Source organism: Onychomys torridus, chromosome X (genome assembly GCF_903995425.1).
Source record: "Onychomys torridus chromosome X, mOncTor1.1, whole genome shotgun sequence".
NCBI classification, from domain to species: domain Eukaryota; kingdom Metazoa; phylum Chordata; class Mammalia; order Rodentia; family Cricetidae; genus Onychomys; species Onychomys torridus.
Window position 1 is genome coordinate 117,381,562 of NC_050466.1, and position 64,105 is coordinate 117,445,666.

At 40.1% G+C, this 64,105-nt stretch overlaps 1 protein-coding gene across 1 annotated transcript; it reads right to left on the reverse strand.

Annotated features, from left to right (window-relative positions):
- Positions 1 to 28,144: 28,144 nt before the first annotated feature.
- Positions 28,145 to 44,746, reverse strand: LOC118574475 (T-complex protein 11 X-linked protein 2-like). Its single transcript, XM_036175387.1, has 9 exons — positions 44,623 to 44,746; positions 40,937 to 41,066; positions 37,491 to 37,611; positions 36,591 to 36,811; positions 34,296 to 34,432; positions 32,615 to 32,832; positions 32,342 to 32,523; positions 31,078 to 31,241; positions 28,145 to 28,374 (listed from the first exon to the last, which is right to left on the reverse strand). Exons 1-9 carry the CDS (start codon positions 44,744 to 44,746, stop codon positions 28,145 to 28,147), a joined length of 1,527 nt encoding a protein of 508 aa, XP_036031280.1.
- Between the last annotated feature and the right edge of the window lie 19,359 nt (positions 44,747 to 64,105).

Consider the following 64,105-nt stretch of genomic DNA (forward strand, 5'->3'; position numbering starts at 1 on the left):
TATTCATAGGTGCATTAAAAATTTCAAAATATTAAACACAATTTATAACAGACATAGGTGAATATTTAAATAAAAAGACAGTATGCTCATACAAATATATCTGATACAAATGTGAAAAAGGATAATGGAAATCTGTGAAATGGCAGGGTGTCATTCCTACAAATGCTATTAAATGAAAAAAAAATAGAAGGATGCCAGGTGGTGGTGGCGCATGCTTTTAATTCCAGCACTCCGGAGGCAGAGGCAGGTGGATCTCTGAGTTCAAGGCCAGTCTTGTCTATAGAGTGAGTTCCAGGAAAGGCACAAAGAAACATGGAGAAACCCTGTCTCGAAAAACCAAAAGAAAGAAGAAGAAGAAGAGGAGGAGGAGGAGGAGGAGGAGGAGGAGGAAGAGGAGGAGGAGGAAGAGGAGGAGGAAGAGGAGGAGGAGGAAGGGGAGGAGGAGGAGGGGGAGGAGCAGGAGGAGGAGGAAGAGGAGGAGGAGGAAGAGGAGGAGGAGGAAGGGGAGGAGGAGGAGGGGGAGGAGCAGGAGGGGGAGGAGGAGGAGGAAAAGAAAAAGAAGAAGAAGAAGAAGAAGAAGAAGAAGAAGAAGAAGAAGAAGAAGAAGAAGAAGAAGAAGAAGAAGAAGGAGAAGGATGGTTTATCTTGTTACCTTTAATATAAGAGGGACTATATAACAAGACATGTAATTTCTTCTTTTGCAAAGTACAGGAGAGAGGAGTCTGTAACTGAATGCAGCAGTTATCCCTACAGGAGGAGGAGAGGAAGGAAATAGGAAATCAGAACAGGGCAGAAGGCAGGAGAGAGGAGTGGCACTTCTCCCAACACACAGTTTTATATAACTCAGGTTTTTGGAATAATAGTAATTCTCACATAGCCAAAACACAAACACAGTTACCCTTTAGTATCTTTAGTCCTGTTAACAGATTCCACCCACCACTGATAGAAAATACTCTGAAAAACCTCTCTGTAGTGGATATGTGCAAGGTATCTTCTTGCCTCCATTCCCTAAGTAATATAGCACAGTAATTCACATAGCATTTACATTGAATTGGAAACTGTAATTTATAGATGAATTAATGTATAATGAGGAACACAGTACCTTATATGCCAATACTATACCATAGGATACAAAGATCATGAACTTGCACAGAATTTCGCTGAAAACGCACTGACAGAGTTCTGGAACCAGTGCACTGTTGATAGCAAGGGACAAGTAAAACGATTTAAGAAGCAGAATATGGAGGTGACTGAAGCGCTAACAACTTAACTATACTTTGGGGGATGCCTGCATGTGTATGTATGTGCACGGCTGCATGGCTGCATGGCTGCATGGTTGCATGGCTGCATGGGTGCATGGGTGCAAAGACAGCCATCGGCATCCGTTGTCTCATTCCTCCCTGCATTTGGCTATAAGGTTTCTCATTGAGGCTGAAATTCATTGATTTGGTCAGCATGGCTGACCAATGAGTACAGGGATGCCATTTGTCTCTGTCTTTCCCTCACTTCCCACAGCTCAGGGAGTACAGATGTTCACAGCCATCCCTAAGTTTTACATTAGTGCTGGACATAAGCTTAGAACCCCTCGTCCTTGTGTGGCAAGTACTTCCCCAAGTGAGTCATCTTCCCAGTTCCTAAACTAACTGTATAGTAAATAAATATAACAACAATAGAGGAATGACTAAGAAAATGGTTTGGAAAGCACCGAGTTAACGTTTTTCTTCAAGGGAAAGACTGAAAGAACTGTACAAAGACATCTGTTAAGTCATTTTTTTTTCCGAGACAGGGTTTCTCTGTGTAGCTTTGCGCCTTTCCTGGAACTCACTTGGTAGACCAGGCTGGCCTCGAACTCACAGAGATCCGCCTGCCTCTGCCTCCCGAGTGCTGGGATTAAAGGCATGTGCCACTGCTGTCTGGCCTAATAAGTCATTTCTAACAGAGATATTGGTTAGTAATTGTGAAACTACCCTGTATATACTGACTAGGAATGAAAAAAATAAGTAAATATATCAAAGATGATACAAAATAGATCAGAAAAAGTAACTTACAGATAAGGCTAGAATAGACTGGAATCTCATGTATTTGAGTCCTATCAACTCATACAGTTAAATGCAGAAATACATAAACATGTTTATATAAAAATGGTTAAGTAAACCCAATATACTAGGTCCTCTTTCTACGCACAGGACCTAGCAGAAGTGAAACCCAATTAAAAATGAACATACACAAAGGCATTAGTTTCTAAATAACATTCTTAAAGGGAAAAAAAGACTCCTTGAGAAAGTGAACTTAATCTGAGACAGTGGTGATGAAATGTATAAGATACCCTTGAAAAATTATTTTTATTATATTTGTGCTTTAATTTTACATATCAGCCATGGGTAGTGACAGAAAATGCATGTAAGAAAGAAATGTGAGTATAAAACTAACTAAAAGGCAGTCCCAATGAGCAAACCTAGAACAGTTTAAGGTACAAAACTATATTTTAATATGATTATAATGTAAGATATATTCATTATGCATAACCAAATAATAATATAAATAAATTAAACAAATAAATGAAGGGGTGAAGAAAAGAGTGCTCCCCCTTTAAAAGAATTCCAAACAATATATATCATAAGAATGAGGAAATCTGAAGATCAGCATTAGGTAACATTTGTTTCAGGCTAGGTCCCTAGAACAGTTCTAAATATAGTAAGTCAGAGTCTGAGAAGATAAAGGATATTTTATATCCTAAACTGTTTCCTTCACCAGGCTATTTCTAAAGGAGGTAACAGTAGCCTTGCACTGGGCCAACATAAATGTTACATGTAATGACAAGATTAAAGTGAGCATTATCAGTAATGTAACGTATGTATGCACTGTCACTACCCTGACAGGAAGTAGGACAGGGAACAAAATCGCTTTTGTGGTAATGTGGTATGAGATTTAAAATGAAATACCAAAGATATGCGTGTTTTGCCATCAGGAGGAAAAACCGAGTGGACTTCTGCAGAACAACGAGTTGTCCTCCTTTTATTGGCTTCCCATAGAAAGATGCTCCCTAGCTAAAGTAGCCTCTTTCCTTAGCATGTGGACTGCAACACACTGTATGCCTGAGTATCACGATGTAATTTCCCACAAACCCACAAGATTGTTCAAGCAGGCAAATCATCTTTGTATTAACCAGGTTATTTTGTTGCCTTGTTATTAGTAAGATTGCCCACACAGCAATCACTTGCTTACTTTCTTCCACTTTGTGGGTTTTCTTACCATGTGATATCCACCAGTCTTAGGCTGTACTAGTAGACTTCTATATATTTATATATTTATCTGTTCAGTGCCCACTCAAAATATTATGGAAGGCATACCTCCTGCATAAGTAGGATGCATGAGTGGACAGAAAAACAGGCAATTTTTTGTCAAATATGTATGATTTCAATCTAATCATTAGAAGACATGAATGTCAGAGTGAAGCTGACAGACTATAAACTGCCTCCATGTCAAATCTTGAATTAAAGAGCCAGTATAAAAGTTGGACATGGCGGCCATGTCCACATATGACCCTAGCATCTGGTAGGTGGAGACAGAAGGATCAGGAGTTCAAGGTCATTGTTGACCACATAGGGAGTTTGAGGCCAGCCTGGATCCTGAATCTAAATAAGAAATACCCAAACAGACAACACATAAAAAGAAAGAGTCATGATTTAAAAAAAAAAAAAAAAAAGATGGACTTTATTTAAAAGACAGGATGAGAAGAGCACTGAAGCATCAGAAATCACCAAAGATGCAGTATGGAGAAATAGAAAGGCCATGAACCCAAAACACAGTACCACAAAACAACACCACCTGCCAGGACTGGTGAAGGGAAAAGGCTCATCCAAAATGTAAAACAGGAGACCCCTGGTAAAGAGACTGATATTTCTATTTTATTTTATTCTAATTTTATTTTCGGTGTGAGTGTTTTGCCTGCATGTATAACTGCTCACCACACATATATCTGAATACCTATAGAGACCAGAAGGTGGTGTTGGATCTCCTGTAACTAGGGTTACTGACAGTTGTAAGCCACCATGTAGGAGGTCCTGGAATTGAACCCAGGTCCTATGAAAGAACATATTTTAACCATTGAGCCTGTTCATCCCTGAGACTGGGATTTTTTATGGAAAGAACATGCCTACCAGTTTCACAATCCTTAAATTGAGTTGGTAAATCTGGGATGACACTGAATGTTGCAGAATATTATTTTAATATTATGTTACTTTTGTTTATGTTGCATTTGTTTAGCTCTGTGAAGCTGTGTTACTGTGGCTGTCTAAAACACCTGATGGTCTAATAAAGAGCTGAATGGCCAATAGTGAGACAGGAGAGAGAAATAGGCAAGGCTGGCAGGCAGAGAGGATAAACAGAAGGAGAAATCTGGGATGAAATAAGTAGCAGCTAGAGAACGAGGAACACCCAGGGGTCAGCCACCCAACTACACAGCAAGCCACGGAGTAAGAAACACAGAAAGGTATACAGGAATAGAAAAGGAAGAGCCCAGAGGCAAAAGGCAGATGGGCAAATTTAAGGAAAGCTGATTAGAAGTAAGCCAAGCTAAGGCTAAGCATTTATATAATTAAGAATAAGCCTCTATGTGTGATTTATTTGGGAGCTAGGTGGTGGGACCCCCCAGAAAGAACAAAAACAACAACTGATTCCATATGTGTAATAAATGATCATGAAGAAAAAAATCTGATTTTTTTCTTCCTAGTATCCCAGAGGTTTGTCCATCCAGGTGCAATTTTGTGGGAGGCCAACTATTTAAGACAAAGCTCCTCTAGTAAATGAGAAGGACTATAGAGAGTCCACTAGACCAGCTTTGTGGGAGACACCTGTCGAAGGCGGTGATGGGTTGTGTGAATGACAGGCAAGGACACACTATAAAATGTAGGCAGTAGATCCTCTGGTACTGAAGGGCCCACTGCTCTGAGGTCCTACCACTTGTGTGGTCATGAGCAATCTCCACCACCTGGTGATGACTGAGACATTGGTGATCCCACGCTTGAGTTTGGGGAGCAGTTCTACATCTGCAGCCACTTACCTTCTGTGTGGTTCAATGCTGGTGAAATGGAGAATCCTGAGTTGCAGGTCCACGAAGGCCTCGGGGTGCAGCAGCCTCCTCCTTCTCACAGATGGTCTACTGTTGGGCAAAAAAGGACCACACTAAGACCAACATTGCAGCACAGATCTCAGTGCTCTATTTCCTTCCCCTAGTCTTAAAAGACACTCATTACCTACACCCTTACATGGACATTATTAGCACACTCAGCATTCATAAACTGGAGAGTCTCTAGAGAGAGGAAGAACCCAGTCTTCGCAGAGACTCCTGGGACACAAAGAAGGGAGGTTCCTAAATGAAAGACAGCTACACTAGACAATTCAAGTCTGACTGGTGGGGCTTCAGTACAAGCCTAAAGTTTACCAAGGTTACCAAGGGTAAGAGAATCCAAATTCTGAGCTAGATAGATGATGGCTCAGCAGTTAAAGAAATTACTGCTCTCACAAAAAGCCTGACCAGGTTTGGTTCGCAGAACCCACTTGGCAGCTCACAACCATTGTAACTTCAGTTCCAGCTTCCACGGGCTCCAGCACACTTGTGTTTCATATAAACTCATGCAATCACACACACACACACACACACACACACACACACACACACACACACACACATTAAAAATAAACAATTATAATAAAGGTAGTCCAATTTTAGTTCCCTACCACGTCCAACTGGCAAGCTCCACTATTAGTGGACCTAGAAATAAGCATCTCTAAGACTTGGACACTTAAAAAGTTTTGGTTTTGCCTATTGTGCTTCCTCCTTTTCTTTCCACTATGCTTCTGTATCATTTGTACTTTACAGCATTTTCAAACCTTCTAGGTTTTAGTCCTTTCCTTACATTTACCTAGTTTTGTTCCCACATTTGTAAGTATGCACTCCTATCATTATCTCTTCCTCTTTCCCCTCCTCTTCCTAACATGCTTCCCCCTTTTCCTTCTCCACTTTCTTTTATTCAGCATTGCTTCTTCTTAGGTTCCTCCCACCCACTCAGTCGATTCAGTTCATTTTCTAAAACCACATGGACCCCACGCAGTTTTAACTTCACAGTCCACTGCACACTGGCTTTGATTCCTGTTCTATTCTCATTTGTGCTGGGCCGTCGGAGTTAATAATTTTATGTCTCTTTATAGACATGGTCTATATTGGTGTTACAGCTGTTATAGTAGTTATTTTTGTCCTTTCTGAACATGCTCCTAGCATCTCCAAATAAAACTTGAAGAGAAACCAATAGTAAATGATGAATAAAATATAACACAGAAGCACAAGTAATATGAAAAGCAAGAAAAATAATCATAACCCCTCAAATGATTAAAACTAAAGGCAATGAAGTGGTTGAAAGGTTGGGCTAAGAATTCAAACTCCACATGAAAAAATATTGTGTGATTTCAAAGAAGATACAAAGTAGCAGGTGAAGGAATCCAACTAAGGACATGGAGATACAAACCAAAAACATACATGAGACGTCAGCAAGAATTGTGAGTTTGAAAACAAATAAAAAATAGAATTATTAGAACTAAAAATAAAAAATACAAACAAAAAGCAGTGTAGAAACGTTCATCAGCAAAGCGTATCAATATCAGTTAACCTAAAGAACATTAGAACTGAAGGAAAGATTCAAGCAAAGTCTACATAAACATCAACAACATAAAAATAAATAAATAGTGAAGGCAAAACTCAGAGAAGATCTAACTCAGGCCATGCAGTGTGCTCTCCAGCCCATATTAAAAACATCTTGATCAAGTTGGGTTCCTATCAGGGACACGGGGTGGTTCACATTACACAAATCAATAAAGATTATCCAGCACATAAATACATTCAGAGCCGAGATCACAGGATGATCTAAAATATCAAGCAGAAAAGTGTGCTTGCTTAAGCAGGGCACATCCTAAAACTGGAAAAACATGCCGAAAAGACCTTGAAAAAGCTAAAGACTGGTTAGTGACAAAAGCCCTGAAGACTCTAAGAGCACACCTCAACTTAAAATGGTTCTACATAACAAACCTATAGCTAACATTCTACTAAATTGTGAAGACCAGAAACCATTTTATCTAAAGTCAAGGAATAAGACAATGGGATCTTCTCCCTCAAACCCTTTTCAATATGCTGCTTGAAGGATTTGCCCACAGCAATAATACAAAAGAAGGAAATAAGTGGGATAAAATAAAAGAAGAGGTTAACTCCAGACATGAGTAGGCAGAGGAAACAGATGGCACCCTCTCAGAAGTTTTGATCTGAGGAGGTCAGAATCAACCAACAGCCCAACCAGCAAATCAATCAGGAGTCATCTTACCAATCACCCCTGAGGCATCTTACCAAGCACTCTTGAGGTTTCTAGGCCTGGGAACAGGAAAGAGGAAAGGCAACAGCTTCGTTCCATGCCTTGTAACTGGGGTGGACAATACTCAACCAAGAGCCACCTGTGACCCAACCAAGAGCCCTGGCGCTGGGTGATTGGGTACCATTGTGATGAAAGAGTACAGGGTGGGGAGGTGGAAGAGAGGGAGAGACAGAATGGTTGGTGGGCTGGAGAGGTGAAAGTGGTGAAAATGGGCTGATATTAATGGCCAATTGGCCACCTGAGTCCAGGCCTGTCTATGACCAAGGGCCAGGTCTTGGTCTAGGGCCCTACAGCAGTCGAGCGGGGGTAGGGGGGTGGAGGGGTGGGGAGGGTCTGTGTTGATGTCTGTGGTTCCTGTTGCCTCTGGAGGCTGTGCAGGGCCCTGTGTTCTACGCCACCACCTGGGGCCATGTTGGTGTCCAAGGGCCACGCTGCCACTGGGCCCATGCTGGTCCAAGTAACCTGCACTGCCACCTGGGTCCCAGGCTCCTGCCAAGGAACATGTCTGGGTCTGTACTGATGTCCATGGCCCATGTTACCACCAAAGACCACATAGAGGCCCGGGGGTCTGGGCCACAACCTGTGGTCATGAGGGTGTCCAAGGGTCATGCTGCCACCAGGAACATCCTGATCTGAGTGACTTGTGCTGGCACCCAGATCAATGGTGTCACCCATGCTGGGGCTGCTGCCAAAGGCATTGTCTGGGTCTTTGTCCCTACAACAGCCATGGTCTGGGTTGATGCCTGCGGCTCCTGTTACCATTGAGGGCCAAGTAGATGGCTGGGGTCTGGTCAGCCACCTCAGACCATGTTGTTTCCTGAGGATCATGCTGCTGCCTGGGCCTTACTGATCTGGGTGGCTAGTGCTGCTACCTCAAGCCATGGAGATGTCTGGGCCTGGGTCACTGCCTAGGGCCATGTCTGGATCCTTGGTCCTGCTGCAGCTGGGGTCTGTGATGATGTCCATGGCCTGTGTTAGCAGAAGAGATCACTGGAACCATGACATGCTGAGCCAGCCCCACACTCCACTGGCCCTTGGATAGCTGGGCCTGGCCCTCACTGGATACTGTAGCAGGAGTTGGCCCCCTGCACTCAGGAAAGTTGGCCCCATCCCTCACCACAGGTGTGCACTTCACCTGGGTAGTACACTAGAATAGACCCTGTGGTCAGGGACACATATGAACTGACCCTGAGGGGAGTGAGAGCAGGAGAGCTCACCCCATTTCCCTTGTCTGCTATGTGGTGGCATGGGTGAAGGAAAGATGCCCTCCCCCTCTCACCCATTACCACTTGTAGCAGGTGAGAGAATTGGCCCTGGAGTCACAAGAATGAGACTGACCCTCACCAGCTGCAATGCATAAGAGAGTGGGCTTTGCTCCCTGTCTGGGCAGCACACAATAACTATCCCTGTTGTCTGGGACACAGGTGAGCCAGCCCTGAAGGTGTGAGAGCAGGAGAACTGACCCTGCCCTCCCTCCTATGACCTCTACAGCAATCGGGAGAGCAGGCCCTGCACCTTGCCTGGGCAAAACAGTAGAGCTGGCCCTGATATGAGTCTGGGTGTCCTGGATCTGAGAAAAGAGCAGGAAAACTAGCCCCTCTTCTTGGTGCAGGCTGCATTGGGTGAGCTAACCTAGGCAGTGCTGGGGAACTTGCTGGTAGTGTCAATGAGGGAAAGCTGGTAGGCTGACCAACACAGCTACCACCCCCGAGGCCCAGAACCAGGACTATGAGTTATCCTACCCCAACATACACCTCATCTATGAACTACTGGAGCATGTGTGGGGGACAAACCTACAGATCCAAAACAGTAGGATCTCTATGACACAGATCAACAACAGGATGGATATCCAAGAGGAGAACCAGTGAGGGCCCAGTATCAGTGGTGTAGCAGAGGCCAGAGGTCTTGAACCAGACTAATGGCTCATAGCAATGAACATTTAAAAGTAAAGATGAATGAACTAAAGGCTAAATAAACTGTGTACTCAACAGGCCACACTACAGCTTCCACGATGAGATTTTTCTCTCATTTATTTATATTTTGTTTTGTTTTGTTTTGTTTCTTTGCTCTGTTTTTTTTTCTTGGTTTTTCTTCTAAATTTGATTTTGATGGTGGGGGGAGTTGCAAGGGCAGAGAGCAGGTGCAAGGGGACTAGGAGATAAGTGTGATTGGAATGCATGATGTGAAATCCACAAAGAATCAATAAAAATTAAAAAAAAAACAAAAAAGAAGAGATTAAATAATCTCTATGGGCAAGTGATGTGCTCATATGGTGAAAAGAATACAAACACTCAAACACAAACACTAACATGTGCTTTACACTTCCACCAAGGAAGGAGGGTGCACAGCAGCATATGAAACTGCGAAGTCTAGTGACCAAAACCCTGATACTGAGGAATAAATCAGAAACACAATCCCAGGCATGGTGTTTTCCAAAATTTACAATACCTAGGAACAAACCTAACTGATGGAGTGAAGCACTGAAAAATGAAAACATTAAATCACTGAAGAAATGGAAAGAGACACTAGAAGAGCGAAAAGCTTCCCACCCACACAGATTAGCAAAATGACTATGTTACTGGAAGTTACACACAGATGCAGTGCAATGCCTTGCAAAATCCCAATTATATTTAGCTCAAAGGAAAACAACGTCCTAAAATGCAGGGACAAGAACAACAACAGACCATAAGTAGCCACAGCAAAGCTGGGGGTGGGACAGCACGTGATGTCGGGTTACACTATGGAGCTAGCAACAAAAATGAATGCACTGCAAAAAGAGAGCTATGTATACCCCTGGAATAGAATAGAAGATGCAGAAATAACACCATACAGCCACAGCCACGTATGTATTTTTAAAGATGCCCAAAAACAAACATTGAGGAAAACTGCTTCCACAAATGGAGCGGGTAAAATTGGCTAACTAAATCTAAATGGATGATCATTCATCCCATCCCTCACTCCTCAAAACTAATTCAAAACAGATCACAGATCCTAATGTATGATGGGACGTACTGAAATCTCCAACAAAACACAAGGGAAACATTTTAAGATACAGGTGTAGCACAGTCTTTCTAAAGGGGACTCTGGAAACAGCTCAGGAAACAACAGTCAGAATTGACAAGTGGGATTACAATAAATTAAAAATATTCCATAGAGAGGGCTGGAGAGATTGCTCAGTGGTTAACAGCACTTCCTGATCTTGCAGAGGACCCAGGTTCATCTACTGACACCCATGTGGCAACTAACAACAGTAAATATCTTCAATTCTAGGACATCCAACACCCTTTTCTGACCTCTACAGAACCAAGAACACACACATTCCACTCACATACATAAAGGCAAAACACTCATCCACCTTAAAAATAAATAGCTCGAAAAAATTTTCTGTAGCGGAAACAAGTAACAGTGAAAAGACAAATAGCAGAACAGAAACAATCATTTCCAGCTATGGGCATGACAACAATAATAACTACAATTTATAAAGAAATAAGAATATTAAACAAATAAAGGAACCAATGAATAATGAATGAAGCAAACCGAAATTTTACCTTCCCCCAGTTACAATGGTTCCCATCAAGAAAACAAATAACTAATGCTGGATAGAACATGGGGGGAAAAGAACAGTCACACATGCTATTGGATATTTTTAGAAGACAATATTACAGTGCTTTTTTCTACAAGTCCCTTACACTGTATATACATATAAGTAACCACATATACCTACATATTTATTTATACTTATATATACAAGTATACGTATGTGTGTGTGTGTATGTGTAGTGTTTTGTGTAACTGTCATATGAAAACCCTGTACTGTGTACATTATGCAAAATAAATAATGAGACAAAATAAAATTGTCAGAATTTTGAGAAAAAAAATAACTAACCAGGAATCTTCAGATGTGTTAGAGTTGTGAATCCAGAGAAGATTGAAGACCTGTGTATCTAAATGAGACTATGGAGAAATACTGGTCAAATGTAATGAAGTATCTGGAATAACATCCTGGAATACAAAGAAAACATTACTGAAATAACTCACCAAATACAAATGAAATCTGTACTTAACTTATCAGCACATCAGCAACATTAATGCCCTAGTTTTGGTAACCTTACACTTTTATTGTTTACACTATGGAAATCTTTGTGAACACTCTCTTACAAGTCTAAAATCATTTCATAAAATCAAGATTAAAATGGTAAGTATAGAAGCATACAACTATAATTCCAGTACCAAGAAGCAGAAAGAGGAGGGATCACTAAATTTCAAGCCAGTGAGCAGATACACAGTGGCATTGAAAATAACCATCTGCCCTAAAGAGCCCACTATAGAAAATGAAATCACACTTACGTACAATAGGTACAATAGGCATATATTTGCTCTTCAGGTGTGAAAAACGGTTTTTAAAATACTAAATACAGTAGAAATGGAAACAAATACCTATACAATTCAGTCTTTGCTGTTTTAAAAGACTAGCACATGAAAACTAACGGCATATGAAACTAAGATGTAAATACGGAATATGATTCTTTTGAGTTAAGGTCTTACCGCGTTCGCTATTCCAGTTGATGCAGATCTCAAAATCCTCTTATGGCTCCGGAAAAGTCACCACGCCTGGCTCAAGAATATAAGTCTTGGAAGAGGGGTGAAAGGATGTATGTAGAACTTCAAAGAGAAAGTAGGAAATGGTTAGTCACATACTTGAAGCTACCTCCTCTTCAGAAGAAATTGACGCCTCACACGAGCTGGAACCACTGAGGGATCCATCCAGATCACAGATTAGTCACTCTACCCTGGCCATTTAGCCCCAAACAAGTTTAATTAATTCAAAGAGACTATTAGAGTTTACCTAAGTGGGTGGATCCGAAAATTTTCTTGACTTTTCCACTCCCTCAGCAGTGGCAGCCGCTCATTTCTGGAGAGGAATTCCCGGTGGTGGGCACGCCATAGTCTTCGGTGGTGGCTGTCCCTCAACGGTTCTTTCTCCGATTTAAAGCAGCCGCTGGAGTATTCTGATTGGCTTTGCAGGATCAGCTGACTTTTCTCGAACCCTTCCATTACATGCTCTACCTCGAGGCCACTAACTCCCACTGTACCTCGAGACCAATGACCTGAGCGCAGTACCAGTAGGTTTAGATTATGTGCCCTTCACCTGCTTTAGGGATAGGGATTAGGGATTGGGGATTAGGGATTAGGGTAAGGGTTAGTTACCAACAAATGAATATGTAAATCTATGAATGAGATATGACCATTGCCTAGCTACAGATTCTACCAGTTCAGGTCTCTACTTCAGAGTACTTATTGTCCGACTCAGTGGACAAAGCCCTAATCATTTGTTGTTCAACTTTTATCCCACAATACTGACTCTGTATATATTTTTTCACACTATCATCCAATAAAATACAGTACTGTTTACTCACATCTTACTGGATCTTTTATTGCCCAACTTTCATTTAAGAAAAAAAAATTAAGGTTCAGATGGGTAGTAATTTATGCCTAACGCACATTGATGCATCCCAATTGCCTACTTCAGTGCTTGATTGAGTGGGTATTTGGAATTTTTCTCTTGCCCCAATGCCTCCTTTTTCTTCTTCCATCATGATCTATGCAACTGGCCTCAGATGCATTTGTGTTTTCCTGAAAAGCCTCTCCATATGGTCACCGTCCTTGATTGACATCTCGAACTACCTTGTCAAGTATGGCTTACTTTTCTTCCTGACATTTCCCGTGTGACCAGAGCACTTTCCTGTTTTGTTTTGGTTTTTGTTTGTTTGTTTGTTTTTTCGAGACAGTGTTTCTCTGTGTAGTTTTGGTGCCTGTTAGATCTTGCTCTGTAGACCAGGCTGGCCTCAAACTCACAGAGATCTGCCTGCCTCCCAAGTGCTGGGATTAAAGGCGTGCACCACCACCGCCTGGCATGAATATTTCTTAAAAGCAATCATTAGTCTTCTTTCCCTCCTTCAATGGAAAATACATTAGACACATCTAATATCACTAGTTTCCCTGATGAATTCCAAACAAAAACAAAGAAAACAGAAAGGTCAGAGTAGGGACCCACTTTGCTGAGGTCAGTCAGAGTCAGGGAGATGATACTATGTTTAGAGGTGATTTTAGGTGGACCGTTGCTTGATGCAAACTGAACAACAGAGGAATTTTAAAAACTTAGGATTTCCTCCATTCAACAACTAAGGACACCTAGGCTGATGATTTCACAAGAAACTTATATTTACAATTATTTCTGGAGGATATTAATTTAATGTACCTCAGGGTCAGACCTAGGAATGGACATTTATTCAATTATTAAAAAGAATGAAATCATTCCATTTGTAGAAAAAATTAATACATCTGGATATAATCATCTTAAATAAGTCAAATTCAATAAGATAAATATCTTGTGTTTCTGTCATTTATGGATCTTCGGTTTTATAGAGATATGTAAAAGCATATACACACAAGTACAAATGAGACTGTCTCAGGGAAAGTTGGAGGGGGCAAGAGGAAAGGTGGAAATTTGGAAGAATTAATGTGATTAAATTACATGATATACTTATATGAAAATGCTTCTGTGCAACCCATCGCTAAGTTCAATTACTGCATTCCAGTAAAAATTACATTTTAAAAGAGCAACAAAGCTACCCTTGAAAAATAAAACACAGGGGGTTTTGATAATATTTTTCTTGTTCTCGTGGCTCTCAAAATAACTTGTTTAATTTTATTAAGCATCTTATTATATGTTCACTGGCATTCTACCTGCATATATGTCTGTGTACCACATGCATGCAGCACCCGAGAAGACCAGAAGAGGGGGATAGAGCCTCTGGGATGGGAGCTACAAATGCCTGTAAGTCAGCAAGTGGGTGGTGAGAATCCAACCCTGGTCCTGTGGAAGAGCAACCGGTGCTCTTACCTGCTGAGCCATCTCTCAAGCCCCTCAAAATAGTTTTGGAAAATAGCCATCTGACATCTCTATTTTTTTTCATTTGCCAAGGACAATATCATGTGCTGTGTATTTTATTGTGGCCTCATTATGGTTGTCTTTATACCTTGCTGCAATAAATATAGCAATGGCAAATTGTCAACAGATTACTGTTTAGAAAACTAGTCCTTGTGAAATAATGGTGAATGTGGTTAAACTACCCATTTGTTGTTTTTCCATTTTTATATGTGTAAACAGTATCCATGCATGTATGTATGTTTTAGAATACATATGGGTTCACACATGTGTGGTTGTATATGAACTTGTATGTATGCAAGTGGAGACCTGAGGTCTAGGTGGGAAATCATTGTCCAGCAGGATCCCAACCCCCCACTTATTCACGGAAGCTGAGTCTATCAATGAAGCCAGAGCTTGTTGCTCCAGGGATTCCACTGTCTCTGCCTTTCAAAGCTGGAACTACATGCAGACTGTTATGCCCAGCCAGCATCTATGTGGATGATGGGGATCTAAACTCCCACAATGCAATTATGGTTTGGGGTTTCATAAACCCTACCATGCCTTGCTTAGGACCAGGAGTTCCTTCTGGCAGGAGCCTGCTCTAGGTTACTAGCTTTAAATAATACTTTCATTTTGCCTTGTGGTGATATGTAACTTTCTCACATGGACTGTAACAATAAAATAGAAGTTTCTTCCCCAGGAGAATGTACCATAGATTCAGTTTATGTCTTTCTTGTCTTTAAAAATGTTTTTTTTTAATTTTGAAATAATTGTAAATCCACATGCAGCTATAACAAACATTACATAGAAATCTAATATGCACTTCACCCAATTTTGTTATGATTTGAGAAATAACATATTGCAAAATTATTATATAGTAACAAGAATATAGCTATCAATAACGGATATTGATCTTAGTTTAGACATTTCCAGTTTTACCTGGATATGCCTTCATACAGTTAAGGTTTATGCTGTTTTAGCCTATTTTCAGGTATCTATATCAATCACAATGGATGCTAAACTAAACAAATTCATTGCCAAAATTATCACTCACATGTCACCCCTTTTTGAAGCACACCCAACTCCCCATTCCTAACTACTGGAGGCTACTAAACTACCTTCATTTCTAAAGCCTCCTCCTTTCAAAACACTCATTAAAATTAATTTTTCATTTACCTGATTTCCTAGAATGACTCTGTTACTTTTTTATTTTTGGAAGTATTCCATAGCATAACTTACTATGGGTTGTTTAACCATCCACCCAATAAATAGCTACTGTGAAAAATAGTTAACAAGTAACTATGTAAACTTATTCTTTTAAGTCAGTGACCTAAATGTTTGTTATTGGGTATTTTGGTCCATATACTAAGTTCATGTTTATTTTTGTACTTGCTTTTGGATTTGGGGGCTAGAATTTCTATGTAGTCCAGGCTGGTCTCAAACTCAGCTTGCTGTGTGCTTAAATTATAGGAATGTACCAGCAGATCTAGTAAATTATTATTTTAAAATTTCAAACCACATTTCCAAAGTAGTTGAACCATTTTACATTCCAATTGCCAATGTAAGAATAATTTAGTTTCTCTATGTTTGCCAGGCTATGATGTTATTATTTTTAATTTTTGCTAACCTAATATGAGTGCGATGATCTCTCTCTCTTTCAATATGTTAATTTGCATTACTCTGATGGCCAATAATGTCAGAGAAATTTTTTGGTGTTTGATATCTGTATGTCCTCTTTGATTTAAGTTTTACTAACATCTTTTGCTCATTTTATTCTTGACTTGGTTGTTTATTGTTGAGGTTTGAGAGTTTTAATATTCTAGATACCAGACTTTTTGTTGGATGAGTTGTATGCAATGATTATCCCAGTCTGTAGCATGTGTTTTCGTCTATTTTATTGAGTAGCTCACAAAGAAAAAGATGATACCTTCAGTTTGGAGTACTCTCTCTTTACAAAGTGATTTCTGAGGTCAAGACAAACAACTTTGCCTAGGCCTAGATTCCAGAGTTTTTCTACTTGGAGGTGTGTGTGTGTGTGTGTGTGTGTGTGTGTGTGTGTGTGTACACATATTAGAAACATTATACTTTTATCCTTACATTTAAATCTCTGGCCTAGTTTGATTCAAATTCTGTATGCTTTGTGAGGTTTAGATCAAAGAGTTTCTTTTCTCACACACAATGGATATCTAAGTGTTTTTACTATTATTTGTTGAAATTTGTATCCTTTCTTTAGCAAATAGCTATACACTTTTCTCAAAATTCAGTTGGACAGATATATATGGATACATCTCCACATGTTGTTTCATTGATGGGTGTGTCAATGTCTATGCCATTGTCTTGATTCTTATAGTATATGTTTAAGTTATGTCATACATAGTGACTTCTTACACTTTATTATTTTTAATCAAATATATTTTGGCTATCTAGTGTATTTTGTATATTTCCACATGAATGTAGAATTAAGTTTGTTTATAGCTACAAAATAGTTCCTAGCATTTTGATAGATAATGCGTTAAAATTATTTTGATACAATTGACATCTTTCCTACATTGAATCCTCCTTGAACATATCATGGTGTGTCTCTGATTTGGGTCTGTGATGTCTTCATGGGTTCCCACTAGTTTGGTTCGTTTGCCTCTGTAAGTTCCCCATCATGATTTTGATGCCTATTGCTCACAGAATCCCTCTTCTCTCTCTACAACTGGATTCCTGGAGCTTGGCCTGCTGCTTGGCTGTGGATCTCTGCATCTGTTTTTATCAGTTACTGGATGAAGGCTCTGATGACAGTTAGGGTATTCACCAGTCTGATTACTGGGGTAAGCTAGTTCAGGAACCCTCTCTGCTATAGCTAGTAGTCTAAGGTGGGGTCATCCTGTGAATTTCTGGGAATTTCCCTAGCAACAGTTTGGACTAGGCCCTCTGCATAGGCGAGACAGTTATGTAGCTTGATATGCTTAAGAGGCCCCCTGACAGTGAGATCAGGTCCATCCCTAGGACATGAACAGGCTTCTTGGAGTCCACTGCCTATGGTGGGACAACTTACACAGCCTTGGTACAGGGAGAGGGGCCTTAACCGAGTGTATCAGGCTCTGCTGACTCCCCATGGGAGGCCTTGACTTGGAGGAGGTGGGAATGGGGATTGGGATGGGGGGAAAGGCTGGGGGCCGGAAGGAGGGAGGAGAGGGGAATCTGTGGTTGGTATGTAAAATGAATAAAAAATTTTTAATAAAAAAAGAAATGCCCAAATCACAGAGACTGTGCACATTTTCTCAGATTCATAATCACACAAAAAAAATTTATAAATTTTGAAATTGTATGTTGTTTTCCATTATAATTTCCATTTACATTGCTAGTATGCACAAATGAAATTTATTTCCATGTGCTCATCTTTTATTCCAATAGATTTATGTGATTCTTATTAAGTAAATTTCTATAATATTGCTGAAGTACTTTAATTATACAAGAATGCCATCTTAAAGTAAGGGTAGTTGTATTTTAAATATACTTTTATTATTTTTGAGAATGTCATGCATGCATACTATAATGTATTTGATCATAATCACTCCCCAGTTCTTCCCCTAAAACCATCACATTCACACTGTCCCCTCCCATGTTTTTTTTTATTTTTCTTGCCCATATATGCATGGGTGTGGAAGCATTCACAGGAGCATGATCAACCTACCAGAATTCACATCCCTAAAGATAACTTATTCTTCCTCCTCTCCCAGCCATCAATAGTCAATAGCTCTTCAGTTAGGGATGGGGACTCACAAGCCCCTACCCCTCCATGCTAGAATGTTGACTGAATTGATTGTTTTTCTTGTTTGAAGCTGGAGAGCAATTTGTATTAGTTTTTAAAAGAAAAACCCCCTTCTTTAGTTATAGTTTCACAAATATAGATATCAATACAGCCTGCTAAGTCCATTTTTGTTTGTGTATATATAAGGCTCTCAGCTTGAGAGCGGGGAAGAGACATGGGGACTTGAGGGACAGTAGCTGAGAGGGGCTGGAGGAAGGAAGTAGGGGAAGTGATGTATTTCTAGTTCAATTAAAAACATATTTAAAAGGGAAAATAAAAAATTTCACTTAACTACTAATCAAAACAACAACAACAACAACCCTGTAAATCTCAGCAACTGCTCAGGGAAGATTTAAGGAAGAAGTCATGCCATTTATGATGGCTTGGAGGCCAGACACATAAGGGACAAGCAGCCACACGGGGAGGGGAGCTTTAGGGAAAGATTAAGGAGTTCCAAAATGTTAGAAAAGCCCAAGTGTTAGGAAAAACCTGCTGGGATATATACAGAAAAAAGGAATAATTACATTGTTCTGAATCATTTTAAAAAGTGGCAGACACACAAAGCTGCACATCTGTAGCCTGGTAAAGCTATGCTAGGGGTGATTCTTTGAAGGAAAATCACATGTTCTCATTAAAGGACTGATTATTCCTCCAATCTCTCCAACAAGGCTTAAAATGACTCTGTCTTCCAGAGTCATTTAGCCAAAGTGATTGATCCAGACAAACTGCAATGTTAGGTCTCTACCCAAGCCAGAGATTCTATTTCCTTGACCACAAGTCTTCCTTCAAAAAGCCTTTATTGGTACTCTAACATTCACTGTCTTGAAAAGGTGACTGTATGTGGTGGTTTGAATGACAATGGCCCTCATAGGTTCATGTGTTTGTGTGCTTAGTCCCCAGGTGATGGGCCACCAGGAGTTAAATAAGCAGTGGGGCCTTGTTCAAGGAAGCTTGCCTCTTGGGGGTGGGCTTTGAGGTTTCAAAAGCCAAACCAGGCCCAGTGTTTCTGTCTCTCTGTGTCTCTCTATGTCTCTCCTTCTCCCTCTGCCTCCTACCTGTGGATCAGGATGTAAGGTTCTCAGGTACTACTCCAGCTCCATGTCTGCCACCACACTCCCCACCATGATGATAATGGACTAAACCTCTGAGACTGTAAGCAAGCTGCAATTAACTGCTTTCCTTTGCCTTGTACATGATGTCTCTTCACAGCAATAGAACAATAACTAAGATACTGCAGAAGTGTTTAGAAATCAGATGAGAGCTCAGAGGCCCTAAACGTTTCTGGAATCTCTGCCAAGGACAAGGCTGCCAAGAGGCTCAGAACATCTCTGGCTTTCAGTCTAGGAAAAAATATGGACTACTTATCTTTTAGGGTCACTTTACCATAATCAGCCTAATCACTTTTTATCTTCCATTCTCATTATTTCCTTCTGAAGTGGTAACTATAAACTGTTATGGAATTGGATTGATAAACATTCTGGCTTCTTCCAGCTGAATAATGAGGACACTTAGATGCAGTAACAGTTCTCCTTCACTGAGCTTATCTAAAAGACTGTGAAAGTGCATCAGTGATTTTATTTGTATAACCACCAGATGTATGGAGGAATGTAAATCCTTCACTGGTGCTTGGATGAAGATGTCTGGGAGAATTGAAGGAAAGATTTGTTAGAAGTTCTTATTTACCTGGCCAAAGTAACCAGATATGGCTATGAGGAATGAAACCAGGCTTGGGTTAGAGGGGCTACAGCAAGACTGAGACTGTGACAACTTTATTGAGAGCAAACAGACTTTTTATACCTTTATCAGAAACAAAATATAATGGCAATTGCCAGGATCAATACAATTGTAGTTGCCAGGATACAAGGAAGTTTGCAAGTCATACAGGGTACACAGATTAATGCCTAGGACCAATTGTCCTGTCAGGGCTCCATGCTTCCTTGATTACTAAAGGAACATACAGAAAAACACAAACTGGCCTGAATGCTTCACTGCCTGAGGGAGTGCACTGGTCTCTCAGGAACTGGAAGGGACATTGTACCCTAGGAGCCATGGATTCAACCTGTAAAACCTTTGATGCATACCTCTCAAGGAAGCTAAGCCAACTCCATGGTTCCCTGAGGCAGGGAACCAGAAGAAGGACTGGCTTGATCTTGGGCGGGAAGCATAGTTGCTGTGAATTCATGAGTACATCTGTCCTGTCATGGCAAGGAGACACTGTGTCACCCTGGTCCTTCCCAACTTTGATGCTGATGTTCCTTTCTACCCTTTTCAATGTCATTCTCTGAACACTAAGAGGGAATAATGCTCCTCCCTGAAACCATAGTTTGCAAAATAAAAAGCCCAGAGCTGTTGTAGAATATTATTTTAAGGTGTGTTACCTTTGTTTATGTTGCATTTGTTTAACGCTGTGAAGCTGTGTCACTGTGCCTGTCTAAAACACCTGATGGTCTAATAAAGAGCTGAATGGCCAATGGAAGGCAGGAGAAAGGATAGGCGGGGCTAGAAGGCAGAGAGGATAAATAGAAGGAGAAATCTGGAGGAAGAAGAAAGAGCAAGGAACAAGAGAGGAAGGAGCAGGACTTCAGGGGCCAGCCACACAGACACACAGACAGACACACAGACACACAGACACACAGACACACAGCCAGACATAGAGTAAGAAGGAAAGAGAAGGTATACAGGAATAGAAAAGAAAAAGCCCCAAGGCCAAAGATAGACGTGCTGTGGGATAATGCCCTTGTAAAATTGAGTAAAAGCTGGCTAGCAACAATTCATAATTAAGAATAAGCTTCCATGTGTGATTTATTTGGGAGCTAAGTGGCGGGCTCCTCAAAAGAGTAAAAACGAACAATAATATTTTAGTGCCCATGTGAGGCTTGAATATCCCTAAGGGCCTGAGAAAGCTGAAAAGAAAAAACATATGGCTGCTAAATAGAAACAAAAAACTAAGTAAAATCGTCTGCCACAGTGTAAGCATCAGCATTTTAGAGCTCTAGGAAGGTTGAATGTAATTCTTAGTCAAGCACCTCCAAGTGGGCCTTGAGCTTTAGACTTTGCTTTCACTAGCCCATAAGTGGGCAGAGCCAGCTAAGAGCCATATGTGGAGGATCCAGGTATAGGTTAACAGTCTAAAGTTTGCTCGTGCAGTCAAAAAAGACAAGCAATATGCAGTAAAAGAGGTCCTGATGGAACAAAACCCTCTAAACAGATTACAATGTGTTTAACAATGTGCTTCGACTTAAGAAAGAAAGGAAAAGGGTATGGACATTCATTGAAAAAATAAATATTTTGAAAATAAAGTCTTTAAAGAAAGAGTACAAGAAAAAAGCCTCATAAGATGGGAAATACACAGGTAGTCTGGACCTGTATGTTATCTGTATGTGTGTGTTGATTTTGAACTTTTGGAATGGTAATGAACAAAAGACAGCTGCTAGCAGACATGGGCTTGTGAACAGGACTGCAAAATTGAACTAACCTAGATACATTAGAGCTATCTTAACTTTCAAAAAGAAGTGAAAAATGTAGTTTTCAAATGGAAATCAAAAATGCTTTGGAGTTTTGTTCCCACTGGAGATGAAACATTGTGGATTCCTTCAGGAATAATATGGACCAGGGAAGACCTCCTGAATCTTGACAGGTGATATCTATCAACAAAAGTTACTGCTGGTCTTCCCAGGACTTGGCCATTATCTCAAATTTTCTCTTTGGGACCCTAAAACTGCTCCATCCACAGACTGCAGGAAGCAGTTTTAAGAAAACTATGCCCACATTCCCAAGAGTTGGGTATGGATGGTTTTTGGTTATTTGGTGGGTTATGGATGTTTGTTCTCATTTAGGAGAATATAGTATATTGATACAAATTTAAGGTAATTTTGTTACAACACATTGTACATATATTTCTATTCTTGTTTAAAGGATTTTTGTATGTTGATAAAAATTTAAGGTTATTTTTGTTATAACATATTGTATATATGTTCCTATTCTTGTTTAAGGTATTGTACCTATGCAGTTTATTTTAAAATGTAAGGTAATATTGTAGTTTTTGAAAGCTATTATTATAAACTATAAAAGATAATCAGGAAACATAGGTCAGTAGTTAGTAATTTATAACAATCAAAATTGTAGATATGTTAGGTATCCTTTCCAGATCATATAGAGATAGGTTTTAAATAGATGGTCTTTAAATACTTCAAAGACCTGTAGAATATGGCATTTAAAATATTTTATTAACTTAAAGTTTTTCATGACAATGAGACACATCTGCTCCTGGCAGCACCAATTTTCTTCAGAGAAGATGATGGACATTGAAGAAATTCCTTATGGAGTTTTTGAAGAAATTCCTTATGGAGTTTACTTTCATTGTGGAAATGTTAGCCACTGGGCAAAGAACCTGTTCTTGCCTTTGATTGCTTATAATGTGCTGTGCAGACTGGACATGCAAGACACACAGGAAAAACATTGCCAAAACAAGGCAGGACAGTATTTCAAAATTCCTGCTTCACAGAAGAGTCTGTCAGATATTCTGCAGGATACAGAGAAAAGTGACAGCTGAACTTTGCCAAAACAAGGAAGGAAAGTCTTTCAAATTTCCTGCTTCACTGAGAAGTCTGCCTGATACTCTAGGCCTATAGGGTGAAGATGGGTGTCCCAATGTTGCAGAAAGAACTTTGGGTGACTGTTCAGGCAGTCAGATGTCTCTGCCATTGCTAGAGTTTTGGAACACACTTTTGGTTTATTCAATATTATATCCTACTGGGGCCTTTGACAGAGTTGAATATGAGACGTTATAGTTGCAGTTTTCCTTAGATATGATAGAAAGTAAATTAGGAATAAAATTTTGAATTTACTAAGATAAGATAGATTATGGAGTACTTTCTTTAAATTTACCAGACACAAATGAATTGGAATTCAGTACATTGTAAATGTAATCTTTACTTGATAATTGTTCTTATATATACGGTCTTACTATGTTAAAGTTAAAACCTTTCATTTTTGTTTAGAAAAAAGGGGGAATGTTGGGGAATATTATTTTAATGTGTGTAACTTTTGTTTATGTTGCATTTGTTTAACTCTGTGAAGCTGTGTCACTGTGCCTGTCTAAAACACCTGATGATCTAATAAAGACCTGAATGGCAAAATGGCAAGGCAGGAGAAAGCACAGGCAGGGCTGGCAGGCAGAGAGAATATATAGAAGGAGAAATCTGGGGGAAGAAAGATCAAGGAACAAGAAAGGAAGGAGGAGGTCTTCAGGGGCCAGCCACACAGCCACACAGCCATACAGCCACACAGTACACAGCCACACAGCCACCCAGCCAGACACAGAGTAAGAAGGAAAGAGAAGGTATACAGGCCAAAGATAGGGTAAATTTAAGTGGTGAAAAGCTGGCTAACAACAAGCCAAGCTAAGGCTGAGTATTCATAATCAAGAATAAGCCTCTGTGTGTGATTTATTTGGGAGCTGGGTGGCAGGCCCCCCAAAAGTGCAAAAACAAACAACAACACAGTGCCAAGTGCGGGACATCTCCCCCAGAGTTATTCATCAGGGGTGTCAAAGTCCCAAAGAATATAGGATATTGACACTGTTCTTGGTTGCCAGCATTTAATAGTAAGACCCTACTGCTAAAAAATCACATATGTTTGTCACAGGACATGTAGGAATCAAGCTTCTTCACTTCTGGTTAGCTTTCACAGTATCAGAAGGTGCTATTTAGTCTGCTGAGAGAGAAAAATGGCCAACAGATTTTTACTCACCTGTGAACCCTATCAACTATTATTGCCCATGGGTGGAATATTGGCACAAATGCTGTTGTGATGGAACAACTGATTTCTGGTTGGATTTTGGGCCCACTCCACAGGAGAAAAAAACAAGAGCCTGATAATGTAAATACCACTAAGAACCTATGGCTTGGGAGCTCATATGCCCCAAAGGGGAACCTACTACTATTATATTGTTAAATGAACAAGCATAGTATCAAACTGCCCTATGAAGACCTCTATCTTTTCTGCACACTAGCTCAGCTCTCAGATGTCACAAGGGAAGCTTCTTTGAGCTGTAGAAAGTGGTTAATGCAGAAACTCAAAACCTGTCAAAGTGCTGAGAACAGTGTTTGTAGAGTTATCAGCCATAAATGGTACATCTATATCAAATACTCTCCCCCAAGGCTCTTTGCACTCTCTGTGTTTTTATCTTGGTAATATTAAACTGTTATTCTTTAAATGAATGTTTTCAAATTTAAAAATGTTTTCATACAATATGCTTTGATCATGTTATTCCTCTCCCCGAACTCCTCCCAGATCCTTTCTGATACCCTAAATCACACTCACTCTATTCTTCTTCCAGGAATTAAATAATAAAACCCTAGCCATTTTATTATGTTTCCACAATTGCCTGACACACTTTGAAGCATAGTTTGAGCTATGTACTTTTTGTAAATTCTGCTTATAAGTTCTTAATGGGCCTGCTTCTGGGTCCACTGATCACATTTTCTATCATACCTAGTGTATTCTTGATCTTATATTCCAAAGCCTGTTTTGTTGTTTGCTTTGGGGTATGGGACTTACAGTTTTTAGTTTAATAATTTTCACCTGTTTCTCTTTATAATCCAAATTTGTGTGTGTGTGTGTGTGTGTGTGTGTGTGTGTGTGTGTGTGTGTGTAATTTAACATATTATGTGAACAAAAAAGAGACAAAATAGTTATCACAAAAGACCTAGTTTTTTTTTTTTTAAAAAAAAGATAAGTGCACGCTTCTTGGATGGGCAGAAGACCCCCAAGCACCGCCCCAGCCCTGTGGCCTGGAATGGGTGGGTGCTACTACAATCAACAAATATTTGATGGAGAGGTGGACAAGATAGGAAAACAGAGTGGTGAATGCTTTCCAGGGAGAGAGGTGGAACTGTAGATATGATGGTGATGACAGGTGAGAGAGAGGGCTAAGGCATGCTATCATTGCCCAGTAGGGTCTGCAGGATAGTGTACAACAGCCTGGAGCATTTACAGACACAGACTTAGCCCTCGAAACTTCTGCCTAGGCATAGGATTCTCCCTGGCTCTCTGGACAATGATGGGGAGGCCTGCGATAAGGAAAGGTTCACTCTCTGGATTGGACCTCCTCAAAGGATAACCATGTTCCTTGATACCACTAGAGGCCATGTTGGTGCTAGTGGTCCATGCTGCTGCCCCAGACCATGATGAAGCCTGAGATCCATGTAGATATATGCGGTCTGTGCCACTGCCTGAGGTCTTGGTGATCTCTTCAGGCTTTGCTGCCTTAGGGAGCCTTGCTGATGTTAGTGGCATATGTAACCACCTGAGACCATGCTGAGGTTTGTGATCTGTGACAGATGCTGAGGGCCATGAGTGGGTCAGTGGTCCTGATACATGTTGATATCTACAGCCCATGTTACCACCAAAACCCATGTGGTGCCTTGTCCATCGAGAGAGCTGGCCCTACCCCTTGGTGGCAGCTGCTCAGTTCTTCTCAGCTGATAGCTTCTGGCACAGATGCAGGTAGAGAAAGATTCATCCTCTCTTGGGGGACTAGTCACTAGGTTTGATCATGCTCCAGTGAATGTATGGACAACACAAAATGGACTTCTGGGGTTTTTTGTGGGGAGGTCTCGGGGTGGGGAAGGTGTGGACATGAAAAGACTGAGAGGGGAGTGCAATCTGGGCTCATGATGTGAGACTCCCAAATAATCGGGTAAAAAAAATGTATATATTTTTTTTAAAAAGCAAGCAGCTGCTGGGCCGTGGTAGTGCATGCCTTTAATCCCAGCACTTGGGAGGCAGAGGCAGGTGAATCTCTGTGGATTTGAGGCCAGCCCGGTCTACAGAGTGAGTTCCAGGAAAGGCTCCAAAAGCTACACAGAGAAACTCTATCTCAAAAAAAAAAAAAAAGCAAGCAAGCAGTTAATAAACCAGCCAAGATTAAGCACCCTTAGTAGCCACTATCAGGAAATCAAAAAGGTATTAACTTGAATGATGAAAAGAAATGTATAGTATTTGGTGCTGAATGAAATGTTCTGCAAATGTCTGTTACACTCATTTTTTTTCTATAATATGGCTCAATTTAAGATATTTGTTCATTGATATTCTGTCTAAATGATCTATCCACTGAAGAAAGTAGGATATTCAAGTCCCCAACTATTATTATATTCACATCTCTCTTGCCTTTGACATCTAATATTTGTTTGGTACCATACTGAGGGTGTACATCTTTATAATTGTTATTCTTCCCTGATCAATTGTTCTTTTAATAATTTATAATAACATTTGTTGTTTCTTTTTTTCAGTTTTTTATTTTAGATTTGTTTTATCTGATATGACTCATGTCATTCTCAACAAAATGGCCTGAACTAGAGGTCTCTATGCAAAGTGAAATAAACCAGACAAAGAAAGGCAAATACTACCTATTAACTCTTATTTTCAGTAATTAATCAATCATTCTCATGGAAAAACAGAACAGAATATTTGTCTCTGAAGACACTTGGAAGATGAAGTTAGAGGAGTAGTATTGTTCAGTTAGCTGCAACAAAACACATCTAAACTTGGGGGGTGTAGAAATCTGGATCTTCTTTAACATACTCAAGTAACTACTGATTGAAACAACCTATGATATATCTCTAAATAACTAGAAGAGTATGAAATTTCCAACACTTAATTGTTGGAAGCATGGAAATGTATATTATTATTCTTTGATTATTATACTCTATAAGCATATACTAAATCACAATATTGTATCATATAATGGTATGTTAATATCCCATCTTAATAAGAAAAAGTACATCACTCTTTTAATTGGTTGGAATCTATCCTTTGGAGAAATCAATTAGGTCACCATAGGACTAAGAGAACTCAAATCCCATCTGCCATTTTTTCTTGAATAAATCAAGTTATATTCAGCCCTTCTACCCTCAGAAATAGTAAGGACATTCTTTCACAGAATTGGGATATCCCTTAAGTGTTATTTTGTTTTAATTTTTCATTCTAATAAATTCCAAACAAAAATCTCACCTTTTTCTAACTTTCTATGTAATGTCTGTTTAACCTTTGCCTGGCTATGATAGAAAATAAACTAAAGTCCTTGTGAACTTATAACATTTGTGATGCTTGTTTAGTCAATGATCATAACTAGCACTTAAGAGCCCCAAAACAGAAGTGGTAAAGAGCATGGTGACTATCCTATCTTTGAACACTCATTCAAAAATATGGTATGCAAAACTTACATGTGGAAACAGAAGCATCATTACATTATAGAAGAGGAACAAGAATAGACTTGACACAGGTCAATAACTGATCTAACTTTCTATGTGTGGGTCACTGTCAGGGACTCCAATCTTGATCTGTAGGATCACTTTAGAGAGAGAAATCCTATGGTAGTTGAATCTTGGTCTCACTTGAATGTAAGGCGAAAACAGCAACTTTCATACTGTTCTCAATTTCAAAATGCTTCTAACCACATGCCAAAATAGGATGTAGTAATAGTATCACTATACCCTTTAAATGCATAAGGGACTTTGGCAGCAGAATTGTTTTGTATTCTTTTTTGTAATTCAATAAGTTTCTGACCTTTAGAAGCACTTAATTCTAGATAATCTTGTAGATTTTTTTGTACCACTGAAGAAAGTTTTCTCTAAGTGGAGAAAATGATGTTAATACCATTCCTTGAAGCCTGTCCAAGCTACCATATTGAAAACTGCCTGCCACTGTGGGAAATACTGAACCCTGTGGTTTTTCTGATAGTTGGGGGAAAGGTGCAATAGACCTGGATTCAGCTGCACCATAAATGACACTGAGGTTTTCTTGCAGCTCAGGAATTTATTAAGGAAGGGGATTGGGCCATTGGGTGTTTATATGTCTGGCCCCTTCAGTTGCATCCTGGCTCTTAATGAGGAAGAGGGCTGCTTGTAATTGTGGGCCACAGATGATGTCATTCTTGGAGTATGATGAGCCCTCTCTTCAGATACCTCATGCCAGGACTGGGGACCAGCATTATCAGATGGGTTTTTCGTTTTCTTCTGCATTCGGTGGAGAGATGATATTTTTTAGGATCTCAGCATAGAATGGACCAAATACGTGCTGGTTGTGATGCATTAGATTAACAAACTTCCAGCCTAGTTCTGCCAACTCTGGTTCAATGAAAAGAAGCCCTCCAGGGAAGTCTAGAAGAGATTCTTGCATTCCACGAATCAAACAGCATTTAAGAAACAAATGTATCCGTTGTTCTGTCACAGGAGAAAAAAATGAAAAGTAGAAAGAAGAGATTCAGAAGAAACTCACCATTCACTGCCTGCACATGAACACTACATTTTTTTTCAGTGTAGTGGTTTGACTAAGAATGACACACACACACAGACTCATATATTTGCATGCTTAGTTACCAGGAAGTGGAACTGTTTGAAAGGATTAGAGGGATTAGGGGGTGTGGCCTAGTTGCAGTAGGTGTGTTACTGGGGGTGGGCTTTGAGGTTTCAAAAGCCCATGTCAAGTCTCTGTCTCTCTCTCTCTGCTTGCAAACCAGTATGTAGCTCTCAGCTCCTTCTCTAGCACCACTCCTGCCTCCTGCCATGTTGCCTGCCATGGTGATAATGGGCTAAGCCTTTGAAACTGTAAGAAAATCTCAATTAAATGCTTTCTTTTATACGAGTTCCCTTGGTCATGGTGTTGCTGTACAACAGTAGAACAGTGACTACGACAGATATTGGTCCTGGGAAATGGGTTATTGCTTTGACAGGCCTGATCATGCTGCTTGTTGGTGGAATATAGATTTTGGGACTTTGCATTAAGAAAGCAGTTGAACCTATGCCTGAGAGTGAGCCCACACCTGACACTGCCTGGAGCACCAGGACCCACAGGCTGGATGGCTCAGAGACCTAGAATAGAACAAAAAATGACTAGAGAAAAAATATCAATGTAATGATGTCTAATGAGAGTCTCCTATACTCATTCATAGATTGGTGCCTAGCCTAATTGTCATCAGAAAGGCTTCATCCAACAACTATTGGAAACAGATGCAGACTCACAGCCAAACATTAGGCAGACTTCAGGAATCCTGCAGAAGAGGGGGAGGAAGGATTGTAGGAGCCAGAGGGGTCAAGTACAGAACAAGAAAAAACACAGAATCAATTAACCTAGGCTCATAGGGGGTCACAGAGACTGAACCAACAACCAGGGAGCTTGTATAGAACTGACCTAGGCACTCTGCATATATGTGACAGTTGTGTAGCTTGGTTCTCTTGTGGGACTCCTAATAATGGAAGCAGGGGCTTTGGGGACCCTTTCCTCATACTAGACTGCCTCTTCCAGCCTTAATATGAGGGGAGGTACCTTAGTCTTACTGTAACTTAATATGCCATGTTTTGTTGATATCCATGGGAGATCTGCCCTTTTCTGAATAGAAACAGAAGAGTGAATAGGAGGACAGAGGGGAAAATGGGTTTGGGAGGAGAGGAATGAGGGGAAATGCAGTCAAGAACATAAAAATAAAAATAAAGCAGTTGAACATTTTAAGTAGGGCTTAATGGGTCATGCTGGTAAGAGGGTAAAAGACTGTGGTGCTGGGAGCAATTTAGATTATGATGGCCCAGCTCAGGGGATTTCATAGGGGGAAGAATAGTAGTAAGTGGCCTAGAGATGGTTCTTGTGATATTTGGACCAAAAATGTGGTGGCATTTTGCTCTTGTCCTAAAAACCTGGCTGAAGCTAAAATGAAGAGTTTTGGATTAATGTCATTGACAGAAGAGATTTCAAGACAGCCTAGTACTGACTCTGTTGTGTGGTTATCAGTGGTCACTTTTATGCAGATCTATAATTAAAAGGAACAAGATGAGCAAGGCAAAATACAAAGTGTATAGTTTGGGGGAAAAGGAGCATCAGAAAGTGTAATGGCGCTAAAGCCAGTGCTGAGATAAAACATTTCAAGAAAAGCCAGATGCTAAATGAAATAAAGGGAGTGGTGACTTCAGGGTAAGACCCCACTCAGCTAGGCTTCCAACTTGTGAAATGGAATAAAAGGAAAGCTTAAGCAGTGAAGAAAACCATCAAAACCAGAAATCTGATGCATATGTAATTGTAGGAGGGGACCTTGTTCCAGCCCCAGCAAGCCGCAGAACTTGGCAACTTCTACCATGTAGTTCCAGCTTTAGAGTAAGGTTTCAAGAAAAGGGTTGTGGAAGCTCCCTTCTCAGCTAAGGAACGCCACTGAGGCTAGGTGTGTAGCACGAAAGCCCCTGAATGGAGCTCCAGAGAGGACACTGAAGCTGTGAAGATGAAGCCCACATTATGTTGGAGATGCCAGTGTTGTAAGATACCTACAAAGGAAGGCTGCAGACTGGATGTGGAACCAGTCCAAGAGAAAGAAGCATGCTGCAGTCAGCAAAACTAGAAGGAGTTGGAGATGTGAAGGGTACGTTGACATCAGATGTGGAGATGTGGAATTTGAATTTTCCCTGCTGGGTTTTGGACTTGCTTTGGGCCAATATTCCCTCACTACGCTCCTTTTCCCACTTTCAGAATATTAATGTAAATTTTGTGCCATTGTATGTTGGAAGTATATGATCTTCTTTTTGATTTTCATTTTGATTTTATAAGAGGTTACATACCTTTAAGGGATTGCCACAAGTCTCAGAGAATTTGAACTTTGGACTTTTTAAACAGTGTTGAGAATTTGATAGGTTATGGGGACTTTTGAAGTTGGACTGATTTTTTTTGCATTATGATATGGCTATAAACCTGTCTGGGTCAGGGAGTGGAATGTGGTGGTTTGCATAAGATGGCCCTCATAGGCTCATATGTTTGAGTGCTTAGTCACCAAGGAGTGAAACTCTTTGATAGGATTAGAAGGTTTTGGAGGTGTGGCCTTGTTGAAGGAGAGTTTAACTCCCACCTGGCATTTTATTGCTATTTCTTATCACTTTTGGGACTCTTACCAATGATGGTACGAATGCAGTTCTCCTTCTTGGCAATGTTCCGGAGTTGGCCTACAAGAGATGCCCTGTTTTCACTGCTCAGAGCAGTGAGGCCTGTGTCCTTGAGCCCTTGATGGATTTCCTGTGATACCTTTTCACTGACACTGAGCATAGACTCTTCTGGCCTGGATAGTGAAGACAGAAAATAGAGTAATTGTTATGTAAAATGAATAAAAAATTCTTAATAAAAAAAAAAGAAAATAGACTTTCCCTGACATAGAGACCAAGTCCCAAAAGTCCATAACTAGAAGTTAGGTATACCCAGGAAGAATTGTGACCCTCTCACCATCAATGCACAATGAGCATGTAAAAGAGTTCTGTTATTATCCCCAAAGTACCAAATTATTCATGCATGTAGTATTATATGGCAACTTTAAATGGAACAATAAACATTGGGCAAGGGTTGGGTATATCCTGAACATTAAAATATTCTTGAAAGATTCTTAGATATTTTACATAGGATTCTTTCCTACTTTAACAAAACAAATGCAAGTAAATTAGTAAAACTAAATTTCTAATTCCTTTTTCTACTTTGATATAGAATCTCTACATGCAGGGAATTAGCAATCAATATTAATGACTAAATGATCAACTTCTGGATATAAATAACAAAAATCTATAGTCCCTTGATGAAATACATAGTATCTCAGTGTTAGAAAACATAATAATGAATATTTGTAGCAAAGTAATCACCTGATCCTCCTTCTGGGTAGAAAACTGTTATTCTTCTCTATGCCAAATCTAAAATACCAACAATCTTTGGATCTAGTTCTCAAAGGCCCTTTGTGTGAAGGATAATGGGATGTTATATTGCCTGCTGATGGCCTAAATGCCACTCTACAAGAAATCTATGGTAGAACTGGGATGCTCACATGGTAGCATGCTTGCCACACAAGCATGAGAATCTGAGCTTGGTTGCACAGTAGCCACACAAAAAGCCAAATGTGATAGTGCATGACTGTAATCACAGCACTATGGAGGTATAAACAGGTGGCTCCCTGGAACTTGCTGGCCAGCCAGCCTAGCCTAATTAATCAGCTTCATGTTTCAAAAAATAAGGTGGAAAAAAAAGAGGAAGACCCCTGCAATTGACCCCTGGCCTTGACATGTGCATACACTTGCACAGACAAATGATCATGTACATACACGTGTGCATGCATGTGCCTAGACACACACACACACACACACACACACACACACACACACAAAGATTGATGAGACATACTTGGAGCTAAATTCTTCTGTTAACGCCTTGGTTATACGCTTCAGTTTATCCACAAATTCTGGTGAGCTGAATAAAACACCACAAGAGAAACTTCTTGCCACAAGTAAAACTGAAGCTAGAATAGTCAAGTGGCGTAATCTGGATTTCATGTTCTGTAGTCGTGCTTTATCCATAAGTAGAGTCTGGTTAGGCAAGAAAGAACAGGCTGTCAGGAGTCAGAATGGAGCTTCTAAGTAAAAGACAACATGATTATGCCTCAACACACATTCCTACCTCAGGGAATTCTTCATTTCCATGGTCCCTGAGAACAAGATTTAAATAGCCTTGGTATAACACTGTTGTAAGACTAGGTGGCTCTGGGTCAGGTTTTGGAGATGGAAATGAACTTATTGTGCCAGAAGAGGAGCTTGACGAGACGGATGTACTTGGCAGAGGTGTGGAAATATCTGTGGCAGCTCTAGTCATCCATCTGGTGGTGCAATCAAGGAGATCTAAAAAAGAGAAGGGAACATATATGTTTAAACTGCAAGGCTCAGAGTTGGAGAGTTTAAGATAGTCTCAGTAATTTTATTTATTTTTTTAATTTATTTTTTATTATATTTGTGTTTTAATTTTACACATCAGCCATGGGTTCCCCCTGTCCTCCCCCCTCCCACACTCACCCCCACCTTCCCCCCATCCCTTCCCCTCCATTCCCATCTCCTCCAGGACCAAGACTCCCCTGGGGATTCATTTAAACCCGGTGGATTCAGTACAGGCAGGTCCAGTCCCCTCCTTCCAGGCTGAGCAAAGTCTCAGTAATTTTAAAAGCTAGAAGCGAACAGAATATTTCCTTCCAGAATAGCTTTCACAGTACAAGAAGGTGCTATACCGGCATCAGGTGGGAAACTGGCCACCAACATGTGGACCCTGTTTACCACAATACCAATGTTCCAGGCAAGATCTGCAAACCAGTGCAATGCCAACATGACCAATGTGGGGGTAATCAATAACTTTCTGATAGAATCAGAGACCCACACCATAGGAGAGAGTTCCTGCTTGGCTTTGTGAGTCTGGCAAAGACCCATGTCTGAGAAGTTCATAGTCCCTAGGGATGAACGAACCTATTGCTTCATTTTTCTAAATGGAAATGTTGCCAAACTGCCTCTAAGTATTTCTATCCATACCCATGTGTTGTTCTCAGCCTTGATTAGAGACACTTCTTTTTGCAGCAAACAGCAATTAGTACCAAGATCTGTGCCTGCTCAAAGTGCTGAGAAAAAGTAACTTTTGTACAGTAAGTTGTAAAGAGAACATCTACCACACCCCTTCCAAGGCTCAAGGAATACCAACCATGGAAGAGAAGGTGGAAAGAGGACAAAAGGGGGCCAACAGAGAGGACAGCAGTGAAGTGTTATGCTCTGGACGTGACATGGTTGCTGCAGTCATGATCTCAAAGCAGCTGAGAGAGTAGGCTGTACTGAGTCTGTGCAGACTGGGTCGGTTCAAACCCAATCATGGGGAGGGAGGGGCTCATGGGGCTGTGCTGTCCTCCAGGAACTCCCTGCTGGGGGAGGGGAAGTCATTCAATAATAAACCACCAAGTGAGCTGCTCCTACTGCAGGGGATATTTCCATACCCATGACGATGTGGGTAATCTTCAAACTCAGGTGGTCATCAAACAGAAAGGTAGGAAAATAGGACAGGGGACTCTTTCAAAGAGGAAATTGTGGGAGTCGGGGAGCATAAGGAAGGCAGGGGTCGGGAGTGATCAGATCGCACTGTGTACATGTATGACACTGTCAAAGAATATACTTAATTAAAGTGATCTGTATAGGTCTTTCTGTCTTAGAAAATTTTGCTTCTCTTCATTCTTGATCCAAGAAGTAAACTTTCTATTCAAAAATAGAGAAATCACCATAAAAAAGAAACTCAAAGGCCAATTGCCCCCACTCCAGTTAAATTTTAAACATACTGGGCTGCTTGTCAAGGAGTTCCTGGAATTTAGCTCGTTCATATTGGATAGAATGTTCTTGCAGGTATGGCCGAATGCTTTTGATAGTATAGTTCATCATGTCCATTTTCATCAGGCTAAGAACATGGAAAATCCCCCTGTCACAGACAAAAACAGAATATTTACAGTTTGAAAAGGAAATCTAGTGTTTCAGGAGTGGAGCTCAAGGAAGGAATAAAATCCCAGTATTTAGAATAAGAACGGACCTGCAAAGTACTTACTTCAATTACAAACATGTACTCAAAAAAATATTTAGTTGCTTTGAGTAGGGACCTAATGAGAGGTGTTTATTTCAGGTCTAAGTGCATTCAATTATAAAAGAATTCGAGGCTAAGAATTTAATGTTGCTTAATTTGACCAGGTAATGTTTTCCATCATGTTATAATGCATTAAGAATGTCCTCACCAGGGCCGGGCGGTGGTGGTGCACGCCTTTAATCCCAGCACTCAAGAGACAGAGGCAGGCAGAAGATCTCTGTGAGTTCGAGGCCAGCTTGGTCTACAGAGCGATATCCCGGACAGGCACCAAAACTGCACCAAAACTACACAGAGAAACTGTCTCACTCTCCTGCCAAACCCCCCCCACACACAAAGAATGTCCTCACCAGATGTAGTAACTCAGTATTATATGCTCCATCCTCCATAACTCTAAGAAATAAATCTAGCCGGGCGGTGGTGGCACACGCCTTTAATCCCAGCACTCAGGAGGCAGAGGCAGGCAGAGCTCTGTGAGTTCGAGGCCAGCCTGGGCTACCAAGTGAGTTCCAGGAAAGGCGCAAAGCTACACAGAGAAACCCTGTCTCGAAAAACCAAGGAAAAAAGAGAGAGAGAGAGAGAGAGAGAGAGAGAGAGAGAAAGAAAGAAAGAAAGAAAGAAAGAAAGAAAGAAAGAAAGAAAAAAAGAAATCTATGCATTTTAGAAATTAATGAAACTTGAGTAGTTTGCTACAGCACAACAAAAGAAACTAAGGGAGAAAAGCAATGCTGGAAGTGGAATTTGGATGTTTGTGACCACTATGTTACTACTAGGAATTAACCCAGTCCTCTGTTAACATTAGGACTGTTAATCTATGAAATAACTGAAAATGTGGGGAATGAGCATAATCTGAAAGAGTTTAGAAAAAAAAATAGTCGATTAAAAAAAAGGTTTGTTAATGTGAATGGGGTATTGAGTATGAGTAGGGTGAGGGACAGTATCTATAATATGTCTGATATTCTTGGACACTACTAAAGTATTCATGATCAAATGAAGAGGAAATGCTGTCTTCTGGATTTGGCAAGTGCATTGCAATCATGAACGAAAGGCAGTAGCAGCTACCTTCACGCTCTGCACCAAATCAGACACAAATGTCAGAAGAGGAGCAATTGGGAAGAAGAAGGGGATCAGCAGGATTGTGAGAGGGATAATAAATGATAATATGCATTGTCCATATTATGAAGCTGTCAAAAATAATGAAAAAGAGAAGCTGGAGAGATGCTCACTTGCTAATGGCACTTGTTGCTCTTCCAGAGGACTGGGTTTATTCCTAGTAGTGATAAAGTGGGTCACAAACATCCAAACTCCAGTTCCAGAGGATCCAACACCCTCTTTGGGCCATGGCAAGTACTAGGCATACACATGGTACCCATACATACATTTTGGCAGGCAAAATGTTCATACACATAAAATAAAATAAATAATTTGTTAAAAATGAAAAAGTAAAAGTAGAGAATTAAAAAGTGAACAAATGACTTTAATCAGGTCTTCCACACAGGAGTACAACAATTAAGACAGAGGTCTGTCATAGTATCCGGTTCAAAGTTTTCTTTCATGGTACATAAGGTAGATTTCAGAAGCAGCATATGCTATGGTTTAAAAATAGCTTGCTGCTTCAAAAAGAGCAAACTTTCAACCCAACTGTGAGATACTGAGAGTGTGGAAAGCTTAATGCAACTAAGGAGTCTAGGGATGAAGCCTTTAGACCATCACCAGGATCACAGAAGCATGGCAGGCTAGAAGTCACATGACTGAAAACCAGTGACTTAAGAAAACCATAGAAAAACTAGGACACTCACACACTCTTTCTTTCATCACAGGGTGCTCTGTACCACCTTGAGACTTCATCAGCTACAAGGCTTTCACTGGATGAAGTCCCTTAACATTGGACTTCTAGGACAAGAGCCAAAATAAGGTTTTTTCTCTTTATAATTTACTGACACTGTGATACCACATTATTAACAAAAGAAAATAGATTAAAACAGCATGACTAGATTCTTGCCTCAATAACTCTACTGGATCTTTTATGCTCTCTAGTTTCTGAACAGCTTCGTCTCGAACTGGTGCACACAGGAGGGCCATTAAGTTGAGAATATAGTTGGAAAGGTGAGGAACATCCAGAGCCCCATGCTCTGTTTCTTGTTTTAGGAGATCCACATCCAACACTTCCTCAATCTCATTTCTTAGATGGTTCTGACGTGGTAGTAGCAGTGACACCAAAATCTGCCACAAAGGAAAATCAAAGGAGCCATATTTGGTTTAGAATCCTAAACCTACACCCAGTGAGCAGTGCTTTCAGGCTAAAGGCATGTCAGACTTTGTCTTCTAGAGGTACACAGTCATTTCTCTCTTTTGGAAGACAATTATAATCTAGGCTTCACTTATAATCATTTATAGCAGTAGTGATTATTTTCAAGGAAGAATGACATAAAAACATGAGTAAAGTAAGAGTGGGGCAACATTTAAGTATAGCAGGTACAACAACACGTGCACCTCCACAAAATGATGCATTCTTAACCAGGGCTAAGGGCATTTTTGGATTACTTTTCTCCAAAAAGCAGAGTGAAATAAGCAAGGTATTCTTAAATATTCACTTGAAAGAGCTTTTTGAATCAAAATATAAATTCCTTGTGGGCAAGAACTCGCATTATTTTCTGTGCTTCTGGAACACTTAAATCATAGTGGAAGTTAAGTGAAAATATGTTTTATTGAATGACATGTTATGTTATTAAAGTAATACCCTAACCCTCAAGTTATATCTTGTACAAATAAAATAGGAGTCAATCCATCCCATATATGTTTGGAAAGTAAGCTACTTAGAAAATTAATAATACTAATATTAACAATCCAAGGTCTAAGGCCTGGAAACTTTGTATCAACAGAAAGAAGGCTGGCTGCTCACCTGTTTTATGTTGTTTATAAGTTCAAGAGCACAAGAAAAGTCAGGAGGATTGTGCGACAGCTGATCTTTCAAGTGGTCCCAAAATGCATTGTACATTGTCTCCACAAACTTGCTTTCCAGACTATTAAGAAAGTTAAATGTGCAGAATGATCTTTACCTAGAGACTTGATACAGGATCATGACCCCTCAAACAGCATTTAAAATTATGAAAAACCACTAAACTTACAGACCAGAATAGAGCTACATTTAGATATGAGAAGTGCCGAATTAACTGCAGTTGGTCTCAGATTTTAAAAAAAATAAAAAAAAAACCCTTAGATCATCACAGAAAGATACCAGAGTGCACAGTCGCTGTCTCCCCACATACCCCACTCCTTCCGTCCTCCCCTCCCTTCCTCCTTCCCCTCTTCCTCTCCCCTCCTCCCTTTCTTCCTCCCTCCCTCCCAGTATCTCCTTGTGTCTCTCTTTGTCTTTCTATCTCCCCCATCAACACATCTGTCTCTGTCCCCTTCTCTTCTTCTCAGTCTGTCCCCCACTCTTCTCCTCTCCTTTCCCTCCCTCTATCTCCCCCTCAGAAGAACCACAAACCAAAATTGGATTCAGACTTTCTGACCCTAATCCTGCATCTAGCCTAGATGTATGGCTGCATTTTAATTTCTACATACATAGTATGTGATATTTTTCACATGGGTTTGAAGTGTGGAGAGGATTTTTTCATGTTGATAGTGATGAAGGACTTCACACACTTCACAGAAGGACAAAACAGAACTTAATACCTTCTCCCCTGTTTTTCACTTACCTTATTTCTAAAAACTTGAAAGCTTTCTTTTTCCCCAAAAATAAACTTTCTACAATAAAAATTCACATTTTTCTTTTGAAATACAAATGATATAAAAATTTAATGTTACTCTCCCAACACACCCATCTAACCATGGAAGGCAAGCAACTCTCATCCTTCTGACATATTCAAGAGTTTTGAATTCTACTGCCCCTATCCATTTTATCCATTTGGTCAAAAAATTCCAGAGTGTTTAAGTGTCTCTGGAATCCATCCTAGCCAAACATCATCTCACACCTGTACATTTACAATGGTCTGTAAAGTGAACATCCTCCCCCCAAATATGACACATCCTTGTTACAAATCAATGATTTTCTCAAAATCCAAATCGGGTCACATGTCCTGTTCATATAATGTCTTTCAAGAGTTCCCTCACAGAATCCAGATGTACAACCTCAATGACTCAGCAGGCTGCTGTTCTGTCAGCTCTCCTTGACTTTGAATCCTTCCTTCTCCCAACACCTTGCACTAAACAATAGTAATCTGTTTAGAGTAAGTAGTAATTATTTTCTCCCTTTCTCTGCCCTTGAAGAGACATATTAGAGTACTCTTCACAATCGATCACCTAAAGTGTACCTATTCATACTCTGGAGAGTCAACTCAAATTTCATGATTTCAAGACAGTCTTCCTCTGATAGTCACCCAGGCAACTGCATACTAACAAAGAACTCCGTCCATTAGCTAAGACTGAATGTGTCCCTCTGCACAATAGCTCTTGGATAATCTGTTCTACAGAGATTCTTGATGGCAAAGACAACATCATACTTACCTGTATGTCCTCAGCATTCACCATTCCACTTTCCACCTAATAAGTACTCAATAAATGCTTGTTAAATGAGTGAACGGCAATGGTGTTTCCATACGTACAGAAAAGTAAATCCAGAAAAAGAAATACAACTCAGAGTCCAGGGACTATGACCTGAATGAAGAAGATTTCTAGGATACATGTGTTTTGGTGAAACTCCATTCATGGAAGGTGTACTTAGCATGTGTCACTATTAGCAACAAGCAGAATTAATTCAAGATACATGAGAATCACATAAAACAAGATAGAGTATGGTGCTTTAGTAATAGAATCTCTAAAGCAGCAAAATAAAAGAGGCATTCAAGATGAGAAGTTTAAAAAGCTATAAAATTATATTCTGGCAAAAGACTGTATTCTTTTATCTCTTTAAACTTACATTGTGTGTGTGTGTAAGTGTGTGTGTGTGTGTGTGTGTGTGTGTGTGTGTGTGCGCGCGCAAATAAGTATGCACATGTACACACATACAAAGTGTAACAGAATCTGTGTGGAGGTAAGAGGATAAATTGTACAAGTTAGTTCTCTCCTTCCACCATGAGAGTTCCAGGATTGAACAGGTTGTCAGGCTTGTTTGATGGTGAGCACTTTTACCTTCTAAGTCATTTTTCCAGCCCACACTTAACTACTAATGATCCATTAGTGGCATTCAATTCATACTTGCTGAATGACTCATTTATGCATTTCAATATCAATGTAATTATGAAGAACTCCAATAAGACTCATTTTTTCTTATTAAATCAGAAAATATAAATGCTCTGAAATTTCTTACTCATGACAAATGACAACATCATTATTAGAAAAGTTATTTGTGGGGTTAGAGAAATGGCTAAGTGGTTAAGAGCCCTAACTGCTCATCTCCAAGGCCAGGATTTGAGACCCAGCAACCACATGGTGGCTCACAACTCTCTGGAACTGTAGCCCTAGGGTAGCCAATGCCCTTTTCTGGTCTTCTTGGGCACTGCATGCATGTGATACACAGACATACATGGAAGCAAAACACCCATCCACAGAAAATGAAATTAAAATTAGAAAAAGAAAGTTGTTTATCTGCATCCACTTAATTTGCAGGAAATTAAGATTAGCTTCTAGCAGCTCTAACCTCCAAGTCTACCTGAAAGGATCTGAAATTCTCTAAAAACCAAGAATTAACATTCTGACAATAATTACATTGGTTTATTTAATATTTAGATATAGTTTGATATTTGACTCTGTGTGTGACTGTGTGGAGTATGTGTGTACAGTCTATGTGCTCTTGAGAGGGTTCACATATAGAGGCTGGAGAAGGACACTGGATGCTTTATTCTGTCACTCTACATCTTATTCCCCTGAGACAGGGCCTCTTACAGAAAATGGAGTCTCTGTTTGGTTTACAGGGCATGGGTTGCACAACACCATGCCAGAATGTTTACATGTGCTCTGGAAATTAAATTTATGTCCTCATGTTTGTGTAGTAACTGCTCCTAACCACTGGGTCATTTCTTCATCCCACGTGAACACCTTTTTCCTTTTTTAAAAAAAAATGAGACAGGGTTTCTCTGTGTAGCCCTGGCTGTCCTGGAACTCCCTTTGTAGAGTAGGCTGGCCTCAAACTCACAGAGATCCCCTGCCTCTGTCTTCCAAATGCTGGGATTAAAGGTGTGCACCACCACTCAGCAGAATTAAACAGTTATACTGATTATTCTGCTGTTCTGTTTGATACTATTTAAGACAGACTCAAACACTGCATGTTTTAATAGAAAAAAATCAAACATGACCAAAAACTATCTATCCTATGTAACTATGACAAGTAAATAAATAAATATGTACCTGTTTCCAGGTAAATCATTCTCCTGTACCGCAAAATCTTGGTTTACTACGATTTCATGGGCAATGCTCAATTTGGAAACTTCATTAGCTGTCTCTATATCTTCAGTAGAAAGTTCTACAGGCTGGCTCACTGGAGAAAAAGCATAGTAGTCATCAAAAGAGATACCACACAAATTTGCTATAAGAGAACAAACTATGCACATAGATAAAATCATACTAAAAAGTGTATAGTATAAATCTATTATTGAAAATGATGTTAGACTGATTCTCCCTCTCAGCAGGCATCAATTGCCTGTAGTTCTTCATCTAGAAGTGGGATTTTTCCAATCCACTTTGAGATGACAACTGGTATTGTCATTGTGCAGGTCTTGTCTAGGTGACTGTATGGTTCTGATTTCATGGGTAGGGCTTCATTGTTATGAAAAAAAAACACTGTCAATTATCAAGATTGCTACATCCAAAAAAGGTATTTCTTAAAATTGATGACAAAATAAGTATTTTAACGCAAGCATAAATTAAAGCAATTTATGACAACCGAACCAAGACTGCAAAATGTTTAAAGAAATGCTCTGTGTTACGTACTAGGAAAAAGGAAGTAGTTTAGTTCATGAAAGGAACAGATGATGAACAACAACAAAAACAAACAAACAAACAAAAAACAACAACCAGGAAAGAGTCCAATAAGAAAGCAGAAAACGCCTAACATCAATATGGGAGGAAGAAACTAACAGCCAATAATCTAACCAATCAGAACAACCAACAAAGCCATAAGAATTAGCAAACCTTTCTCAATACTGCTATAAATAAATAAATAAATAAATAGTCTCAATTCACCAATATAAAATCACAGACTGACTGGATTCAAAAACAAAAGTCAACTACCTGTGCTCTCTAATAAGAAACAGTCCAATGGCAAAGATATCCAAACACAGCCAATGGGTGGAAATCAACCTTCCATGTAATGGGAGCCATAAACAAACTGATGTGGTGATTCTCATATTTGATGAAAGTAGACTTAAAACCAAAATCACCCACAAGGAATAAAGAGGGCTATTGCTTGTTGGTAAATGAAACAATTCATCAAATAGACATACCAATTTCAAATAGTAACACACCAAATGGTGGGGCCTCATTGTAAAAAAAAAAAACAAAACACTAAATAGATAAAAGATCAGATAGGTACTGATACAATGACAGTGGGAAACTTCATTGTTCCAGTCTCATCTTTAGATAAGCCTTAAAAACCTCAAAATCTAAAAATTGGACCTAATAATACACATGCTCCCATTATGATAACAATGGACTGAACCTCTGAAACTGTAAGTGAGCCACCCCAATTAAATGTTTTCTTTATAAGATTTGCTGTGGCATGATGTCTCTTCACAGCCATGGTAAACCCTAACTAAGACAGGGGCCATGCTATAGCGTGGCCTTCCCCCAGTGTTCACTTCCCTGAGTAAGACTCCTACTAAAGGTTACACAACCTTCCCCAACAACAGCAACAGCTGGGGGCCAAGTATTCAAATATGAGAACCAATAGCCGATATTTTGCACTCAAACCAGAACAATTACCTACCTCCAATAGATACGTCCAATGGTACAACAATGGCATGATTGTTATGGGGTAAATCAACTGCTTTGTGATATGAGTTGGGGCCTGTTCCATAGGACAGAACTCATGCCTGGGACTACAAACCTGGTCAAAAGCCTGCAGCTGGGGAAGACACAACCCCAATGGAAAGTCTACTACATTTATTTTGCTAAATAGATGCTGTCATGATGTCTTCTAAATATCTGTGCTTATACCCAACATATGTGCTGCTCTAACCTTTTGTCAGAGAAGTTTATTTCTACAGTTAATGGCAGTTAATACAGAGACTCAACTGCTCCAAAGGCTGAGAATGAGTGTTGCATGCTTGGCATTAAATGGAGCATCTATACCACCACTTCCAAGGACCAGAGAAAAGGATGTGGAAAGAATTAAGAGCTAGGGACTGGGGAGGAGTACTGTGAAAGACTATCTTCTGGATATGGTATGATCATTGCATCCAGGAACCCATAGTATTTACCTGCACAATAGCCACACAAGATCAGGCCCATCAATTTTCCATGGTAGTTGGGGAAAGGGCTCATGAGGTTCCACTCCACTCTGAGGAGCTTTGGGCAGTTAACTGGCTGCCAGGAGTGAAGTAGTTCTTTTCCACAGTGGTATAACCACTGTTAAGACCCACTTAAATACCACAAAATATCCCCCAGCCATCCTCATTCAAGCAACTCTAGATTTATGTAATCATCAAAGCAAGCATGAAAGTAGGAGGGGGCTAGTTGGACAGAAGAGATGGTTCAACATGACAAGGAGGGGGACAAGAAAAAATAATACGAAGTGAATCTAGTAAGATACATTGTAGCTATGTATGAAACTATGCATAAAATCTCATATTGCATTCATGTATGAATTTGTCCTAAATTTTTTTTTTTTGTAAAAACCAGCAGCAGGCAGTGGTGGCACACACCTTTAATCTTAGCACTTGGGAGGCGGATCTCTGTGAGTTCAAGGCCAGCCTGGTCTACCAAGTGAGTTCCAGGAAAGGCGCAAAGCTACACAGAGAAACCCTGTCTCGGGAAAAAAAAAAAAAAAAGCAGCTTTTCTAGGTATCAACAATGAATTTGGAGAAGGTACTCATGAAAGTAATTCCATCAAAATAGTCAGGAATATGCCTTAGAATCAACTTGCCCAATTACGTGTAAGATCTGTCAAGTGAGTATTACATGATGGTGAAAATACAAATCAAAGACACTAAGAGCTGGAAAGTCCTATTGTCATGAATCAACAAATGACGAAAACACAACCGAGCTATTGATAACTGAGCGTGCAGCCGTGTACTGGAGACTGGTTGACCCACAGGAGGCCGAAGAAAGCTGACTCCATCTCACAGCCTACCAGTTACCAATAGCTTCACACCTATGGCTGAAACTTTGTGGTCACCTCCCCCACCCATGCTGAAGGTTTGTCTGCCTTGCGCATGTGCAGATCTTGAGCATGCTGTCACAATCACTGTGACCTCACAAGGGCAACTGGCCTGGTGTGTCTGCTTTATATTCCCCATGCCTTTAAGTGATTCAAACACTAATAAGGCTTCAAACACAGACATTTATACTTTGTCTCTAAAACTGAATTTTCATTTCACTTACCAATGAAGCCCCCAAACCCTCTATGTAAAGATAAGACTGGAAGAGAGACAAGAAATTAATACCTAAGAGGGGCCAGGCAGAGCAATGAAGAAGAAATGACTCATTGCAAAAGGCTTTTTCTCTATATCCCTTAAAGGCACCTATGCCACAGGTTTCCTCATTTATTTGTTTGTTTGTTTGTTTATTCAAGACTGGAGCTCACTTTGTAGACCATGCTGGCCTCGAACCCACAGAGATCCACTTGCCTCTTCCTCCCAAGTCTTGCACTTAAGGATGTGTGCCACCACGCCTGGTGGTTTCAAGATTTTTTTCTCCCCCCCCCTTTTTTTTTTTACTAAGTGATTTTTCTATTCATTTTATATATCAACCACAGATTTCCCTGTCCTCCCTCCTCCCACCCACCCCCAGCCTTTTCCCCCAACCCACCTCCCATTCCCACCTCCTCCAAGGCAAGGTCTTTTAACCTGCCATAACAACTTTCATTACCGACCCACCTGGAGAGGCTCCCTCTGAACTGGTCTTATCTTCCTGGTTCTTGCTTGGTGCTTTAGGCTTTGGGGCCCCATTTTCTGACTCACTAGAGTCATTCTTGGATTTCGTTTTCTTGGCCTTGGGCATGTTGATGGTATCTGGACTGGAAGGGAAAAGAGGGCAATTTATGTAACACACGGGTCTGACTCCAGGAAAAGGTGGGGGAGCTCTTCAACAGCTGTGGTGGGCTTTTGAGACAATGTTGCTATTCCTTATGGATAGTACACGTGCTTTCTAGGGCCTCCGAGAGAAAGAACCCAGGTCCTCAAACACACTTTAAGAATAACCTGCTACTAATGGAAGTTCCTTTACTAAAATAATTAGCGTTAGCATTAAACAAGCAAAAGAGAAACCATAATCCAAAAGTGGACTCACCAGAAAGAAAACACATCACTTTACCAGCTAAACTAGGAAAAGATTCTTCCTCTTGAATTCTCTTTGCAGGTTCACCATTAGGCGTCCTAAACCAGGATAACAGGGAACATTCACACACAAAACCTACCTGGTTCCTTAACTCTTTCTGGTCCTTGCTGTTTGAAGGCCTTCCCCACGATAGCTGCTTCTGTTACTGAAAAGCCTTCTGGCTTCCCAGTCAAGGAGATCACTGGATCATACCACAACAGCCAGAGAGAGGGGGGACTATGAGAAAAGTCTTTGACAGGACCATGAAAATCATGAAGCCCGCGTGGCACACACCCCCTACACGTGATGCTAAGTTAGACAGTCCAAAATGAGTCACAAAGGATGGTGCTTCCTGGGGAGTAAACTGGGGGTTATTTTACACCAAGGGTACACCAGAACACAAGGCAGACAGACAGGCAAACATGTTCACTTTATTACACAATAGAGGCAGGAGGCTAAAATTTCCTGTGCGGGGCCTTCAGGCTGCTATCATTCTTTTCAGATTAGAATTAATCTCTAAATCTTGATTTCATCTAAAATCAAGAAACCACCCAGCCAGGCAGCGGTGGTGTAAGCCTTTAATCCCAGCACTTGGGAGGCAGAGGCAGGAGGATCTCTGTGAGTTCGAGGCCAGCCTGGTTACAGAGCGAGATCCAGGACAGGCTCCAAAGCTACATAGAGGAACCCTGTCTCGAAAAACAACAAAAAAGAAGCTATCCAAAGCTTTTAGTCCTACTCCCCCAGATGAAGCTTATAGCTTGCAAATAACTATTTAGAAAGGAAAAGAACACATTCCTATTTAATTTCATGCTGTTCAAAAGTCTTTCTCTTACATTGATCTTAACAGTGAAATACCTAGAAAGTTACAAATTTCTGGAAGAGTGTTTTTTTTTTTTTGTTTGTTTGTTTTCTTGAGTAAATGTGTCTACAAAAGGCAATGGAGAGAGGTGCCCCAGACCTTTTAGGCTGTAAAATTCAGTACATAGAGAGCACCACTTGCCAAAATGAAAACAAAGATTTAATCCATCCAAGTCCATAGTTCTAGGAAAGTCTCTAAATTACTAACCTTGATTTTTGATTTCTTAGGTTCCTCATTTAACTGATTGCTCTTGTTAACTGGAGTAAATCAACCCAAACACCCAGTGTAGTCATTGGCCAGCTAATAATGACTTTCTGTTGGCTTGGACCCCTGTCCAAGCCTCCTTCTCTGGTAGATACCCCACAACAGAAGAATAAACTGCTAAACTCATATTTTATAAACATAGAAACTAAAAGTCATTTAAATTTTCTGGCCATAGAAGCTATGTGGTAAAAGAACCAGACCATGGGGCAGAGAAGGGGCCTGGGTTTTATGTTCTTCCAACTGAATTAACAGTCCATTCTTGATTAGAATTCAATTTTAATGCTAGCTTATCAACATCACTACTTAAACATAAGCTGAACGAGGACAACAATAGTTACAGTAAAGTAAACGTAAACTAGGAGGAAAGCTCAGGAAACCTCAACCCCACAGGAAGAACTCAAGCAACTAAGAAACACTGAGAGAAAGGGACAAATAGTCCTCACCAGGAAAGGACATTCCAGTCAGTTATCCCATGTCAAATGGCCTTAAATACATATTCATACAAGTAATAGTATACTGATAGCATGATATATTTATGTAATGAAAAATAGAAGTCATGAATTTGAAAGAGAGCAAGGAGAGATATATGAGAGGGTTTGGAGGAGAAAGGGAAGAGGGATATATATTATAACCCAGAAAATAAAAAATAATTTTTTAAAAAGGTAGATGCTCATCTAGAACACAAGGATGCTGGAGTAGCTGGCTCTCGCTGCTCCCATGCTTCTTACTTTTAACTCATAGACTCCTCTGTCACTCCTTAGCTGATTACAAGAGCAAAATTGACCTGCTTCAATCATTTAAAAGATGTTTATGGGCTGGAGAGATGGCTCAGAGTTTAAGAACACTGGTTATTCTTCCAGAGGTCCTGAGTTCAATTCCCAGCACCCATATGGTGGCTCACAACCATCTGTAATGAGATCTGGTGCCCTCTTCTGGCCTGCAGGGATACATGCAAACAGAACATTGTATACACAATAAATAAATAAATCTTTAAAAAAAAGATGTTCACTCATTTACAATAGCTCATCCTTCATTTACCTTCACTTAAGTTATTTTACAAAGACTTCCTTTGTTTTTATTGTATGTTGTATGGGTACTTTTCTAGTGTGGTGTATGTGCACCAGGACCTTCACTTAGTTCTTAATATATTAACTTACGTTTTTCATGAAATAAGATAATACAGTTGCCAAATTCTTATCACAATCATCCCTTGCTAGCAATAATAATAGAATGTGGGTATCTTTAGCAAGTTCATTTTGAAGAAAGAAGTTATAAGAGATTCAAGAACATCTTAGTCTGAGGGAAGTTCACTCTATACTCTTGTCATAATAATACACAAGGGAACTTGGGCAATAAAGTATCTGTTTAACTGGCGACTATAACATAAGACTATAAATCTGCATCCCTCCTCACCTCCCCTGTGTTTGGCCTCAGTCATGTCAACTGTTAAATTGTCACACTTAACCCAGGAAAAATGTTCAAAATACATTTCACATTATTACAGAATTCTCATAGAAAGAAAAAAAGACAGTGAAGGCTTTTCGCTAGGAAGGAGTTTTATCAGTGCAGGCACTAGCTCAATGGATTCACATCCAAAGGCAGAGAGATCGCTGAGTGCAATAGGGCAACTCTTGGTCCCCCTTACATACAAACATATTTTCATTGAGGGACAGATGTTTCAAGAATATCTCGCCGGGCGGTGGTAGCGCATGCCTTTAATCCCAGCACTCAGGAGGCAGAGGCAGGTGGATCTCTGTGAGTTCAAGGCCAGCCTGGTCTACAGAGTGAGTTCCAGGAAAGGCACAAAAACTACACAGAGAGACCCTGTCTCGGAAAAAAAAAAAATCTCAGCGCCTCATAAAGAAACCTCTAGCCTCTCTATGTGTCACAACCTCCAAGGCATAAGGAAGGCCTTGAAGTAGAAGATCTTTCCCTAAAAGTTGGAAGTGTAGTATACTCTGAATATTTTTTGGGGAAAGCTTAGAAGCAGTACTCCTGAAAGAGGCCACAAGTGATTTATATGAAGTTTCTGTAAATCTAATATCCCCAAATTGTACAAACCTTAAAAGCCCCCCAAGCATGCAACAGGTGGAGATGAAAACCAAAAGTGACACAGCAGCCAGTTGCTAGATCTTTGTTGTCTCCTTCAGATGTGTCTGTGCCACCCCAGCACAATATTCTCTGTATATCAATTTCTATAGCCTTCAATTACATATTGTACTATACCAGACATTAATTTCTCATTTTAATTTTTTTGGTGAATAGGGAGGCAGGAAGGATCTGGAAATAGTTGATGGAGGGGGAAATGATAAAAATATATTGTATGAAAAGATTCAAATGATTTCTCACTTTAAAACAGAAAATTCTATTTGATTTTGCACTAAGAAAATATTTCCAAAATGGTTCAAATTCATTTTCTAACAAAATTGCATTGCTTAAACAGTGATATCTGAAACAGTATTTAGGATTTAATTCTAATCAGTTAAACAGTCTCTTTGAGTGTATTTCAACATCAAATTCCTTCCACAGGGTGATGGAGAAAATAGATGTGTGGTAGCAATTTATGTGGAGATAAAGGAAATCTGCCTTGGCCTAGACAAAAGATCTTACTCACTGGAATTAATAGCCATTGTGATGGCTAGTTTTTATGTCAACTTGATACCATTTGAGTCATTTTAGAAGGAACCTCAACTGAGAAAATGCCTCAACTAGATTGGTCTGTGGGCAAGCCTTTGTGGACATTTTCTTGATTGATGATGAATGTGGGAATGCCCGGCTCACTATGGACTGTGTCAGCCCTAGGCTAGAGTGCTGGAAGAACACAGACTTGAGCAAGCCATAAGGAGCAAGCAACACTCCTCCATGGCCTCTGCTTCATTTCCTGCCTCCAGGTACCTGCCTTGAGTTCCTACACTGACTTCCCTAGAGAATGGACTAGGATGTAGAAGTGTAATGGAAATAAACTTTCTCCTTCCCAAGTTGATTATGGTTATGGTATTTTATCATAACAATAGAAACACTAAGACACCTTGCAATTATTAATACTGTTATCTCTAAAATCCTATAAATTGTTTTTTCCCACCACTACCAGAATGCCGCTATCTTTGAAACTCCTTAAGAAAAACAGTGAAGTACACATCTTCCGCCACAAATGAACACCAAAACTGCTGTAGATCACTGTATCTGTTACTGCAGTCAGCTTACCCCAGAAGTAGTAGAGAGGAACACAAACCTAAGTGAAGACAGCTCACTAGAGAGAATCATTAGAAAGGCCCAGGTTGGAGGAAGGAGAAGAATACAAACTGTGTAGCATACACATCACAACGGATGCATAAGAAACAAAAAGTATGTGAGAAAACAAGCCACAGTGTCACTTCCACAAGCTCATTCATCCATAATACTGGAAACCAAAGACACTGAGATGGCTGAAATGTCAGACACAAATTTCAGTGTCCTACTTTTGAGAAGGTTCTGTGACCACACCAAGGACTCAAATAAGCAGATGAAGTAAAGAAAGTAATTCAGAAAGCAGACAAGAAAGTAGCCAAAGCTGATTGCAGGGTCAGGAATTGGAGAAGAAATTAAATCATGAGAAAACAATTATTCAAGGAAATCAAGACTCTTGAGAAGAACTACTTAGAAATGCTGGAAAGGAAAGAACCAGTCAGTCATCACCAGATAACACCAAGTAGGAGAAAGAATGTCAAGGATGGAGAGCAAGGTCAATACAACAAAATACATACACACACACACATACATACATACATACATACATATATGTATTACCTACCTGTATTGTGTATGTATATATATATATATGTGTGTGTGTGTGTGTGTATACATATATATACATATATATATATACATGTATATATAGAAAAATGTAAATAAGCATGACAAAAATATCTAAGAACTTTGAAATACATTTAAGAGAACAAACATAAGAGTCAATGAGGTGGAAATAAGAGCTGAGATAAAATTTAAAAAAAAATTAGAGAATTTATTCAATAAAATTATATCAGAAAAGTTTTAGATTTAAGAAAAAGAAATGGACATCCAAACACAATAAACATTTGGTGCCCAAACACACTTGACCAGAGAAAAACCTCTCCATGACATATTACAGATCATAGGAATTAACCAACTACTTTCTTTCTTTCTTTCTTTCTTTCTTTCTTTCTTTCTTTCTTTCTTTCTTTCTTTCTTTCTTTTTGAGACAGGGTTTCTCTGTGTGTACCTTTGGTGCCTGTCCTGGATCTCGCTCTGTAGACCAGGCTGGCCTCGAACTCACAGAGATCCGCCTGCCTCTGCCTCCTGAGTGCTGGGATTAAAGGCGTGCGCCTCCACTCCCCAGCAACCACTTTTAATAACTTAATGCAAAAGCCCCAAATCACCAATAAAAGATACAGACAAGCTGAATGTATTTTCAGAAAAGAAAAGGAAAACAACAACCAAAAACAACAACAACAAAAAATGGCCACCTTACTGTTGAATCTGAGCTACATGTCAAGGAGGAAATGAAAATTTACTATAATCTTGTCCTATTCCCCTGGCAGTCTATATTGCTTGGCATTAATTAGTAGCTGGGCATGCAGCCTCACCAGCTACTCTTCATCCAGCCACATGTCTATGCCTTTACATTCTAAGGCAAAATTCTCCCCCACAGGTATGTGTAGTGTGCCCCAGAAGCACATCTTATCCTTTCTTGCTGGAAAGACATACAGATGGTATACTCCTAGATAGGATGAATGCCTGTCGTCATCGTCATCCCCTACCCCCACCCTGCCCCAGATAAGCACGGTCCTTGTTTCTTCCAAGCAATATCATCAGATGGGAGGCTGGGGGTTGGAACCCCCACCACATGAGGACTTCTAATTCAAGTGCATGAGGTGCTGCTATAGGTATAGCTTGAACACATTCATCCTTTCCTGACTTACCTTGGGGAACTGCTGCTGTCTCTGGAGATTTTCATAAACATACCAAGATGGTACATGGCCTTCCTTCCTTCCTTCCTTCCTTCCTTCCTTCCTTCCTTCCTTCCTTCTTTCCTTCCTTCCTTCCTTCCTTCTTTCCTTCCTCTCCTTTCTTTCTTTCTTTTCTTTTTTTTTCAGTTTTTTGATACAGGGTTTTTTGTGTATCCCTGGCTCTCCTGGAACTCACTCTGTAGACCAGGCTGGCCTCTGACTCACAGAGATCCGCCTGCCTCTGCCTCCCCAGAGCTGGGATTAAAGGCGTGTGCTACCACTGCCTGTAGGTACTGGGGTTGCTATCAGTCACATCTCATGGCAGGCCAACATGGCACTTATCTTAATATATTTCTTCTGTGACACATTCTTACCCTTTTTCCTCCCTTAATATAATAAAATACTTTATACTTAAAATATATTCATGAGACAAAGCAGTATAACAAATTATTAACTTATGAAAAGAGAGCTGGATTCAAACTACATTTACAACAGAAGGAAACAAATCAAGATCACCTGACCATACACAGCTATCCTCCCCAAGATAGCAAAACCTTCACATGACTTTGGAGGGCAAAAAGCAATCTGTTTGGTTTGCATTCAAGCAAGAAAAGGGAGAAAGGAGACAAAATGTACAGAGAACAAAAAAGCTTTGTGTGTTCATCTTGTAATTGTACTTTAGGATACAAAAGGCTTTTGCACCCCCTGAAAAACTAAGGATGGGTAGCAAATGGTTAGTTTTCCTTTTCCCTGAAGGACTGGGATATTGGGGGAGGAGAGAGGAAAAAACAAAGAGAAAGAGCTTGTCCTGCCCACCTTGTGTCCTATTTAGCTGTATGGCATCTTCCATAGTCATACTAAGCCACACACATCTGAAAGGCATGCTATTCCACACCACCTGGAAGAAGGATGGCTATCTCAGTATCATCCTCATTGATGTTCTGTCCTGGCTTACCTTTACATCTCTTGGATCTCTACTTAGGCACCAAATGTTGCATAACTTTTCTGGGAAGATATAAAATTAAAATACACTCCCAAATGGGAATTATACCTACAGCCCAAAGAATGACCCATACAAGTTCGTCTTGATGAGTAAATTGATTTGTTACAAGTTTTTATGGGGAAATGGAAGACTATGGGAAATTATTTTAAGGTTATCAATGCCTCATCTGAATTAATAGAAACCTGAGTTTAGAGCACGATGTACTGCTAAAGTAGCAGAGGTGACTAACAGGCTCAGTTAGCATAAAGCACAGACAAAGCCAGACTCTAGAAAATTTGAATGCTACTGTATACTATATCTTTGCTCTTATCAGGGATTCTGCTGACATTAGCAAACATTGTCCAACTGTGGAAAGAATGACTTGTTTTGTTGTGGTCTGCTCATTAGAAAAGTTAAATGGTTTTCTGTCGAATGCAGGTACTCTCTGGATAGGATTTGGAGAATTAGTATCCCTAAACCAGGTTTTCTCTATCCGTCCCACTACCCTCCTCAGCTTCTGGTAACCACAATCCTATAAGACCAACATCTTTAGACCTTACATGTGACTTCTATAAGATCAACATCTTTAGCCCAGCAGTGGTGGCACACACCTTTAATCCTGGCACTCAGGAGGCACAGGCATGTGGATCTCAGAGAGTTAGAGGCCAGCCTGGTCAAGACAACCAGGACTGTTTCACAGAGGAACTCTGTCTCCAAAAGAAAAAAAAAAGGGGGGGGGGAACATCAACATCTTTAGACCTCCTATGTGACTGAGATCATATGGTATTTTTCTTATTGTGCCTTGTTTATTTCAATTTTGCATAATGTCTTACAATTCCATCCAATTTGTTTCAGATTGCAACATTTTGTGGCAGAGTAGTGTTCTGTGTTGTATATATACATCACATTTTCATTATCCATTGATCAATCAATGACTAATACTGACTTCAGTTTGGGGCTGTTATAGTGTTACAATAAGGACAGAAGTGCAGATGTCTCTGATGTTTTCATTTCTTTCAGGTAATGGTGATATTGTTAGAGCATACGGTAGTTTTATTTTTTTTGGTTTTACGAGACAGGGTTTCTCTGTGTAGCTTTGTGCCTTTCCTGGATCTCACTCTGTAGCTCAGGCTGGCCTTGAACTCACAGAGATCCATCCGCCTGCCTCTGCCTCCCGAGTGCTGGGATTAAAGGCGTGTGCCACCACTGCCGCCAGGCCTGCCATACTGTTTTCTACAATGCCTACAATAATCTACATTTCCCTAGCAGCATATAAAAACTCTTTTTTCTCTTTCTCTTTGTCCCCCCTCCCCGACTTGTTATTGTCAGTTTTTGATAGCAAACATTCTATTAAGAGTGAGATGATATCTCACTGCTGTTTTCATTCACATTTCTTGATTAGTAATGCTGAGATTTTTTTATAGATGGAAGAAGGGACCACATGACCCCTCTTTCCTCTATCTGTCTCTCTCTCTCTCTGTCTCTCTCTCTCTCTCTCTGTCTCTCTCTCTCTCTCTGTCTCTCTCTCTCTCTCTGTCTCTCTCTCTCTCTCTCTCTCTCTCTTTCTCTCTCTCTCTCTCTCTTGGTTTTTCAAGACAGGGTTTCTTTGTGTGGCTTTGTGCCCTTCCTGGAACTCACTTGGTAGCCCAGGCTGGCCTCAAACTCACAGAGATCTGCCTGTCTCTGCCTCCCAAGTGCTGGGATTAAAGGCATGTGCCACCACCGCCCGGCAGTGCTGAGATTTTTACACATGGAAGTGGAAATCTCAACTGAGGAATTGTCTATATAAGACTGGGCTGTGGGCATGTCTCTAGACCCTGAAGTCTAGGGCATTATCTTGATTAACTAGTTATGTTGAAGGACACAGCCCACCATGGGTGACACCATTCCTAGACAAGTGGTCCTGAGTTATAGAAAAAAATCAAGCTGAGAAAGTCATGGAGGCCAAGCCAGCAAGCAGCATTCTTTCTTGACTTCTGTTTCAATTTATGACTCCAGGGTCCTGCCCTAACTTTCATTAGTGAAGAACTGTTACCTGAAAATGTAAAGTGAAATGAACACTTTCCTCTCAGCATACTTTTGGTCAATGTTTTATCACAGCCAGAAAGAAGGAAACTAGGAGATAAGGCTTGTTGTTACTGTTTCTGTTAGCTCCTTGAGTTTCTTATAAACTCTGTATGTGAACTCCCTACTGAATGAATAGCTTACAAAATGTTTTCTTGCTTTCTGTGGCTTGTGTAATCACTCTCTGGTTTCCTATGCTGTGCAGAAGGTTTTCTTTGGTGTGATAATATTAGAATGCCTTCTCTCTTGTTACCTGTGTATTGTAGAATATTTATTTACACAGTGAAGATGTGTCTTTGCCAAGGTGCCTTCTGATTGATTAATAAAGAGCTAAACAGCCAATAGCTAGGCAGAAGGTATAGGTAGGACTTCCTAGTAGAGCAAGGAAGCAGGAGGAGAAAATCGAGAGGCAGATCGACACCATTGAGACACGGAAGGCGTCAGACATACAGAATGAAAGAAAGGTGAAACGCCACATGGTAAAACACAGATGAATAGAAATCAGTTAATTTAAGTTGTAAGAGGAACAAGCCTGAGTTTTCATAATTAATAATGTCTTTCTGTCATTTGTGAGCTAGTGGCTCAAAGAAAAATCCAACTACACCTGTGCTTTCTTGGCAGTATTGGATGGAGATCTGCCAAAGGATATTTTTAACATAGATCATGAGCACAATAGCTAATAGAAAGAGAAATGCAGAATAGTTGATAAAGCACAGTTAAGGAAGAACAAAAAGCCTAAAAATCCCAGGGTCATTTTACCAATGGAGTTCTAGGGGAATCCTGTTATTTGGGGAGTAGTAGTGCATCCTACATAGATTTTTGAGGGTCTTATAGGGGATTTCATGCTGGTTATCAAATTCTACTGTGGCTTACCAGTATCTTTACATGTTGCTTGTCATGGCGGCAGCTGGTTGGGCAAGAAACTATTCTTGCTTGGACTTCTTGATCAACTGGACATGCAGGACCCATATAAAGGTGACCACTAAACTTTGCTTGACAAAATGGTCCTTCAGGTTCCTGCTTCGCAGAGGAAACTGCCAGACATTCTACAGGACACTGAGAGAAGTGACTGAGAGGCTCTAGCCCTGTGGGCTGAAGACAAATGCCCCAACTTTACAAAGGAACATTAGGTGACTGTCCAGGCTGCCAGATATCTCTATCTACCCTGCAAGACTCCCGAAAGTTGCTTGCATCCTTCTCCTGGTTCTCAGGTAATATTATATCCTTCTGAGGTCTTTGATGTGGTTGAAGACTAGATAGTTATAATTTCCTCAGTTATGATAAAATATAAATTAGATATAAAACTTTAGACTCACAAATATAAGATAGATATGATATCTTCTTTAATATTGTAACTATAATTCTTGCTTGATAATTGTTTTGTTATCTAAAATTTTACTATATAAAAGTTAAAATCTTGCTTTTTGAAAAAAAAACAGGGAAGTGCTGTGGGATGTTCTGTATGTCAAATGTGTTGCTCTGATTGGTTAAAATAAAGTGCTGATTGGTCAGTAGCCAGGCATAGGGTAGGCGGTACAAGGAGGAAAATTGTGGGAAGCAGAAGGCTGGGTGGAGACACTGCCAGCTGCCGCCATGACAAGCAACATGTAAAGACACCAGTAAGCCACAAGCCACATAGCAAAGTATAGATTGATAGAAATGGGTTAATTTAAGATAGAAGTAGATAACAAGAAACCTGCCACAGCCATACAGTTTGTAAACAATGTAAGTTTCTGTGTGTTTACTTGGTTGGGTCTGAGCGTCTATGGGCCTGGCCAGTGAGAGAGATTTGTCCTGACTGTGGGCCAGGCAGGAAACTCTAATTACATTCTACTAAACCTCATAAAGTCAAATCATTTTATTCATGACACAGTTCAGTTCTTAACTGAAAAAAAATGGCCCTTTGTAGAAAAAACTTGTCAAAAAAAAAAAAAAAAACCACAAAACTTAAAATTGAGCTAGACAGCAAAAATGGTAAACACATGCCCTCTCCTGGAGAGTATGGGAAAATGCTTTCCTGAACATTTCTCTGGATCTGGCTCCTCAGTAAAAGGTTTTGTTCCTTTGTTTGTCTGTTTTGCTTTTGCGTTTTGTTGTTTGTTTGATTGATTGATTTTTTAAAGAGTTTGATGAGACATCCAACAAGAAAGTGTGGGCCAAGTCCTGGGCCCCCAGGGGTTTAAGAAGCAACTCTAGATGCGCAAGAATAATCATTACTAATACTTGTCATTCCCTCTGCCTCTCTTCATGTCACCAAAATCAATATCTTAAGGATTCAGAGAGATGGCTCAGTGATGAAGAACACTGGCTGTTCTTTCAGAGGACCCTGGTTTAATTCCTAGCACCCACATAGTGTCTCACAGTCATCTATAACTTCAGCCACATGGGATTCCAGAATCTGATGACCTCTTCTGACTCCTAAGTGAACCAAACATACACATGGTGTACAGACACACACAAAAAACAAATATACACTTTTTAAAAAAGTGATTTTTTTTAGCTGGGCAGTGTTGGTGCATGCCTTTAATCCCAGCACTCGGGAAGCAGCGGCAGGTGGACCTCTGAATTCAAGGACAGCCAGGTATACAGAGCCAGTTCCAGGACAGCCAAGGCTATTATTACACAGAGAAAGTGTCATGAATGCCCCCACAAAGTAATTTAAAAATACCATCACTTTAAGGTTGAATCCAAGAGTAACTATGAGAATTTTAAAAAACCTAATTTGTCACTAGTTCCTTATCTAGATAAAATAGAGTGGAGTTAGATATTCTTAATATTTTGTTATACCTCTGTTTCTTTAATTGTATTTATTGAACTTACACAAGAAAAGTTTTCCTAAGCATGGGTGAACATATGTGTTTCTGCATACATGCATGACTCCCTGCCCCAACCCATACACAATTATTGCAGAAGTTCTCTAAGTTTACTTGAACCTAAGACAGGACACTGACCTCTAATCAGTTTCTGATCTCTGAAATAATTGTAGTTTCAGCCCATTTCAATGCCAAGCACTCATGTTGAATATTTATCTCTAAAAATGAGTTTGTTGTGCCTTGACTGATATGGTCTAATATTAGTATGAATGCAAGGCTAAACACAACTTTCTCACTGTTTCTTTATCTAAACTTAATATTTACTGGGTAAAAAGGTTTCTCACAAAGTTATGATTTCATCTTTTATTTCCTGAATTAGTAGTTCTTATTGTTTCATTTCCTGAATTTATGAAATGCTTCTGCACTGTCAGAATAATGTCATTATCAGACTTGGTATTTGGAGATATTTGGAAGTTTCATCTGCTTCATTGATCTTATAGGATGCTAGAACATTGGTTAACAGCTTGAGAAAGCTCTATCCTTTGTTATCACAATGACTTGTCTCCTGGCAAGTTTAAAGATTAAGGAAAAATGGGCTGGAGAGATGGCTCAGTGATTAAGAGCACTGGCTACTCTTCCAAAGGTCCTGAGTTCAATTCCCAGCAACCACATGGTGGCTCACAACCACCTGTAATGCGATCTGGTGCCCTCTTCTGGCCTGCAGGGACACTTGTAGGCAGAATACTGTATACATAATAATAAAATAAATAAAGCTTTAAAAAATATTTAAAAAAAAAACTGGGTTGGGGATTTAGCTCAGTGGTAGAGTACTTGCCTAGCAAGCGCAAGGCCCTGGGTTCGAGCCTCAGCTCCACAAAAAAAAAAAAAAAAAAAAAAAAGATTAAGGAAAAGTTGGTTACACACTATGCTAAGTACTTGATAAAACTTGCAACTCCTGGGAAGGATATTCCAAGGATAACTACTTTGTTTGCACACTGAATGTTAATGGTTTCCAGAAATTATAGAGCTTTATAACAAGAAGTATCACATCTCTGCTATCCTTGGTTCTTGGTTTTTAAAGCTAATACAACAGTAAGCCATTTCAATAGTATATTTTGCCAGCTAAAGCTAATGAAAAAACAAGGCCACCAAGCTAACATCAGGATACAAATCTCCCTTGGAGTAATACTTGACTATGTACATTTCCTATTATTAAGGTTTGATTCACTGAAGGAATTTCTGATTTATATACGGGATACTGTACTGAAACTTCTAGTGTATCCATCAGTTTTGTTGTTGTTTTGTTTTGTTTTTTTTACTGTGGACCAAAGCCATGTGCTTAAGGTATCATAAATTTCTTCTGTAGTGGCTTCCCACCTTCTTTTCCCTTCTGTAGTGAGTATGGAACATGAAGTTTGGGATTTCTAGCATCCAGGCTTCAGTCCTCTTCTCCTTGATGAGTCTTCTCCATGTGTCCTTATTATCAATGTCACCAAGCTATAGAAAGTGAAGTTCTGGGCTGGAGAGATGGCTCATCTGTTAAGAGTGGGTATTGCTTTTGCAGAGGGCCTGAATTTAGTGTGCACCACCGACAGTTGTGGAGTGGCACACACACCCCTGCATCTCCATTTGTAGGGGATCCATGCACTCTCCTGGCTTCCGTGGGCAACTGCACTCACATCCACATACCCAAATCCAGAACACACATACACAGGAGATAACAAATATTTAAAATTCTTTAAACATAAAATAAAGTTCCAATGTCATTTGGAGGAACAGCAGGAAATAAAGCTGCTGTTTATGTTTTTATGTACCTGTATGGTGTATGGTGGCTTTGAGCCATGGTCATGGCAAGCGCAGGAGGGCACATGCACACACACACACACACACACACACACACACACACACACACACACTTCTCTTGTGACTTAGAGACACAGTTTCCACAGTTCATTGTGTCTAGATGGGTTTTTAAGTAATTTTTATGTATGTATGTCTGGGTTGAGTGTTTGCACACATGACTGCAATGCCTGAAAAGGCCACAAGATGGGATCAGATTATTTGGATCAGCAGTTACAACAGTTAGGAGTCACTTAATGTGAATATGTCACTATCTAGGACAGGGGTTCTCAATATGTGGGTCATAACCCCTTGGGAGTTGAATGACTGTTTCACAGGGGTCAGGTAAGACCATTGGAAAACACATATGTTTACATTACAATTCATAACAGTAGGAAAACACAGTTGTGAAATAGCAACGAAAATAATTTTATGGTTGGGGGGTCATCATAAATAAATGATTTTATGAATCTATGTAAAATATAATATTGACAAATGAGAGAAAACATGTAATATGTGATGATTTAAAGTTGTAACAATTTTTGTTCAAAAGAAATTATTATTTTTTTCCTTTAAAAAAAATTCTTCTCTCATACATCCCAACCACAGTTTAATTTATTCTTCTTTATGGATACATGAACCTCTACCATCTACATACCACATTTCCTTTATCCTATGCACCTTTTGGCTGTCATCTAGGCTCGTTCTATAAAATTCATTATTATGAATAGTGCTGCAATAAACACAGATGTGCAGTGATATGATGATCTACAGTCCTTCAGGTATGCACCTAAGAATTGTATAGGTGGATAATATTATAGGCCTACCTTTGTTCTTATTTTTACATTTAGATACAAATGTTGATTCATTAAATTCTAGACTATTTTGAAACTAGTATAACTGTGGCATTTTATAATAATTTTAAATCACAGTAAATGAGATTTTTTTCTAATGATAAAATGAAATTTACTAGGCATGAGATATATAAATGTTTTTCCTTTTGAGATTGGCTTATAGCATACTATTTCTTTCTGTCATTTTTCCCTCTGCACTTGGTAAATAAGGTAACATCTTTCTGTGTGCATTGATGACATAATTCAAAACTGGTATCCAGATTATTCAGCTACTTTGAAAAGATGCAGATGAGACCACTGGTGACAGGCAACATAAGCAGAGGAGCTGAGCTACAGCCTAGCAAATGCAATTTGCACATACATAATTTGAGACTGAGAGAAGATTCTGTATGACAACTATTGTTTCAATTTTTTTTTTTTTTTTTTTTTTTTGGTTTTTCGAGGCAGGATTTCTCTGTAGCTTTGGTGCCTTTCCTGGACTAGCTCTGTAGACCAGGCTGGCCTCAAACTCACCTGCCTCTGCCTCCTGGGTGCTGGAATTACAGGCGTGCGCCACCACCGCCAGGCTTCAATGTTATTTTAAGAATCATACAAAACTAGATACATGCAATATGTTTACTACTGGATAAGAGTGAATTAGGTCCAAGTGGTTGAGACAGCCAAGTGTTAAGAAAAAGCCTTTGTGTAATGGACTTCTGGTTGTGACGTGTGCTCTGAACCAAGTGAGAAAGCTCAAGCTTGATTCAGAAGATAAACTACATCATTTCTTGCCACCTTCAATGTAAATCAGAGACCAAATAAAGAAAAATATTTATTCTGTCCATATGTATAATAATGCAGCCTTTTCCTAGTATCTTGCATTACTATTTCTGCCTCCACAAATTCTATGCTTACCAATTGCTTGTCCCCTTAAAATTCAGGTCTAATGAGTGTAAAAATAAAACAGAAAATCAAAACTTACCTACCTAATCTGAAGGTCTCAAATATCATGCTTGATACTCATCTATGTATTTTTCATTCTTTACAAGCCCATTAAAAGTGAGAGTGTACCACAGAAGAAGAATGTATCACAGGGATGGGATTGCTTAGTGGTTAAGATGCTTGCTGTACAACCATGAGAACAAGTTTAGATCCCAATACCCATATAACAAGTTGGGTGTGATTGCACACAAGTTGGATATGATTGCACAAATGCCTGTAACCTATATTATGGGTAATGGAAACAAAAGAATTCCTGGTGCATGGCCATAGAACCAGTGGGGAATGTGATGGAGCAAGACAGTACAGAGGTTCCTCCATTTTGTTTTCTTGCTGAAGCCTTTCCAGGTTTAATTATAATCTGATCTCCTTGATAGAGAATCTTATAGAAAACTACCAAACTCTGTTCTAAGAACCAAGAGTCAGGATGTTCTTACTAATTTAGCTTCTGTTAAACTGCCTATTTGTATGGAATCCCCTCCACCTAACTTAAATTAGCTGCCTGTTTGTGCAGAACCCCCTCCAACTAACTGCTTATTTTAGCTTCTGTTAAACTTGCTTGCTTCAAATGCTTACGTCTGCGAAGGCCCCTGCAGCTGCCAAACAAGATGCCAGGACATAATTCCTGCCTTTAAAAAACAAACAAACAAACAAAACACCTGTATTATGGACACTAGGGGCTAAACTCAGGGCCCTGATCACTTAGGTGTGGTCCCAGTCAGCTGGAATAAACACTTTCTTTTTTTGTTTTTTGTTTGTTTTGTTTTGTTTGTTATTCGAGGCAGGGTTTCTCTGTGTAGTTTTGTGCCTTTCCTGGACCTCACTCTGTAGACCAGGTTGACCTTGAACTCACAAAGATCCGCCTGCCTCTGCCTCCTGAGTGCTAGGATTAAAGGCATGCGCCACCACCACTTGGCTGAATAAAGACTTTCATTGTCTGTATACACTGTCTGAGTGAGCTCCCAGTAACATTTTGGAGGGCCCACCAAGATCCCAGAGACTGCATCCAGATGCTTTGGGCCTTGGGCCCCCCAAGATCGATGAAGAGTAAGCCAGGTAGAGAAGACTTTTAGGGGACATGTGGCCTGAGATATTCCAGAGCCCCAGAAAATCCTCTCTAATGGGTTGCTGCTGAGATCTCCAAAGCACCCCGTCATTGCCACTCAAAAGAGTAAAACGAAAGTCATTTGGTCTGAATGCCTCTGGAGGTAAGTTCACTCTGTAGAAGGTGCCAATTGAAAAGGACATATGAAGGGAGGTCGGACACTACCAGTCCAGTCCTTGGATCCTGTGTTTGGATCTATGCTTGTAGGAAGAATGTCTGCTTGATGGCCACCTGTGATTGGTCTGGTTGTTGTTGTCTGTGTCTGTATTGTTTGTCTCTGTATCTTTAAGTCTGTCTGCCACTTGCCCTTGTGTTAGAAGGAATTCAAGCTGCCCAAGAATCCTTCTAAAGTGTATGTTAAAACATCTTCAGGCACGGGCAGTGATGGCCCATGCCTTTAATGCCAGCACTTGGGAGGCAGAGCCAGGCGGATCTCTGTGAGTTCAAGGCTAGCCTGGTCTACAGAGCGAGATCCAGTACAGGCTCCAAAACTACACAGAAAAACCCTGTCTCAAAGAAACCAAAAAAGAAAAACATTTTCAGAAGGGCTTCAAGGATGAGAAGGATTATGGGATTAATTTCTCTCCAGGAATATGTCTTACTCTGTAAACATCAGTGACCCTCTTTTTAAGGTGGGATAGCCATGCGAGGGGGGTCTTTGAATCCCCAGGCAGTCAGACAGTCTGGAACATTGTGACAGGCTCTCCCAGTCTTCCTGATCAGTTCTCTTATGTCAATTGTTGGCTAACCCTTGACCTTCATCTTCCCCCCTCCCCCATGGTTGAAAATCTGTGTTCTTTCTTTGGGAATCAGGGTTCTCTTGGTCCAGCCGGAACACTGAGAGAAGCCAAAACTAATGCAGGTTCTTTCTTCTCCATCTGAAGAGATGGAGATTTAGCCTACTTATGTTATTGTTGTGGCTGCATTGCGAGACCCCTAAACAAGACCACCAGAGAGCCAATATCTGATGCAAAACACACAGGAGTTTGTCGATAACAAGCAAACCCAGGCTTGGTCTGCATCCAACATCTGACACAGCAAGTGGAGGAGGATGGCCCTGAGCTCCCAGGGTGAGGGGTTTTTAAAAGGAAAAACTACAAGCAGGGTGGTACAAGCCTTGGAATCATATGATTGGGTGAGGGTATGTAACCTTTGAATTTACTGGTTGGGGGTTACAATTATTATTTTGGGGGCAGTCCTGGACAAGTCCCAGGCTTTGTCCTTGAGCTGCCATGGAGGCTAGCTGGCCTTGCACGTTCACATTGACCCATGCACATAGCTCTGAGTTGGTGAGGGGTCACAGAAGTAAACAACTGGCTGAACTTTGAGCATCAGAGTACGTGCAGAAAGGGAGCTACTGCAAGGACTATGTCTTTTGTTCATGGCCCTCCCAGAGACTGCTTGCTCAAGTCTCAGGAAACTGAAATTGAGGCCTGATCTCTGAGAGAAGACTGAGCAGCCTATTATGGCATCTGCTTGGTCCTTTCATTCTCCACTTGAGTAGTATATCATCTCCAATCTTGGAGATGTTTCTTTTTGGTAAAAGACTTTATTACCAGGGTAGTAGATCATACCAGAGACTAATTGGACCAGAACATAAGAGTTTTCCTATTATCAACAGCAAAGTGAACTTCCCCTTACTCAGTTGTTGCCATCTGCAAGTGTGTCATGGGTTCAGGGGTGGATATTGGGAATCTAGCATCCTCAGTTTAGTAGTACCCAAACATGAATCATCATTTAGTTAAGACATCTGTGAATAAGAGCCAACAGTAATTAGCAGAAGCACAAGGGCCAAAAGCCCTGTGATGGCTGACAGAGTTCCTTATCCTGAAGGAACTTGGAAATGAGAATGGGGACCAGTTATTAATTTATCTCAGGTTCCCTATGACACGAAATTCCCTTTTGATCTAACATTCCAGCAGGGGAAACAAGGGCAATGTTTTCTTTTCTGTAATTACTTCCTGCTGACATTGGGACGTTGTTGTCAGGGCCCTGGAAAGCCAGAATGTTAGTCAAAGACAAGGAGGGAACGTTTTATTGACCAGCTGAAGAGACGGTATGTATATTGGCTGAATTGGTCTATATCAGCTTTCAGCAAGTTCAGTGCTCACAGTCATTTGGAATAGGTTGTTGCCAGCAAATGATGCTTGCATGTGTCTGTCAGCCAAGTGGAAACCTGTTGAGACAGATATAAACTAGGAACAGGAGTTAAAATTCGTGAACTTATTTGGAACTTTCAGACCCACAGTCTCAGCAATTGTAGTATTATCAATTTGCCCTGAAATCCATACTGTCTTTTCTATCTAGAGAGCCAGGTATAGA

Coding starts and splice junctions, on each gene's coding strand:
- LOC118574475 (XM_036175387.1), bottom strand. CDS start 44,746: ATGCCCAAGGCCAAGAAAACGAAATCCAAGAATGACTCTAGTGAGTCA. Junction 41,067..44,622: donor TTCAGAGGGAGCCTCTCCAG/GTGGGTCGGTAA, acceptor CTTTTTCTCCAG/TGAGCCAGCCTGTAGAACTT. Junction 28,375..31,077: donor CTGCATTCGTACCATCATTG/GTAAGAGTCCCA, acceptor CTCCTGTGACAG/AACAACGGATACATTTGTTT.